Below are 72089 nucleotides of genomic sequence, written 5' to 3'. Positions count from 1 at the left end.
TAGGGATGAACTACTTTATTCATTTGCAATTATGGGCACACCAACGCTTACTCACCCATTAGCTCTTCAAGAACTCTAAGGTTGATCGGAATGGAATTATAACCTGGCAATGGAGGTTGTTGATCCAAAAGAGGCTGACATTTGAGCCATGTTTGGTGGATACCTATGCATAGGTTTTCCTTGTGGTCTCAATGGCGAGTGTTTCACATTTGCTTCATAGTTTGTCTATAGTAACACTCGTGGGTTTCATGATTTTTCCATTTCCCTTCTACATCACACCATTTATGCTTTGGTTGACATATTGGTGTCCCTTGTCCCACTACTCTCAAGTGCAATTGTCCTTGCAGATTTATCACCATTTGGCTCAATGTTTACATCACTTCCTGATAATCATACATAGGAGGTTGAGTAACTATTCATCCTACTTGAATATATTATACTTTGCATCATCAATGCCTTATAAATCTTGCAACTGTCTCCTAAATCAATCGCATCTAGAATGCAACATTCCACATTCGTGTGATTTATGCTATGCAATCTAGCATACAATGTCATATTCAAGAGCCCTGCCAAGAATAAAGAAACCAATATTTCCTCTTCTATTTTTTCTCTCTCTACACATCTAGCAGTATATTGCCTCATCCAATTAACACAGTCTCTAATCGTTTCTCCTTGTTTTTGTTTAACTTGTAGATTTGACATACAATTTCATGCTTGATTCCTGTTTTGAAAAAGGTAGCCACAAATCTCTTCCAAGTGTTTGGAGATCTATTATGCTTCCAATTCCCAAATTTTGATGCCCTCAAGGGTCATTCCAAAACCCTCGTTCTAAATATGGAAATTGTATACTCTCTCTGTTGGAAGCACTTGTTTCAAACGTGCTAGATGATCATATAGATCTTCATTTCCATTGTACTTTTTGACCCCTCTAAAAAAATCCACAAGTTTGACTCTTCTCAAATCTAGTCGTGTTCATCTATAAGGAGCTAATAAACAAGTCCAGATCTTGGAATAAAGTTTTTATTCAAGTGTGACTATCTTGGGGCATTGTTTTGATTGCCACCCATTTTACTCGGATTAGAAGTGTCACAACCACCCATTAATCTAAATTGTGAGAGTAAAATCCCCACTATCATTCACTCTTAAGTTGTGTTTTGTAGACTCCCTCTTGATGTTCATAGTTCCAAATAAAACGTGTGAAGCTATAGGGTCTAGTTTTTGTTTGTTTTGTAGTCAATGCTTTTGTAAGATCCCTGGTTTTTGGGTCTCTTTTAAAAATAAGAAAAATATATTCTGACACTTGTTTTGTCAGATTTTAGTTTAGAATGTTTGTTTAGCAGTGTTGTAAGGTTCTAAAGTGAAAAGCAAGGTAGTTTTTATGTTCCAGTAGGTCAGACGAATGTTTGGTTCAATTTTAGAAAAATCCATTTGTTTAGATTTTTCATGCTTTTTGTATTTTTTTGCAAAAAGGCAGGGATGGACCCTTAATCTACAAGTGCCAAGGAAGCTATGGTTCAATTTTGTGAAAATCTGCTTTTCGGATGCTTGTCATGCTATTTTTAGCTTGTTATGATTTTTAATGCTTTTTCGTGAAAAGCGGGCCTGCTTTCTTGTTTCGATGGACGAGGGGAACCCATGGTTCAATTTTCCTTTTACGTTATTTTTATCTTTTCATGCTTTTTAGTGTTTTTGAAAAGCAATGTGCTTTTTAGGGTGATCTAAATATTAAAATATTATTTTTAGTCATCGTTGGGTATAAAAATGACCATCCGTTGAAGAAACCAATTAAATAGGATTCTTACAAGAGTTATTTTTTAAAAAATTGGCACCGTAAATCCGCTCGGGTGGTATGGCAAAGTAATAATTATACCGAGACATCATGGTACACGATAGTCTGGTCAAGGTCACATTAGCTGTCCGAATACAGTCAAATATTTATCAATTTTTAATGTAAAAATTGAATGGTAAGTAACCATGTCTTTAGAAAAGAATCCCAAAATCAAGAGCTATTCAAGTCCAGAGGGGGCATCATCTGTAGCTTGGGACTCACTCTAGCCTATAAAAGAAGTCTCTAGTGCTCAGTTTTGGGTGTCAATAGTTGCAACTACTACCACACGATAACACGTACTTATTATACAAAGTGGTGCAAGGTCTCCATCACCATATCCATAAGATCTCCTCTCTCATTCATGGGAAGAAGAAGAAGAAAAAAAAATTCTCTCTACTTTCTTATTGTTTTCTCTTCTCTTTTCACAATGTACGAATTCTTCCTCAATGACTTTGTGGTGTAAATCTCTATGTAGCTCTCATCATTGTTCACGTACGGGGCAAAGCAAGAAGCCTTTCAATAGTCATTAATGAATCCTAAAGCACGGTAAGAAGCTCTAAACTCCATAGATGTCATCTCTTTCTCTCTCTAGTCCATTTTTTTGATTAACTACCTTCTTGGTGGTTGCTTATTTGTATATGACAGCATATATGGACTTGTTGAGTGTCTATGAGGATGCTCCATGTTTTTTTCATCATGTTAAGCATGTTGGTTTATGCACACGGTGTGTTTTGGTCATGTATGTACACAAAAAGCGCTTCTTGTTTTACGTCATGTAGGTAATAGGAACACTATTTTGGTCATATCTTTCAAACTGCTATGAATCAGGTCAAACCCTTTAATCCAGAGACTAAACACATCATTTTGAACATTTTCCCTTGGGTGTCATGTGAAAATTCCACAGGAGCAAAGAGTTATGGTCAAAATATAGCTTGTTGTTTGTATAATCAAAATTTTAGACCCTAGGCTCTTTTGAGGCTCACCATGTAGACTCATCGGATGGGCAAACCCACTTAGCCAAATAAAAATCTTGATTAAACTTTTTGATAAATTTATTAGGTCTGTGAGATCACTTTGTGAGTGTAAGTTATTAATAGTTCCATGTATTGGGGTACCTATGCGTATAGGGGTGCTACCAAGGGGAAGTACCATATGACATCGTGAGTTGGATGAGTGGTTCACATATATTTTATGGTTTATTTTGGTGAATTGATTTCAAGTTTTTGATGACCTTATACTTACATGGCATTATATGGTTAGTCAACCCGGATCGTACGGGTAAATATAAATAAGGCGGCTTTCTTTTTTTGGTGCCGTTTGTTGCATGAGTCTCATATGGGAAAAGTGATGTGATAAGGTGTTAATCTATATTATGGCATTGAGCTTAATGCATTGTTTTGAGGTCAAATATGTACATTTGCATGTTATGCATGTACCCGAACATGGAAAAAAGTTGTTTTTTGCATATGAGTGATGTTATGGTATATGGCATCATAGTTATGTTGATGGGATGATATCATGTGATGTATGAAAATTCATGGTTGGATGTGGAAACCTCATGTACATGTGTATATTGCATTCCGCCCTTTAAGGTCAAAACTAGCTCTATGTGCTAGAAGGGTGAGGTGAGGTGCGGTCATAGTGCATCACTTGTGCATGGTTAGACATTGTCAAAATTAGATTTTAAGGTCGTGTTTGATTGTTGGTTAGACTTCTTTTATGCATAAAAGGCTCATTTCTTAAGGGCCTTGTGTGTCGATTCAATTTGATTGCACTGGATATGTCAAATTCTAAGTCTGGGTTTAGTATGGAATATGATTTATGGTCAAGGGTTTATATCCCTTGCGGATTTTTTATTATGATTTTGATTGTGGAAGCCAATGTGGATTTTTGGGGATATGGTTGTGCTTTTGAAATATCTGTTGACATGTTGAGGGCAAGAGACGATACATGTTCCTTTCATGCATGAGCTCTAGGATGATTTGTAGGACATGTCTATGGATACAAGGACACAGCGGTAGTACTCTAGCGACTCACAAAAGATTGGGTCATCATGTTTGATGGGGGGTGATTGATATGAAGCTCTTTGATATGCTCATGCTAGAGGGTGACATGGTTATGCAGGGACATGTGGATCCAGTCTCTATGGATGAAGTCCTGAGGTGAGGACTATCTCGATGTAAGAGTTGACACATTCATACATGACTAGTCATGATGGTGATGATGTATATGATGTAGATAGCATTGAGGAGGCTAAGTTAGCTGAGATTATGCAATTATTATCAGCTTTTGGGAGTCTCATGTACGACTTCTTAGTGTCAAGACCCGACATAGTAGCTGTAATAGGAGCTTTTGCAATTCAAATTGTTAGACGTGCAGTGATTGACACTAGCTTGATGCATCATGGAGCTATGCAGGTCATTACAAGATACTTGTGAGATGTATGTTGGCTCCAGTAGTGATTATTATCAAAACTAATAAATAGTAATTTATTGTAACTAACAAGTGGAAAAAGCATGTTGTCAATGGAAAAGACAAAAGGATATCAAGTTTATTGAGATTGTATTATTAAAGAGCCCATTTTATGAGCTATGTTCACTTTATGTCCGGGTAGACAGTCTGTATCCATTATGAGCATTCAAGAAATTTATAAATAAGTACATTCAAGAGGAAAATGCTTACTCTTGCAGAGAGGGAGATTGCAAGCAGTTTTTGTGTTCTTCTTCTCTATTCACCCCTCTCCTCTCTCTCACCATGCCAGTCTGCTATAGCCAAGAGTGCAGGGAGCCTCCAAAATACATAAAACAACATGCTATGAGCAATAAAACCAATAGATTCACATACCTAACATCATGTTAGTGAATTTGGAAATTTTCCAATTCCCACTTTTAACAAGAGCTTACAATTTGATCACATGGTCAAATCTTAGCCAATGTTTTGAGAGCGTGGCTTGGAAGATCTTTTCAAGCACTACCTTGTGGAAGGCTTTCATCTTAAAAAACAATTTAAGAAATGTCCATATGGCCAAACCTCTCCGTTAGAAGCAATTGTACTCAATTGCCAAGTTAAAAATCTGAAAATCATGCTTCAAATATAATGATTAAAATTATGTGTCACAAATATTATGGAATAGATAAAAAGTAATAAACTTAAATAAACATGTGCTTATCCATGTCTTTATCCACATACAACATATTCTTGTGTCCCATAACATAAGAATAGGTGGTGCATGTCATATCTTGATGTATCAAGATATCATTGGTCACACTCATCATTCAATAATCAATTATCATAATTTTCAAGTCCAATTTCATACACAATGTTGCCAACCAATCATAATAAGCATAATCCAAATCCAGCTCTAATTCCAAATCCAAATCACCTTCATTTGATACTTGCCTTAACAACATCATATAGAGACAATGGTAGCCAGCCATTGGCGCATGATTATGTCGTTAGTGTTTCTTGAATTGGAAAATCAACACCAATCAATCATGCTATCTAAATCAACAAATTTGCACTTGTGTTGCCTAAATCATTGAATTTTCACTTATGCTTCCTAAGCGGTGAACCTGTACTAATAATATTTAAAGTAGTGAATCTATTGTTTATTGATGTGCTCCCTAAATCGGTGAATCTGTGCTCGTACTGCCTAGATAGAAAATTTGCACGATTGATTTTGCTACATAAATCGGAAAATCTACACTAGGATGAGCATATACACGCTACCTAAACTGGCAAATCTATGTGCATGTGGCCAATGGACTAGACTAGCAATTTAAAAAAAGAAGCATTTACTATCAATTTCACTATACATGTTAGAATAGGAAAGTACGTACAAATTGTTGTTGATCATCCCAAATCACCTCAACTAATGTGAGTATTTGTATAGCTTAATGATAAATCATCTCAATAGAAGTTCCTTTTGGTGAAAGTATAAGCCATGAATATTTTTGAGATGTCATCGCATAAGACAATGCAAATAAAGAAAAATAGGTTTGCCATTTAAAAATGTCGTGAGGTATTCTTCCTTGTTGCAAAATTGCTTGGGTGTGGCCCCAAGGTATATCTATAGAGAGAGTAACTCACAAGAAAGTAAAATGAGTGAGAATTTATTAAACAAGTATATTAAACTTGGAGGTTGTTGTGTAAGACGTTGTTTGTAAGAAAGGAATGTTTGCCAATTTAAACTAGTGTTTTGAATAGGTTCATTGATCTTGAGAGCCAATTGGGATTTACAACATCCCATTTGGGCTCCAGATTACCCATTTATGGTTTTAAAAAAATCTTTGGAAACTTTTGAGGTTTGGAACTCAAGAGGGGGGTTGCTTGCAAGCTACCACTTGGTACAATAATATTCTACATGCAAAAAAGAAAATGAAGAAACATGATATATGTATTGTATTGAGTAAGAATCATTAGTATCAAAGTGGGAGAGCAAGAGACTGAGCTTCTCTCCTCGTGGGCTATGGCGGCATGTGCACAGTTGTTACGAGCAGTGCACTCTTGCATAAGATGAATGTACGATGGTGTTGTGCCATGCCATGTTCTATCATTAGTGGAGACAGCTCTTATGTGATGATTCTAGTTGAGGGCTATTCCCGTGTGGCAAGAAAATAAGACCTGCCCCTTATGCTTGGAAGGAGATAAGCCCCACTAGAGAGCTTGCTAGAGCCTGGGGGTTTCATACGTGGGAGAAAGTATGCCCACCACAAGTGGCCTTGAAAGACAATGGAGTTTGTCATGTGTTTAAAAAATCTTGAGCTGGTTGGTGACTCGAGTACTGGGTGAAGACAAGAAAAAGATGTGGGGGAAAATAAGGCTTGCCCCTTGTGCTTGGAAGGAGATGAGCCCCAGTAGAGAGCTTGCTAGATCCTAGGGGTGTCATACATGGGAGAAGGGGTGTTCGTCACAAGAGGACTTGCAAGACAAGGGAGGTTTTCATGTGTTTAAAAAATCTTAAGCTGGTTGGTGAGTCAAGTACTGGGTGAGGACAAGAAAAAGATGCCAAACATAGAAAACACTTTTGGCTATTGTTAGATAGCATGCAAAACAAGGTAAGAAGAGTGTTTTTAATAGTTTATAGACATTCTTCAGCGAGCAAAGTGCAAGCAGAGCCATCTTGTGTGTGTGTGTGTGTGTGTGTGTGTGTGTGTGTGTGTGTGTGTGTGTGTGTGTGTGTGTGTGTGTGTGTGTGTGTGTGTGTGTGTGTGTGTGTGTGTGTGTGTGTGTGTGTGTGTGTGTGTGTGCATATCGTGTTCTAGGGAAAGAAGAAGTGGCAAGCTTTTGGCGAGGAAGAGAAGGAAGTGAAGGGATATTTCTAGAGTTTTCACTTGCTCTTGCTCTTGGACTAAAGGAATTTTGCATCCGCAAAGTTGATTGCCTTTGTTTGTGGCGGTGTTCTTCATCAAGCATTGGGGGGGTTTGTTAGCCGAGGGTGTTTCACCATGTTCCTCCATCTTGGATTTGTGCTTGCCAAATGCACTGCTTCCAAAGGGGTTGCGTCTACCAATTGTGCAAGATTTTTGAATTGTAACTTTGGGCTATCAAAGATCACCAATTGGAAGCTTCTACTGGTTGCATGCCTAACTTTTGTGTCAATTGTCTATTTCCTACTGCTATTGTCCTTAAACCATATTTTAAATCTCTTTTATTTCTTTCAAATTAGTCTCTAATCATCATTATGTTTTATTATTAGCACATGATTATAACTATCTACACCCTAATCTCTCAATTTTTAGTCCTAAGCTATCCTCCATCCATAGGCAGAGGCTGGATGCCTAGCTAGACTCCATTAAGAGAGATGCACACTCTGACAACGATGGCCCTCTTGCACCTACAGTATTTATCTGCACATATTTGAGTGGTATCCCATGTGTCTCGAAACTATCAATAAAGTCGAAATTGAGGTCTTGAGCACTTGATATTTTGGGCACTTGTCATGATGATCATCATTATACATCAGCACAAATGACATTTGTCACCTCAAATGGGTTCTATACTCAGCCATAATGTAAAGTGGGTCATGGGTCTAGTCCTTACATTCATTATTATATCTTGATTTTTTTATTTTTACGTGCTCTTTTCTCTATCCATCCAATACTTGAAAACAAGCATGAATAGAAATACTTTTTCATATAGTAGAATCATACCTCTTATCAATCTCTAGACAGGGTGTGTCGATGGCATGCTAGATCATAAAAGGCATGCTGGCTCATAGAAGGCATGCTAGCATATCAGTGGCATGCTAGCTCATAGAAGGTAGTCTCTCTCTCTCTCTCTCTCTCTCTCTCTCTCTCTCTCTCTCTCTCTCTCTCTCTCTCTCTCTCTCTCTCTCTCTCTCTCTCTCTCTCACACACACACACACACACACACACACACACACACACACACACACAAACACAATTTCTCAAAGCAGAAGCGAGTTTGGATTTGGCAATTTTGAACTACATGAGCTATGGTGTTTCCTACCTCAAACTATTTAATCCTACCCACTAGCCATATCAAGTTGTACTACATACCGTCATATCAAAAATTAGCTGATTTGGACTTACGTAGCCCTATTTACCTCTATTTCTCTAGAGCATTTCCATCACTCAAGACAAAAAATAACTGAGCAAAGTAGAATTCTGAGCAAAGATGACTAAAACTTTGATAATATACCATCATAAAGGAGATACAAACAATTGCACAAAGCATGCTTGAAACATCCGGAGAGATTAGAAACCGTGTTTTTGCCACGAACATGTTCACAAGTCAATGAATAGAGAAGACACGTGATGTCACCAACTTTTATTTTTGATGTACTTAAATGAATTTTCTCTCGCTAGAATTGGCCGTTCTAGGGAGAGAAAATAAAAATACTAGAAGGGTCAATTATGTACAATGGACAGAGGAATGTGTTTGTGAACTAGAGAGTTCCAAAATTTGAATGCATTCTTCACAAGTGCCAGTAAAATTCAATAAGGACTCAATCGGGATCTTACGGGGCAAATATGGGATATTAGCGAGTCAAAAAGAGTCCAAAACAAATCTCAAGAGCCTTCAAAAGTGAGAAGGATAATAAAAAAGGTGTTATTATCCATACTTGCCAACCTAAAGCTATGTGGAGATAAGGGATGCGTTCCACAAGCCTCCCATGCAAAAGAGAAGGTGAGAGAAGTGTCTCTACAAATAGAAAAATATTTTTTCAAGACCTAGCCTGTGAGTATTTATGGAAAGAGTTTCTGTGAAAAGGGCTTGAAAGGATTATTGAATGATGACATAAACAACTTTGTAGTATAGGGTTTCTTCATTTGAGGACTACAATAGGGAGTTTTCTTCGTTTTTCTATAGAGCTATACTGGAGAGATCAGGAACTTTTTTCTTCTTGTCTCATGAAGCTCCATGCAATACTCAGCCAAAGAAGCTCTTCTTAAGGCTCATCACCTTCTCTCTCTCTCCCACACAAGTCTCTATAGCTATGGATACTCAAGTTTATACATAATTAACTATGCAAGTTACCAATTCTTAATGCTTACATATCTTCTTTTCAACAAAATTCTTGCTTAATCTCCATAGATCCTATCACCCACAAGGTTTTTAGGGCCTTGGGATTGAGTTCAATGAGGTGTTTTAAGTAAAAATTGCAATCACAAACTCTACCAAAATTTAGAGCTTTCATTTCTTCTATTTGTGCAGTTAAAAGTGCAATTAGTTAGTTGTACAAGCTCTTCTAAAAAAACAAGAATTTATTGATAAAAAGTGCTTTTGGAGGGGGGGTCGGTTCTCAATTGGTGTCAAATTCTTCTCTCTCTCTTTCTTGGAGTTTCGATACGTGTGTGTGCTATGTCATTGAATCTAAGCTAATTCATGCTCTACAATTTTCATGCTAGAATATGCTCAATGTTACCCCATCCAGGTTATTACTCTAGTTAATCTATAACTTCTATTGTACCTTAATTCCAATTCTCTTTCATTTGGTATCAGAGCATATCTAGGTTATCTCTTTCTTTTTCAAGAAAGAGCAGTTCTAGGATTGAGTATGAAGGGTTGAACCTTTTAATTAACATGCAAGTGAGTATTAGGATCTTTTAGCCGTGTATGTTGCAACTTAAACTCCCTGGTAGCTATCATATTAATAGTGGATCTTTATGAGGGTTACCTTTGGTTTAATCACTATAGAGCGTACGGGAACCTCAAACGGCTTTTGCTACCTTCAAGACGGGCAATGTTATGACCATGCCCTCTACCTTGATTAATTAAAAGAATTTAAACCAAGTGCGTGTAATATCCAAAGAGCTTTCCCTTGATTCACAAACGGAAATAGTTGTGATTGTTAACACAAAATAGTTATATTTCACAAGGAACTTTTGATTCACAAAGCACCATCACTATGTTTGAACATAGTCAAGAAGAGGAGAGAGTGATTAACTTCACCAGTTTGGATTTTCACAATGATGGTGCAACTGTTGGTGAAATTTGGGTAGTTGAATTTCTTGCTCACAATCTATATGAATCTTACTTTGTAGGCTGTAGTCTAAACATAGATGCAGACAAGGAATCACATTGTCCGTGCTCCCAAAGAGGATTCTCCTATGAAGTCTTGTAAAGAGACTCCAAAAAGAGGAAATTCTATCAAGAAAAAGAAGCACTCATCTGCTACAAAAACATGAAGAAGCCATCAACGTGGGGTAAAGGGAAAGAAAACATACAAAGACACAAGAGAGAAATCTCCTGTGAATGAAGAAGATAGTCCTATGTCATCTGATGTAGATGTACATCCTAGGAGAAATTGAAGAATTCCCTCAACATCACCTCCCTTTGGGGGCACAAGATCTTTAAGCTCTCATTTATCTTGTCATTTTGGGAAGAGTGAGAAGCTGAAGGCTGATAAGAAATAAAGAAAGAAGAAACCATCCATCTCTCCATCATCGTTAAGCTCATCTATATCTAAGAGTTTCTCCTACTTAGACAACAATTCTTCCAAAGCATACAAGAGCAGAGGCGATCAATGTCTACATGCTTCTTAGAAGAGTCCATCTCGCCTAAGAAAGCTCAAGGAAGGAGGTAAAATCATAGACTTCCCCTCCTTCGATGGAACTTTTGGCAATGTGGACAAAGTTTTAAGCTTCATGAAGCAATTTGATGCGGTCTTTGGGGATGAGAATTTTTTGGAGTCATCCAAACTCTAACAAATTGCTACAAATACTCAGAAAACATGTCGAGTTTAGTATCATGAAGCTAGTGGGGCTTCCAACCAAGTGTTCTAGCATGGAAAATCCTAAATCTTGATGATGGAGAGAACATGCAAAAAATTGTGGAGAAGTTTTGGGATCTACATCTCAAAGCTATGATATACAAGTGCATGAACTTCTTGAACAAAAAGCAACATTCCTATGATGGGCTTCCTGAATGTTAGAGAAATTATATCAATACACAAAGACCCTAGACCATCTCAAAGGTTACCCGCTACACAATGGTAGACTCAAACATCAAACTCCAAGATTTAGATGAGAAGGATTCAAAGCCAAAGAATGGGAGAGAAAAGCCCACAGGAGAAAGGACAAAATTCAAATCAAAATGTTCCTACCAAAACAACTGGGAATCCTAAAGACAAATTGTGGCTACCAAGTTAAGAATCAATCATCCCCTGAAGATATAGAGCATTATTGTAATCATAATAGATGTTTCAAATGTGGTGAACAAGGTCATTCTTATCACACATGCCCTCAAAAGTATGCAAAGAATGAACTCTCTAGAGCTGCAATGGTATCTATTCAAGAAGAGGGCGGTCTTCAACCTGTAAGTCCCTTATATTATTGTTGGCGGATACGCCGCAACGGACGTCAGCACAGCGAGAACTCACCTAACAAGATTTGTCAGCTAAGGATGAAGCTCAATCCGCAAGCGCATGGAAGCAAACATAGGGTGTCAACCTATGCTCGACCGACTATTGACTACTTCCTACAGAGGTCTCTACCCAATGTCTAAGCTACAGCCTTTTAGAGTACACAAGAGGAGATTTCCTACAACGCTGTCAAGAGCCAAATACCCATCAAACGTTCTCAAAATGCTACGAAACTTGAAGGAAACCGTATTAACACCAATAGCTCGCTCTCCCTAACGTCCATGAACCAAAACCCCAACCCTAAACACCCGGTGCAAAATCATGTAGGATGTCTGGTCAAAATTTGCAGGTCATCGTTTTCGAAAACTAAAGTGCCTAATGTGTAGCTCTACTCAATGTGAACGTGTGGATATGTTGAAATGTGAAAACAGACAACGTATGCTCACCGAATCACCAGATATAGCTCGTGGGTAGATCTAGCGAAGCCAGGCCGTACACCTACAATGTAGGTGTTGGCGTGTAGCTCTCTTAGGGGGCAACATGCTGCACTTCTCCGCACTCAATTCCGACCATCGGTGCGTGTGTAGCGTCAAGATAAAACTCTCACTCTCTCTCGTACACAAAGTACGCTCAACTCACACAGACAAAAGCTTATAAAAATGACAAAGGTTTTTTTGTATTAAGGTCAAAAGTGCTATGATCTCTCAAATGCATGTTGGGCTGTTGAAGTTGGCTTGCCATTACTCTGAGACTTTGTAGTTGCACTTCAATGGGAAAGATTGCTTCCTTACCAAATACCAAATGATACAGTGTGAATCCCAAGGATGTACGGAATGAGGTTATGTAGGCCCACAAAGCTGGTAGTAGGTACTTATCCCAGTCTCCAGGATGATTGTTTACCTGCTTGGTGATAATTTTACAAACCATCCCATTCACCTTTTCAACTAGGCCATTACATTGAGGGTAATATGGTGAAGAGTGCCTCCTTGTAATGCCAAGTTTTTGCATTAATTCTCCTAACAAGTCTGCTCTGAAACCTGGCCCTCTATCAGATATGATCTCTAATGGTGTGCCAAACCTATAAATACCTTAAAATCTCAAACCCTAATGTTCCAATTTAACCATTTACTCAGTCTAAATGTCAAAAATGGGATACAATCTAGAAGTTGCTGCAAGCCCCACTATTTACAAAGGTGAAATAACAGTTTCTTCTCAATTAAGGAATAATTACAAAGGAAATTAATATCCCGCCGGGCAATCATCCTCCTTTGAGTGTGTCCAGTCGCCGCTAACACTCCCCCCCTCCTAGATCATGTCGTCCCCGACATGACAGTAGAGTTGCTTCTTCAGTGGAGGCTCTCACGCATCTTCAGAAGAGACTCATACCGTGCATGCTGGGCCAGTAATGTAGGGCCGAATATTTCTGTATCGATAGTGAAGAAACTGGTGTAGAAGGATTCTTCAAAGAGCTGGAGATGGTATGAGGGCAGAAACATTATTGGCTGATAAAGGGCATATATCACCTCATGGGAAGGCTGAGCAGACAGTTCATATGCACCTCTATATGTGTCTTGGAAGAAGAATATGTTGTCTGTTTCCTGTCCAAGTTTAAAGGTTTCAAAAACTGCCATAAGGGTTTTACTGATTTTCCTGAGCATGATGCAAGAGAGGTCAGGAGAGCCTGTGAACAATTTAATGGCGCCTGTTAGGGTTTGCACCATGTATTGCTCACTCATTCTCTTGCCAGCCTTCAAGCCTTGCAGCTTTAGGTAGTTGAGCCACGTGGGGTGGCTTTTCTTCAGCAGCTCTTGTTCTTTCCAGGTCCGCATCCTTGGTAGAGGGCAAAAGCTAAGGTTATCTCTGGTTATTTTAGGCGCCTCTACCAGATGTACTAAATACTAGGGGTATTTAGTTAGCCATGCCTTTCTCCATTTTGGCTGAGAGTCCACAATAACTTAACTCCTTCTGGTTTGGAGATATCTTCTTCATATAGTGGTACTATTGGCTCCTCTTTAATCCGCTCATTTATTGTAGCAGCTTCATACTTGAGAAGAGGATATGGGAAAGAAGGTTGTAGCCATTCATGTCGAACGACATTGGCATCTAGCTTCTGAATGGTCATAGACTTCAACACTCTCTGTTCCCACTCCATTGCTTCTTTGTCCGTGTCTTTTATTGCCGCTTCTATTGCGTTTTGTAGATTTTCTTCTTCTTCTTGTGTCAGATCCCTGGGCTCTTAGGATGGTCCCACAAGGATGTACTCTTGCATTGGTGTGTCCACTGGATCTGACACATTGTCTATGTCAATTCCTTCCATTTTTGTTGGCCCTGTGCTCAAATGTGACTCTTCAGTCTGTTGTTGGCCTTTCAGCTCATCAATCTGCTTCTGATATGCTTTCTTTTCCTATTCAACTTGATCCCCCATGTTCACTAAGAGGTCGCTCAATGCAGCATTGGCTTTCCAGTATTGCATGGTTTATTTACTAGATACAAAAGAGCTTGATGATCTGTGAAGAACAAATTTTTTTGCAAGCAAGTAATGCCGAAATTTCTTTACAGCACAAGTCATTCCTAATCCCTCTCTTTCAGTGGTGGTGTAGTTCTTTTCTGCACTATTTAGTTGTCGGCTAGCATAACAAACTGGGAAATCCATTGTTCCGTCTCCAGGTTGAGCCAGAATACTCCCAATTGCATATGCAGATGCATTAATGTGAACATGGAATATCTTTTCCCAATCTGATGCTTTAAGTACAGGTGCTAGTACCAAGTTTTCCTTAAGCCTTTGGAATGAAGTTTCACACTCCTCAGTCCAATCGAAACTGACTAATAAGCGATACAGAGGTTGTACAATGACTGCATACATATATATGAATCTTCGATAATATCCGCAGTGTCCCATGAAGGATTGTACTTGTTTGGCATTAGTAGGCATGGGCAAGTCTACTATGACTCTAATTTTATCTAGCTCAGTGGTTATGCCATTTCTTGAGACAATATGTCCTAAGATGCGGCCTTGCCTAACCATAAAAATGCACTTTTCTGGGTTGAGACAGATTCGATATGTTTTGCACTTCTCAAATACCTTTTGTAAATGGTCAATATGTTCTTATCGTAGAAGAGAGTGGACATAGAGATCATCCATATATATTTCTTAAGAATATTCTCAGGTATTCTTTGAACGCATGAGTCATTAACCTTTGGAAGGTAGCTGGGGCATTGGTTAGGCCAAAAGGCATAACTCTACGCATATATTCCCCACTCTGTGGCAAATGCTGTTTTGTGTTGATCCTCTATTGCAATTGCCAATTGGTTATACCCTGAAAACCCATCTAGAAAGGAATAAGCCCGTTTTCCAGCCACTCTTTCAAGCCACATGTTCTATTATCGGAAAGGGATAATTATCCCTTATTGTGGCTGCATTCACTTTTTTGAGGTTCACACACACACGCAACTTTCCGTTCTTTTTGGGGACAACCACAATGGGTGACACCCAATCTATATGCTTAATTTCATAGATGAATTTAGCATCCATCAGCTTGTCAATCTCCTCTTTGATTCGTTTAGCGAATGTGTCATTATATGTGTAAGGATGTTGTTTGCTAGGTTTGGCATCTGATTTCAAAGGAATTGTATGTTGGCATATCGATGGATCAACTCCTTTGAGGTCTTTGTAGGACCATGCAAACACATCTTTATACTTCTTAAGAAGTTGTGTTAGCAGTTCTTCTTCTTCAGGCTCTAAATCAACTGCTATATAGACAGGCTGAGGCTGTTTGCCTAGCGCAGTGAGGTCTATCCGTTTTGCATTTTTCGGCCCATCATAAGATTCCTAGTTTATTTTTTCCCTTACTGGTGGTGTCATTATGATTTTTCTGTCTTGGATGGTGAATTTTCGATAGTGGGATGGTACATTTATGTTTCCTTTTTTTGAATCCTCCTTACCATCACTTTCTCCCTCAGTAGTCCATACATCTCTTAACGACCGTTTTAGCTCTTGGTATTTCTTTTTACGCTCCATTTTGGTCCACTGTGGGTCTTTTGTTTTTTCCTGTTTTGATTGTTGAGATTTTCTTGATTTTGTTTCTGTTTTAGTCTTCCATGCTTGTTTTATTTCCTCACGCATCCTTTCCTTTCGAACTCTTAAGAATCTTCCTGATATTTGGTCTTTTACACAATCCTCTGCCTTGACAAGCATTAGAAAGTGAGTTTTATCTTTTATCATGGGCATCAGGTTCTCTCTAATTTTGTTTTCTGCTCTTTTTTTTCTATAGCGTTCCTGGCATCTAGGGTGTTGATTTGCAAAATCATAAAACTTGATATTCGTTGTTGTCTCCCCACGCTCGCTTGAGCTATCTGAACACTTGTTGTCTACATCGTTATTTAACTCCAGATGCTCAGAGGAGTCATAAAACTCTTCTTGTTCTGGTGAGTCTACATTCTCATCTCCTGTTGGTATAAGGCTTACCATGTAATAGGGTAGCACATCATAGCCATCCTTATCGCAAAATTTTGTCGTTGGGCTATCTCTAATGGTACAGACATCCAATGTTGCTAGTATGTGTCCCATTCCAGAGGTTCTAAGGCATCTTCGGGAAAAGGTTCCGGAATGTAATCCTTGTCCTCAATATCTCTTTTTAAGACGCGTTTCTCTCTTTTTAAGCTCCCACAATGTGAATCTTCGCACATACAATAGCTCTTTTTTCTACCCTAACCATGCTGGGAGTTCAGACCCTGCCAATGTAGCTGAATCAAACTCTTCCACTGGTGTCAGGTTCACATCCTTGTAACTATGGTCTTTTAGGTATATTTTGGTTGTAGTCTCCCCATGTCTGAGGTATATGTGGCCGTAACCCCAATCCTGGACCATCTTTAATTGTCTCATGAATGGTCTTCCCAAGATGATCTCGTAATTGTTCTTTTTGTCGAAATCAACTATTGCAAATGTATACTCATACTCGATTCCGCAAGAGGTGACAATTACTTTTTCTAAAAGTACTAGTGGCTTTTCCATGAACCCATCTGCCAGTTGCAATTTCATTTTGGTAGCTCTCAAAGCCGGTTTTCCCCATTTTTTCCAGATTTCTTTGGTGGCGATAGCGACTCCCGCTCCACTGTCAAGAATAGCTTTGGAAACTACTCCTTGGAACTCTACTGGTAGTGTGGTATTTCCATCTTCTCGCTCGCAATATTCTCCAACCTTGTTCAAAGGTATTGGCTTAGTGTTTAGTTGAGGTTTGTCCAATTCTCTCATCCCTTCTTGAAGCTTCAAGGTAGGGTCTTTTACTCCAAATTTTTCTAAGCATTTGCCTACGGTGGTCCACATGTTTGGTCGTAACCTCAAGAGTTCAGCTAATGTGATTGTGCATGCCACAGGGGTGGACAATAACTCAATCAACCTTTGTGAATCCATCACTCTGTTGGAAGAAAGTCTTTGAGATGGGATTGCTCTCACCTCAGACTTAGCTTCATACTCCCCTAGGTAAGAGGGTAGAGGTTTTAGCGAGTCTGGTTGGCTGTGCCCCAAACTAATTGAACCCTGGTCTCCCCCTTGTGAATGCATATCAAAGTTCATTTGTGATCTTGCCTCAAATTCTTCAATGGGAGGTAAGATCTCATTTTCCTCCTTTCTCGTGCCATTTATTTGGTGGCTCACCCTGTTAGCTTCATTTGCTTCCACAGGTCATCTAGACTGTTACAATCTTTACCCATTTCTACCAACATTTTAGGCTGGAAACCATCAATTGTCTCATCTGTCATATTTGGCACTATGATAGGTTCTCTCCTAGACTTAGAGGTAGTCGTGAGTCTCTCCTTCATGTCTACTTGTTTCTCTAGAATTGGTTTGATAGGGGTTGGAGTTGGTACCTCGTGCCAACTTGCAGGCTTGCCAAGTGGGTTTTCTATCAAGGATTGGGCTGTTTCAATCATCTTTCGACACATTTCCAACCTCTGTTTTTCTATTTCTGCATATGGATAATTCATCCATCTTTGCTCTTGGGTTTGGTTGTTTTTTAGTCTGGCTTCGTATGCTTTTAAAAGTGCTTCTAACTGCTTATTTACTTTTTCTACCAGCACTGATCCTCTTGATCCTGCACTTTTGGGTTCTACTATTTCCTTGGGCCCTATTGTTGTCGCAGTGTGTGAGCTTAGACTAGTTAGATCCTCTAACCGCTCTAATCTATCCTTTGTGTGTTTTAACTCCTCGGATAGAGCCGTTTGCTCTCGTTCTCTCTTGGCTTTCATACGCGCTTTTCTAGCTTTCCAAGTGCTTCTCTGATTTTTCATTTTTGCACTTGGGGCATCTGTCTTTGGCTCTTCAATTATGGGTTCGTTTGTCATTCTTTGAGCTTGGGCTCGTGTCAGTGCCTGAATAGGTATTACTGTCTCATTTTTTGACCCTCCACTGGAAGCCACTGCTTCCAGCATGTTCAAAGTAGTTTTTGCTCCTTTGCTCGGGTTCTTAGGGCAATCAGGAATCAAGTGAGTAATTCCACACTCGGTGCAATACGCATTGACTCTAATGATTTCATCATGAGGCCAGTCTCTTAGCCAATGGTCTCCACCACACTTGTAGCAAGGTCCCTTAGGCTGTTGAGGTGCTCCTTGAACTCCTCTTTGTTGATATGCATGCCTCTACCTGCCCATGCCTCCGTTGGCTATGAACAATAGTGTTCGTTCATCCAAGCTGTAACTTCCTTCTCCTGCTGCCTGTGCAGCTGTTGGTGGTCCTGTACTTCCCATCATGCTCCAAGGTTCTGGCGTTGTGGGTTCTTTCGGTGGATAATAGATAGGATTTGCAGTATATCCACTGGAATCTTCGTAATATGCATGCATAGGTACCAAAGCCTTCTCTTCTGGTTCGTTTACCGTTGGTGTGTATCTTATCCCAACCGGTCGTAATCCTGGAAGGGGTGGTTGTTGCCCCAATATTGGTTATGGTCTTTCTACACCTATAGGTCCTGGTAGGTTTCCTGCTTGATACCTAGGCATCGATGAAAGTTGAGGAGATGCTACCTGAAATTGGGGAGCATATGGTCGCTCTCTCACATATCCCTTGTTATAATAACATTCCTCCATCACATGGTTTGTCCATTTTTGTTCAATAGCACACCACATCAGCTGTTTAGCCTGAGGCTTGGCATACATATTAAATTTTTTTAGCACTTCCTCTACAAGCTGCTCCTGGATTACAGCTACTTCTCCTTTTGGTGTTGCCTTAGTGAACTTGCTTCCACTTTGTTGTGAGGATGAATCGTCGTCAAGATCCTTGAATTCACCCTCCTTGTAGACCGCACAATTGTCTACAAGGTAAAGAGCCTCCTTAGTCAACTCATTTAACATTGTGCTCCTCTTCATATGTAAGTCCTTCTGGAGATCTATGTTCCTTAGTCCTTGAATAAATATAAGCATAAGTTTGGACTGAGTTGGCAGTTCTTCTACAGGACAGAACTTCACATATCTTTTTAGTCGTAGGGCTGCCTTTCATACAGATTTCCCTTCTTTCTGTTCGAATTTATGGATTTGTGAGACTGTATTATGAGCTATCCCGCTTTGTGAGAATTCCTCAATAAACTCGTCAAACACCTCCTCCATAGACTCAAAGTCTCTACGTTCCACATAGTCAAACCAAGTAGTGGCATCCTCTTCTAGGGTAAGTCCAAACCCTGCAAATTGAGTAGGGAAGTCCAACACTTCTTTAGCTCTACTTACACGCACAAAGGCTACCACATGATCCCTAGGATCTCTGTTTCCCGTGTATTTCTTGTTTACCCATTTTTGCACATGAGAAGGTCTAATTCTACGATGGTCTACAAATCTCATCATTGGTTCTCCTCGTCCTACTCGATATACCTCCTCTAGCCTTCGGTAGTGGAAGGGTTTCTCTCTCAGAGGTGCCCCTAAGCCATAATTTCTGATGGTTCTTGCAAGAGGTGGTTCATCTCTTCGAACTCGTTCTATGGGTTGTCTTCCAGGCTATGACGACTCTTGAGTTTTTGGCTTACTCTCGCCTTGATACTGTGAATAGAGTGGTGGTTCTTGTAAATCTCTTAGCCCTCGTGTGGCTGGATAATCATCTCTGTTTTGGTCTTGTTCTAATGTCGCACTTTGTGGAATCCATGCTTGCAATGATGGTTGGGTTGCTTGTTGGTTCTGGTAGTTGATCGTCTGTTGTCGGTTAGAATGTGATGTTGCGTCGTACTCTTTTGAAAATGGATTTGTCGACTTGCTAGGGATATGGGTGGACCTTGGTACTTCTTCGGGGGCATATGTTGATGTTTCTGGAACTGTAGCCTTTTCTACCTCCTATGGTAGAATTTGTTTGTATTCTCGCCCGTACCTGTCAACAAAAATGATATCCTTCCCCATAGCAATTTCATAAGAGAATAAGTAAAGAACCTTGTCTTTGCTTAATTCATTTAGGTAGAGTTCTTTCCATCGAAAATAAGAGACTACTCCCTCACTCTCATGCTTGTAAATTCCCACATCTTCATTATAGGTAGAGTCCCTGGCTGTTTTTTTATCATACATAAAAAGAGCTCCAGGTCTACCAATTTTTGGAGGCGGCTCTTAAGCCTCTCAGACCATTTTTCCTTTTGCCACATTATCTCCATATCTGTTGTAATCCTCAAGGTTACTAACTATCAGATAGTGGTTCCCCTTTTTGTCTTGGAATCTATCTCCATCATCATAGACTCGAATTATCTCCAGTCTCTGAGAAGGCCTTTCTTCTATACAAATACACTTGTATCTCCGATAGTCAGAATAAACTAGGGCTCCCCTAGAGTTTGTTCCTTCTAAGAAGATTATAGTGAACTTGGCATCGTTCAAAGGGTTTTCGGAGGTACTTCCTCCTAGAATTGTTCCTTCACCGGAGAAACCTCCTGGTTGTTGACTACCCATCATGAAGAAGGACTTATCTGATGAAGTGTCAGTATCACTACCCTCCTCAATGATCGGCGCTGATGGATCTAGCCCTGCCTGAGTTACACTCTCCTCAGTGGACACTAAGCTACTCTGATCACCTGCCACTTTTTGGTCTCTAGGAATGTATCTTCCTGATCTTAAATTCATCAAACTTAGCAATGCAATTTATCACAAATCCAACCACTCACCTGGCAAAGGATCAGTTTCCGCACAAATTCTTGTCTTGCCGCTGAATATACCTATACACAAGCGTTTAATTTTGGCAATCAAAGAATTTAACCGCTAGAGGTGGTCTTAGTAATGATTGGTATAACTGGAGGGTTAACCTCAACCACTACTGTACTTTATACACTTCGGATGTTCTTGATTTGGTCTGCTAATCTGGAACTGTACTTTACTCGAATGTTTGTCAGCTTAGAGGGAAATTCTTAATTCCGTCTTTGCTCCGTCAAAAGGTCAAACAAGGTCCAAGTTCACTTCTGAAAGAAGTTCTGGAACTCTTAAGTCAATTGGAACATCACTCTGTATCCACAGTCAGATTTTGACTTCAATAAGCCCCTGTAGACATCCTACGCGTAGCATGTCTACTTGCTCTGTTTTGGCTGAATTTTTGCACTATAGATTCCCCTTCATGTGTTGAGTCCACAGCCATTCTCACTTTTTGATTTGGACACCTATAAGCTGGTCAACAGATCAGAAATCTGTTCCAGTAGCCTGATGTTGGTTTGACCAGTCAAATCAACTCCAATTTGGACCAAAATTGATTAGGAGGCTTGCCTAAGGCTATACAACACCCTGCTATGCCTACAGTCATATTTTGACTTCAATATCATACAGTAGACATCCTACGCGTAGCATGTCTAACTGCTCAAAATTGCTTCAAATGCAAACCACAGACTACGCTTAAGGTGTTGATTCCTCTTGTATGCTCAAAGTTGGATTTGGAGTGCTAAATCACTGTGAACACATCCTACGCGTAGGATGTCTAAGTGATCTGTTTGACCCCAAATTTGAGCCACAGCTTCCCCTTGATGTCAGCAACCCAATGCTATGCTTAGATTTTAGTTTGGATTTCAAAAGACCCCAATTTTAGCTATCCTAGCCTTTTTTCAGTCAAAAATGCTAAAGTCTGCTTAAAACCCAATTTTCTCTCCCAATTGAGATGAAACCTTTCTCATGCACTCAATAAATCATGTAGATCATGCTCATGAAGCCATCCTTTGGTTTTGGTCTTAAAATAATACCTTGGCACAATTTGGGTAGGATGTTTGGCAATTTTCTTTCTTTTGGCCTTATCCTGTCAAGATATGGTCAAACTTCCACTTTCCAAGTGAAAATAGGGTAAAACCTACCTTCTAAACACACTTGTCAACTCAGATTAACAAAATTCTCACCAGAACACCTTGTAGACATCCTATGCGTAGCATGTCTACTGGCTTAAAATTTAACTTTTTTCTTACAGAAGTACTCCCTATGCTTTGCAGCTCTCTCAGAAATACTCACAGAAACTTTTCAACTTCAATTCAGCTTCTAAACACTCTTTTCCGTCTTTTACAACTCTTTGATGAGCCTAACAACAAATATAACATGCATGAAGTGCTCCATATCATAAATCATGCCGTCCTACTTACCCTACTCCTACTCATCATGTGAGATGGTGATTTTGGTGTCTCGGTTGCTTACTGGCCTCTCCGGACTCTCAAGCTATCCTTTCATCACCTCTACCACTCCAACTCCTACTCTCTACACCACAACTTAACTAATACCTAAAACTACCTAAGTCGAAGGATCTAGGCCAGACACATGCTCCCTAGACTCCTCCTAAGACCTAGAGGGTTCCCCACCCTCTGATCCAATCTAAATGTAAAACAAGACTCTGGCAAGCCAGAGAATCCTTATCCTCAAGGACTAGTCTCGGTCACCTACCTAGGGTTTTCGTCCCCGACAGCGGCGCCAATGTTGGCGGATACACCACGACGTACGTCAGCACAGTGAGAACTCACCTAACAAGATTTGTTAGCTAAGGACGAAGCTCGACCCGCAGGCGCGTGGAAGCAAACATAGGGCATCAACTTACGCTCGACCGACTATTGACTACTTCCTACAGAGGTCTCTACCCAATGTCTAAGCTACAGCCTTCGAGAGTACACAAGAGGAGATTTCCTACAACGCTTTCAAGAGCCAAATACCCATCAAACGTTCTCGAAACGCTACAGAACTTGAAGGAAACCCTATTAACACCAATAGGTCGCTGTCCCTAAGGTCCATGAACCAAAACCCCAACCCTACCCCCCGGGCAATCATCCTCCTTTGAGTGTGTCCAGCCGCTAACAATTATGCATGGGAAAGGTGAAAGAACATGATGCACTCATCCTCTTTGATTATGGTTCCACACACAATTATATATCTATGAGACTAGCATTAAAGCTAGGGATACAAGCTCATGAGATGGAACAAACACATGTTGTTGAAGGACCCTTTGAAGGCCAAGAGTCTCCAGTCACACCTTTGATTCAAAATTTAAGGACAAAAAAGGCGTCGCTATCTACGATTCTACAAGAATTCCGCTTTAGAGATGCCCATAGTGATGCCAAAACATCACATAAGTGATGAAAAAGGTCATTGCTTAAGTGACGACTGTCAAATTTTAAGCAAGATCAAAAGTAATCAGTCTGTTGCATTGTTTACGTGATGTAAATGGTGAATATGTCACTTAAGTGACATTTTTTTTTTTTAAGACACATAATAGTCGGATGGTTGGTGCGGATGGTTGGTGGGCTCTTGGGAGCCCAACCATTATTTTCTTACCAACTCTCTCTCTCTCTCTCTCTCTCTCTCTCTCTCTCTCTCTCTCTCTCTCTCTCTCTCTCTCTCTATCTATCTATCTATCTATCTCTCTCTACAACAAGATCTGAAGCAAAAAGTACACACTTTGGAGCGCTCTACATACACTACAACAAGAAAAGCGATGAATTTATGCGAACACAAAATCAAAAGTATAAATGATCACGGTATGGTCCTTTCTTCCTTGAAACTAGGTGATTAAAAAAACAATTGATATAAACAAAATATGAGTGAAAATACTTGACAGTATAAACAAAAACAATTTAAAAAAACTTAATATGACTGAAGAAACTTAACATTAATATACAAGTATGCTAGAACTGGCTAAAGCAGACTGAATATATAGATCATCAATATATGTATATAGATAGTGTCAATACCAAGACATGATCATCTCTCTAAATGCCACTACAGCTATGTATTGTTATCGTAATTGTCTAAATGATCCTCATGTTCCCTAGCATGTGCAGATGATGCAGCACGTGCCCACTACTCATCTATACTCCTCCCCTCCTTCTTCTCTCTCACAAAAAGCTCCAAAGGTTACACTATAGTCTCCATCTCGATCCTTGCTGGAGTTGGAGGTCAACTGTAACCTTTAGTCTGTATAAAACAGATCCAAAGTATAGGGTTTTTCTTGTCCACACCATTCTAAAAGCTCTGCTATTAAAATCTATAAGTATATACTTATGAAAGTGGTTATGAAGCTGGTCTTGCCAATGCGACCCAAGTGAGCCATGGCCACTCTCCACTTTAGCCTGTGGTGCCTCCCACATTGCATTGATTGAGAATAAGATGATATTAAAGTTGCATTATAGGTGAATACATATAAGTAATTTAATTAAAAATTCAAATTGTGAATTGACATGCTTTTTGTTGCGAGAATGCTACCCGTAATCACATTTCCCGTCGAAAGCGGATCCATGACTCCTCATGGAATTCCAAAGGTCTCTTATTTTTAGGGACCATGGCATACCACATGTTTGTATTCACAACAAGAGAAAACAATGTATGTTTTTATGTACGTATGTATGTATGTGCGCATATATATATATATATATATATAAACCTTTGACACAAACAATTCTTACTCAAAAATCATTTGCTATGCCAAATCACACAAACTAGACATGTCAATGGAAAGGTTGAGCAATACCCAAAACGAATGACACCTGCAAATATGTACCTAAAGTGGACCAAAGGGCCTATTATTGATATAGAATCATAGCTTACAAGCGATGGAGATTATGACTGATCACGAGGAAGACCCTCTCTAGATCCCTTTATTTGTGTATGATTTTATTTGAAATATGAAAGGATTTGAAGATCACTCTTCTTGATCCTATGTATATATTCAAACATATAGGCCACTCTTTGTGGAAACATCTTATTCATTTGAAAGACATGGAAGCAGCTTGAAACGACTTAAAAGATCAAAATTACAAATGCAACTTGTGGCCGCGTGTTGATGAAGAGACGGGTCAAAAAGATTATTCACCTGCACCATAGGTGCTTACCTACCAAGATTTTGACACAATAAACTAAAGAATACGATATATCCACAGACCCACGGGATATGGTGTCTCATTGAAAAATAGATTCACTATGGATGACACGAGTCTTTTGAACTTGAAGACGCATCATTGGCATAGTTTCATTAAGATAGCCTAATATATTTTTAATTGTACCAAATCCCTCATCCAACCAAGAGATACTAATTTGATTATAAATTGATACATGTAGCATGTTCTCCCTCTTATTATTGATGGTTGCTTAGTGAGTGGTATCCAAGATTTTATCTATTATTTAGGGAAGCTAGCAAGGTATGTGTATAGATGGTGGATGTTTGTATATGTACTTTTAATAAATGTGTCCCACATTATTCTTCTAATTTTTATAGATGGGCCACATCTAAGGAGATTGATACAAGGTCAATATTGCAAAAGAGAAGGGAATGCATTGATCTCCTTTGTTTGGCAAAGAAATAGATATTGATTCCCTTTTTCAATATCCAAGCCCACGTACTCTTTATCATGGATGACATAGAGACTGCAGGTGTTGTTAGCACTCACTAGATGTTTCTAGTTGAGAGATTTATGGAAGTTTTAAAGGGGCTTGTTTGCCAGAGGGTTCAATGGACGAGGTATGGGTTCTTGGAGAGTGCGTGCACTACCACCTTGAGCATGTTGACATAGTATCTCCTCAGAGATGGACAATGGATGAGTCTCTCACATTGTCAAATGAGGTGTTATGTGGCAAGGGTAATCCTTGAAGCTCACGACTGCTGAACTCTTGGACACATCCATGTTTTTATTTACAACTCACAGTGTATGGAAAGATTTGTCAAAGAGTACCAGGAATTTTGCAACCCACAAAGAAGGTGAAGAGCTGGTAAATCTACCAAGATTGAACCTCCATACATTATTTCATGGCTATCTAAATGTATCATAGATAGAATTATAGAGATAGAAGACATAATTGGATGAGCATAGAGAGATGGGAAGGGGAAAAGGGGAACACACCCAACACATAATCAACACGCCTCTTTATAGCCTAGGATATACACAATACCCCTAACCACTAGAGTTCACCTTCAAAACTCGACAACCTCATAGGAAAAATGCCGTTTTTACACCACCAATACAAAAACACAAACAGAGCCCGATTACCACGTATAGCACGATTCACTTCCTTCACCACACACACAACCTCTCTCATTCCCTCTGTGCACAATAGACCATTTGGGGGCATAACTACCGACACACGCCCAGAACACACACACTCAACAGAGAAAATAGACGAGGAAAGGGGAAACCAACACAAAATCATGGCAATGATGGTTTCTTTATCATCAACAAAACACCCTATACAAAAGGCTCCAAGCCGGCATACTTAACAATCCCAAATTATCAATCAGTAGCCCTCCAGCTCTGCATCATCACCATAGCCACACCTCAATAGCACACAACCTAGATTGACATGGTCAACAATGGAGCAAAATGGCTCCATAAGTCCAATTGGCAAAGATCTCTTGAAATGGCATGTGAACATCCCTTCATAGGGGCATACAAAACTTTAAAAACAAAAAAATATGGTATTTACTGGCTCATGTAGGCCACTAGAGCCTCATTTGGAATTTCTTGTGCATTGTCCACAAATGGCACAGTTATTTTAGTATATCCTTGCTTGGATTGACAGCTTGGAGACCTTTCCTCTTCATCAGCACAAGTGAACTTTCCCTTAGCCGGCAGCTTGTCAACTTTCCAATCCTTATCTCTCACATTGCACATGAGCCACCCCCTGCTGGGTCTTGAGATCTTTCCCCTCCAATATCCACATGAGATCACCCTTGAGGGGGGTGTCATCAGTGCTCACCCACTTTGCCTTAAGAAAGAATAGCCCTTAGAGGGTGCGGGACCACCTGCTAACAGTTGCCATGTCATCGCCTAAGGGTGCCAATGGACGCCAATGGCGGCAACGTCGCCGACAAAAACAATGCCTACATAGGCCCGCGAGTGCTAGAAGCCATAGCTCGTGCTTCTTGAGAGATCTCTCTCCTCATGGATGCCTTACAAGACCCCACTATCCACTATATATGGCCCACGTTGCTCGTGCCCAACACCGCATATGTGAACAATCCCTCTTGACACGTGGAAGACTCCTGTGAATTTCGCCACCAAAGACCTCCCAAGGATCACAAACATTCCACAAGAAATCTTCAAGAACCCCATTTTGTTGGCCACTTTCAACTGACCGTCATCTATTGCTCAAGCACCCAACCAGCAAGCTATTGATCTTCGAAAAGCATATCGGTCCTTGGCTCCAACTTCACCAACTTTCCTTGCATACAGGTTATCATAGACCTGCCAATCAAAAACCACCAAGAAAATGGAAAAACCGCCTAGTATTGCATAGCCATCGTCTGCCAGAACATCAACTGGCAGTATCGGGCTATCCGAGTACCCAATTCATGAGCAGTAACTTTCCACCAGCTCCATAAAGAAATGATATTTTTTATGTGCATGCTTTTCAAGAGTGTTCACATAAGTGCAAACATTATTTTGTAGCATGGTGGACCAAATACCAACATGAAAGTATTGACATATCTCATCCAAAAATTCAAAACAACCAGGGCGAACAACAATTATGGTGTGACCAAGGTCAATTTTTACACAATCTGTACATGGATGCCTCTTGTCTTCTTTGCTGAGTAAAACTCCATTAAGATCAAGAATGAGTGCATGTTTCTTCATGCTGATTGCATGAGAAATATTTTCTACATATGATACAAAAGAATGATAACAATTAAGGTTTTGCACTTATAAATCTCAGAACAAGGGAACATATATTTGCAGCACACAATTGTAAATTGCACAAGTTTATTTATGTCGCATACTCCCATACTCATCTATAATGATGTCTCCTAAAAGTGATTGCATTTCTCTATTGATGTGGGAAGATTGAAAGACTAGTTTATCTACATATCTCTAAAAAGAATATAACCTTCCAAGTGGCCTACACCTGAAGTTGTTGAGAGATTTAAGTATCTTGGCCTTGAAGTTCTGGCCAATCACAAGTGGCATGAATGTGCTATGCATCATGTGGAAGTGGGAAAGAGAGTGTACTACGCATTTGAGAACATGTGTAATGAGAGAAACATCTGGTGTTTAGTTCTCAAGAAGTACATTTTTGACACACTGGTGACACCGGTTCTTCTTTATGAAGTTGAACTGTGGGGCGGGAGCATCTCAAAGTCTACTTGGAAAGAGTTTGAGAGAATTTCAAAAAGCATTTTCTTACAAACTTTCTCCAAGTTAAGACACAAACACCATATATGCTCCTACTTCTTGAGTCGAGATCTCTTCCATTTGAGGTTATGGGCATGGAAAGGGTTGTGGAGTATATGATAAAGATTCGTCAAAATCGCTCACATTGACTTCCTACAGTTGCATGGGAAGTAAGCAAAAAAGTTCTAAAGACACATAAAAGCAAGATCTTGAGCACGTGATGGATGCAAGACATAAAGAAGTGGTTTGGGAGATGGGATGCATAATACTTGCTACATGATGCCTCAATAGACTCCCAAGTGAACAAAGCTTTCTACAATGCCAATGTATTACGGGTTGGAAGGAATCTAGTGGTCACGCATCATACATTACACCACCCATATTGCCCCCAACTACAAAACCATATTCTTCACTCATAAAGGAAACCGTAATCACCCTTACATACTTGAGCCTATCCCTTTGTCAGCAATATGCACTATCACATCCATTTGGCTTGGTTCCCACTCCCTTCGATGCGAGATAGGGTGTTGGGGAAATGGAGAAGATTCAAATTGATTGTGCACGTTATGCTCACTGCAAGTTCGAGAGTTTGAGTACCACTTACTACTTGACTGCTCAGCTTTTGGTGACATAAGAACTTTCTTCCCTCACATTTTTAGCCATGACTTAGACCTACACACTTCACTCTCCCAGTCATGTGTGCTCTCCATTGTGACTTTCATCACTAAAATTTTGGAGCATCAAGAGTCACTTGTGAGCCATACACATACTACATCACATGTAACTTTGGTCCCATAGGTCATATTTGACCAACGAGGATGATAATAAAATCTCTCTCTCTCTCTCTCTCTCTCTCTCTCTCTCTCTCTCTCTCTCTCTCTCTCTCTCTCTCACACACACACACACACACACACACACACACGTCACGTGTCGTCAGGCTGTAGAGAACAGTCACCCTACAATAGGAGTGTTGTGAGCACAAATCCAGGGGGGGGGGGGATAATATAATTGCTAACGTGACATGTAGAATTTAGCAGCTTGCATCTCAAGAATCCTGTCGAGATTTTTCCATTTTAGTCAGTTAAACATACATTAACCCTATTTTTTTCGTGGACAATGGCTAAAAGGAGGAGCGAAAAAAAATGTCTACCAAGTTTGGATGAGTAAATGAGAAAATGATAATTAAAGAAGTGATATGATGTTGGGGAAATTTGTGCGTTTATGATTTGAAAGTACTTATGAGGGGAATCTTTTGGCTACTTTCTCTTCTATTTGAACTTTGATGCTATCCGGACACCAAGTTCAAAAACGACGTTGGTTCCCCTCTACTTCGAGTAAGAGTCTTCACGGGTCTACTTTATATGTGGAATCCATGCAGTGGTCTACCCTGACAAAGACAGGAAGAGAAAGAGAGAGAGAGAAGTCTAATGACATTAACTTTTGCACTGAAAGGCGAGACACTAACCTCTATGGCCCTCCTTGAGTCATCTGTTTGCTACCCTAGAGTCACCCACCCTCCTCCAGTACTCAATTCAAGTTGTCTCGCCTAGTTGTGGTGATATCATTGATTGTCACCAATTATTATGTGTGGGTACACAATCTCCGTCACCTCCCAATCTCCAATGCGGTTACCACGATAGTTGCCACAATAGCAACGGTCGTCATCAATTCATGTGTGTGGGAACACAACCTTCGTCACCTCCCTATGTCCAACGTGAGCATCCTCCTTCAATTGCTTTTATGTATGATCTCTCTCTCTCTCTCTCTCTCTCTCTCTCTCTCTCTCTCTCTCTCTCTCTCTCTCTCTCTCTCTCTCTCTCTCTGTGTGTGTGTGTGTGTGTGTGTGTGTGTGTGTGTGTGTGTGTGTGTGTGTCTAGTGCAGTCGTTTGACCTAGTAGATAGCAATTCACTCTTTTTATTTTAGCTTCTTCATCCAAACTCCGATTTGGGTGATCTATAGCCTAAATCAAAGGACACAATGCCCTCTAGGCATTGATGTGAAAAATCAAAATTTTCAAAGTTATGGAAGGCATTTTTGCAACCAAATTTCTGAAGTGAACAAATTTGGGAAAGTTGACTCTCGTCTCTTATTTTACATACAATGTCTTCCGACACTCGTAAGGATTCTTGTTTTTCAACAAGGTCCACAACCATTGTAAAAAATGATCCAAAATCTCCTAAGTGTGGAGATAGCACCACAACCACTCAACCAACAATATCAAAAACCATGATCATGGCATACTTGGTATTGTTGCAAGAGACCGTAAACAAACAAGGTGAAGACTTACAGGCACTTGCAATCGAGAATGCCACACTATGGGTTCTTGTGGTTGAGAATGAGAATCTCAAGGGACACTTGAGATGCAAACAACACGTTTGATGCAACTTGAAGAGGAAGGCAAGGAATGTAAACGCTCTCTTGTGGACTTGAATGCTTTGAAGGAGCACATGAGTAAAGTAGAGCACGACCATGTATTGAAAGAGGAGAAATTTGACACCATGAGACGGGATGCATGCAATAAAATGTATGCACAAACAAGTCTTGGGCTGATGTATGTGACAACAATGTGGTTCCTAATTCCTCCCTCATACAAGTTATGGCTCAAATAAAGAATGTTGAGAATGTGGATGTAGAGGAGTTGAAGGAACGGGAGCGACATTCAAAGAACATTGTTATTCATGGACTTCCCAAAGAGAAGTTAGAGACACCTTCTTCTCTTGCCATTGTTCTCAAAGATTTCTTCAAACCCCACTTTAGTATGTCAAGAGTTATGGTTTACGGAGCACATAGAGTGGGTAAGCAAGGAGCTCCTCGAGAGAGAGAACGGCCAATTGTATGCATGATGAGACCAAACAAAAGATTATCCATGATAATCGTTGGATCTATTTGAGGGATACAAAAAAAAAATTATGTGAAGATTGCACTATTAAGCAAGAAAATATGTGTCGTAAGACATATGAGGAGAGGAATAAGAAAAACAAGGGGATCTCTCAAGAAAATGTGCCCAAGGAGGATTCAAGTCCCTCAAGCAGATAGGAATGTGTGATCTATGAGGCCGAGTTACAATTGAAAGTATTCTTTTACAATTGCAATGATACCCATGGAACACGGAGGTTGGCATTGATGAACTAACAAGCAAAGCCGATGTTGTACTTCTTTTTGAAACTTGGGAGCATGATACACAAAGGTTTAATGGGTTGGAGGATTACAATGTACATTCATTAATGTGTCAAATAATCTCAAGCAATGAAGAGGGCAAGGAGGGGTAGCATGTATGGTAAAGAAAGGATCAAAAGGTTTTGTATCAATTGTGAAAGATGACAAGCACAAACATTATGTATGGCTAAAAATTATGACACCAAAAAGAGCACCATTTTTGTAGTTGATTGCTACATTCCTCATCATGATTCCCCCTTTTATGCTTGCATGGATAGAGATTAGCCATTTTTTGATTTAGAGGAGGACATTGCTTATTTCAAAGGAAAAGGTGATGTTATTGTCTTTAGGGATATGAATGCTCACACAAAAACATTGCAACATGAAACTCAACAATTTGATACGCCATACATTTCAAGGGAGTTGGAAAAGGTTCACTTATATGATCATACTTCCATGAATGAGAAAGAGCCAGATCTTTATGAAAAGTTTACATGTGTGCAATAGCACGGGTATGCTCATGACCAATGGTGTATCCTTGTGGAGTGGAACCAATCGATTTACATGTAGAATACGTAATGGGGATAGTGTGATTGACTATATGCTACTCTCCAAAGCCATCATATATCACATAAAGAGTTTAATGCTTGTCCAATGGACCCAGAATCAAACTATCGGACCTTATGTATTGACCTTGCATGCGGAGAAGCAACTAAGCATGACAATCTCAACCAAAGGAAAGACAAGTTATCACTTTGTATGGATTGCAAACAGGCACCAATTGTTGGAATTAGGGTTGCAGAGAAATGCACACAGCTTGGAGAAGACGAAGGAAGCTCAAGGCACACAATAGAGAGTGTGTTACTTAGTGTGCAATGGAAAGATAGATAGCCCTATAGTGATGGGTGTATATACAATGCTCGGGGGACAAACCCTCCTAAAGAGGCAAAAAATGCCCTGGCGGTCCTAGTGTGTTCACACACATCACTACCACATGTATATGGTAACAAATCCCCCCTCGAGTGATGCGGTGAACAAGAGTTGGCACATGAGTAAAGGGAAGTGCCATGCCCTGAGGACATGATCAGTCCACAAAGGGGAGTAAGCCCAAAGCTTTGCGGAAAGCTTCAAGCTTCTCACGAGACAATGCCTTAAAGATCTACAAGGTTGTCCTGTGTTGGCACATAAGCCAAGCTGATCTCTCTTGTTGAGAGCCTCTCCCTGACATAGTGGTAATGCACCTCAATGTGCTTTGTGCGACCATGAAAATTTGGGTTCCTCGCAACTGCCAATGCGCTCTGACTGTCATTGTACATAGTGTTGGCAGTGTTTTGTCCAACACCCAAATCAGCCATAAGGCGTCTGAGCCATACACACTCAACCGTAGCTGTGAAGACTGCCCTGTACTCAGCCTCACAACTTGAAGTGGCCACAATAGGTTGCTTCTTGCTCAACCATGATATACATGAACTGCCAAGCATGAAACAAAAACCACTTGTGGACACTCGCATGTCAAAACAACCAGCCCAATCTAAGTCCGAAAAAGCATGTAAGTCTGGCAGCAATGATCCCCCCTTGGGATAAAACAAGCCAAGATGTAAAGTGCCACTAAGGTAGCAAAAAATCCTCTTGACAGCCTACAAATGCTTAAACCCTGGGCTATGCATAAATCTACTGACCTATGAGACTGCGAACTGAATATCCGGCCTCGTGTTGCATACATAAATGAGGCGGCCAACAGCAGTTTGATAAAGAGTGACATCAGCAGGATCGCCAGCATCATGTAGACTCGACTTCAAACCTATTTCCATGGGAGTGGCAATAAGTTTTCAATCCTCAAGTGTAAACTTACATAGCAATGTCTCTATGTAACTTTTCTGACACAAGGCAATACCACCATCACACTGCTTAAACTGTATGCCCAATTAATCACGCAAGAACCCTAAATCTTTCATCTTGAAAGTAGCATTCAAATCAGCCTTAAATTCAGCAATATGTCTCTCATTTGGTCCAATGATCAACAAATCATCAACATAAGGAACCACAATGAGAAGTACATCACCCTCATGCTTTACATACAATGTGCTTTCTGTTGGACTATTACGAAGGCCTCGTTTGACCAAATGAGTGTCAGCTTTCTCATACCAAGCACGAGGAGATTGCTTCAACCCATACAAAGCCTTCTTACATCTGCACACTTTGTCCTCTTGTCCTTTTATGACAAAACCGCGAGGCTGCGTTACATAAACTTCCTCAAATATGTAACGATTCAAGAAAGCAATAACAATGTCTGATTGATGTACATCCCAACCAAAATGAGTTGTCAATGCACATAGAAAATGCACAGTAGTCATATGACAAGTGGGAGAAAAAGTCTCTTCATAATCTATGCCTTTTTCTTGTGCATAACCCTTTGCAACAAGTCGAGCCTTATGGTGATCGATCTCACCATCTGGCTTGTGTTTCAACTTGTAAACCCACTTCATACTGTTAAAGAATATGATGTTAAAGAATATGTCCATTGTGCTATGGGTGGCTGGACACTGACTATACTATGTTGTAAATATACTTTGGATAATACTTCAAAAGAGAAGAAGAAGAGAAGAGCAGCTCGTTGAATGGTTGCTGCAGGGTAACAATTGTGTGTGTGTGTGTGTCTCGATGTGTGTTGGTGTGTGTGTGTGTGTAGTCTTCTTTCCTACCTTCTCCATCACCTGCGCACTCTACAAAGTGGTATCAGAGCTCAATTTGAGGAGCTACAGTCAATACACAGGTTTCCGCAGCTTTGGAAAACAGCAAAAAAGAGAGGTTTTTTGGTCTGCAGCAAACAGCCAGCTCACACAAGCATAGGAGATGTCCAGTTTTGCACTCGGCAGTAGATTTACAGGTTACAGGTGAAGAATTCAGCATTTACACAGGTTTTGGAGAGTGACATAGAGCTTTTGCATCATGATATTGTGTTATCGAAGATTATGTTTGGTTGTTGTGGGTCCGTTATGGACAGCCGCCTATGTAAGAAAGGTTGTGGGAAGAAGTTGAGGCGGTTATATTGTCAAATTGAGTACTTTTTGGTTATGTATGGATATGCGGTCAATGTATTTTGGAAAACTGTAGCCTTTGTGAGGGTCGAGTGAGGTTTTTTGAAGCCTTGCCTTGGGAGCTTTGGTACCTTGGCAAGGTGGATTAGGTACTGGAGCGAACCCCCGACTGGCCCCGCGAAAGACCTTATATGTCGTTTACGACTATGGGAAGAAGGTGGATGTATGGATATGTGGTACAGGACAGCGTATGGATTGCATTTGCATACAGGTCCATGTGGACATTGTTTTAGAGTATTTATGCATAGTACTGAGTCAGTCTGTGGCAAAGTGAGTCAGTGGATTTTCCCTTGGCAGTGAGAGATTTTCTATCAGTGTTTATGAGCACTTTGGTTGAGATTGTCACTTGAGATATTGTCCAAATACAAACGAAACTCTGCCGAAATTTTGTCAAAATCCTTTGGAAGAAATAGAGAGAGTGAAGATGGCAGAAATTTCAACTCAAGTCACACAGATTGTTGGAGAGAAGCTGACCAGAGAGAACTACAGCATATGGTCTTACAGGATGGAGAACTTTATCATGGGCAAAGGTTTATGGGATTATATTACAGGTGAACAAGAGTGTCCCAGGGTTGGTTTGGAACCAAATAGAGAGAATGTTGAAGCACATAAAACATGGCAAGCAGGAGTAGAAGCTTACAAGAACTTGATCGAGAATTCAAGAAAAGTGATGCATTGGATTTCACTATGCATTAGTGACTTCTTTATACCACATGTGAAGAAGGCTCAATCTCCAAAGGAAGGATGGGAGATACTAGCAAGAATGAACAGCTCCAATACAGAACCACGAAAAGTTCACTTGAAGCAAAGGTTACATTGTGTATGGCGAGGAAATAGATCCATATCAGATTATGTGACAGAGATAAAGCAAATACAGGAAGATCTTGCGAGCATTAATGTTGAAGTTCCAGATGAGGACTTAGTTTCAGCGACATTGAATGATTTGGGACCGGAATACAAGTCATTGGATACATCTATATCTGTTCGAGGACACATGCCTGATTTTGAAGAGTTAGTAAACCTTTGTTTGCAAGAAGAGGTGAAGTTAGGCAAGTCAGGTCCTTCTACATCAAATAACAATTCCAGAGATCAGGTTTTTTACTCTAGAGGTCGTGGAAACAATAGAGGTGGAAGAGGAAACTATGGTCGTGGAAACAATGTTGGAAGAGGTCAATGGCAAAACCAACAAAGTCATAGTTACAATGATTATAGCCAAAGAGGCAGGGGGAGATCCCGAACTCGTGGACGTGGAGGTGGACGATTTGTACATCCTCAAAGAGATGGATATTGTAACAGATGTGGCATTTATGGTCACTTTGAAAGAGAATGTTACACAAGGCTAAATCAAAATCGTGATCGTGGTGGAAGAGGCCGAGGTTATGGCAGACATGGAGGAAACTTTGCTGGATACAATCCTCATGATCAAAATATACATGACAATAGGTCGAGTGGACATTTATTTCCTATGGAGCATGTTGTTGGAAGCATGGTGGAGCCACATCATACAGATGATTGGTATTTAGATAGTGGTGCCACAAATCATATGACATATCATGGTGAATGTTTTGACAGAAAAGAGAAATTAGAAGAGGATGAGTTTGTCGCTACAGGTGATGATACTATGCATCGGATTACACATGTTGGTTCAGTTCCATTGCTAGAAAAAGACGTGACATACAACACATTGGGAGATGTTCTATATGTACCATCAATCACAAAGAATTTAGCATTAGTTGGACAAATGACAGATCAAGCGTTGCAAGTCCGTTTTAATCGTTATGGATGCTTCATAGAGGAGTTTCACAAAGGCAGACCAGGAAAGATATTGGCACGTGGAAGAAAGAAAGGTCGCTTGTTCTCATTGGAAGCTGGAGATCCATGTTTACACAGTGGTATGTATGCAAACAAATCAACCACTCAAGATGATTGGGCAAAGTTATGGCATAAGAGGATTGGTCATGTCAATTTTAGAAGATTAAAGCATATGCAATCAAATCAAATTGTACGTGGATTACCAAAGTTTGGCAGATTGAATTTTGATCATGTTTGTGAAGCTTGTCAATTTGGAAAGCAATCTCGTTTACCATTTCCAAAGAGGGGGAGAATTAGCCAAAGTCCTTTGGAAATTGTTCATTCAGATATTTGGGGACCTTGTGATCATGCTACACCAAATGGTTGTCGATATTTTATCACATTTACGGATGATTACAGCAGAGTGACATGGGTTTACTTTCTAAAGGCAAAGTCAGAGGCATTTGAGGTATTTTTGGAGTTCAAAGTTATGGTTGAGAAAGAGAATGGTTGTCAAATTAAATGCCTACGTACAAATGGAGGGGGAGAGTACATGTCACACAGTTTTGATGATTACTTACGTGAACAAGGCATAAGAAGACAGATTACTTGCATATACACACCACAACAAAATGGAGTTGCTGAGAGAAAGAATAGAGTCATAGCAGAGATTGCAAGAGCCATGATGAATGAGATGAATATGCCATTAACATATTGGGCTGAAGCAGTTCATACATCAGTACACATTATGAATCGAACACCAACTGCTGCCATTCATGAAATTTCACCTTATGAGAGACTTTATGGGATCAAGCCAACAGTTTCCTACATGAAAGTTTTTGGATGTGTTTGCTATGTTCATGTGCCAAATGAAGCAAGAAAGAAGATGGAGCCAAAGGCAGTGAAGTGTATATTCTTGGGCTACCCAGTTGAAAAGAAAGGTTACAAGTGCTATGATCCTATGACAAGACAAGTTTATGTCAGTAGAGATGTCAGATTTTGTGAGCATGAACCGTGGTATAAACCAAAGCCAGTGATGATAGAAGATGAGTATGAAGAGCAAGAAAATGTGCGTCATGTTGTTGATAAGCCAGGACCATCAACAAGAACTATTTCACGACCACATATGGCAGAGGAGAGTACAGGAAGTGTCAACCCATGGAGCGATCGTTTGCGAGATAAGAAGCAAGACGCGAAAGGCAAGAAGAAAGTGGTTGAAGAGAGTTCTGGAGATGAAAGCCTCGATGAAGAGCATGGTTTACCACATTTGAGGACACCTGGCAGTAAGCATATTGAGAAATATGTACCCCCATATGCAAGAGTTGAAGAGAAGAGTGCACCACACTTGAGAAGATCAGAGAGGGTGCGTTATCCAGTTGATAGATTGACATACAACGGTTACATGCGTACACATTATGCATACATGGTTTCACGTGTGCAACATAAAGAGCCTACATGTTTTTAAGAGGCAATTGGAAAATCAGAATGGGAGTCAGCTATGGATGATGAGATGGATGCTCTTGTGAAGAATGACACTTGGGATTTGGTTCACTTGCCAAGTGGAAAGAAAGCAATTGGTTCAAAATGGGTATACAAAGTCAAGTGCAAGTCAGATGGTAGTGTGGAAAGATACAAAGCGAGGCTTGTTGTTAAAGGTTATGCACAAACAAAAGGTCTTGATTATGATGAGACATTTAGTCCAGTTGCAAAGATGACAACAGTCAGATTGGTGATAGCAATGGCAAGTATGTTCGGTTGCAAGTTACGGCAAATGGATGTGGATAATGCATTCTTGAATGGTGACTTGGAAGAAGAAGTTTATATGATACAGCCAGAGGGTTATCAACATCCAGAGTTTCCATATTATGTGTGTAAGTTGAAGAAAGCATTGTATGGTTTGAAGCAAGCATCTAGAGCTTGGTGTGAAAAGATAACCAGATTCTTGAAGAAGATTGGATTTAAACAATCTACTGTGCTGATCACTCATTATTTTTGAAGCATGTTGATGGAGAGATCGTCGTTATTGTTATCTATGTTGATGACTTGATTCTCACTGAAAGTCATGCTGAGCAAATTTTGCATGTCAAGAAGAGTTTGTTGAGAGAATTCAACATGAAGAACCTTGGTGAGTTGAGATATTTCTTGGGAATTGAAATTGTCAATACCTTATCAGAAATTTGGATGATACAAAGACAATACGCGTTGGATATGCTTGAGAAGTATGGAATGACAGCGTGCAAACCGGTTGATACACCTCTTGATCAAAATGTGAAGTTGTTTGATGATGGACATTACATTGAGGGTGTCACTATGTATCGCAAGATGGTTGGAAGCCTTATTTACTTGACAATAACAAGGCCAGATTTGAGTTATGCAGTGGGTGTTGTGAGTCAATTCATGCAAAATCCATGTAAAAGTCATCTTGATGCAGTGAGACGGATTATGAGATATGTGAAAGCCACTGTCAGTTATGGAATGTTTTATGAAAAGAATGGGAAGCTTTGTCTTTATGGTTACACAGATGCAGATTGGGCAGGAGATTTTATGGATAGAAGATCTACAAGTGGTTATGCATTTTCCATTGGCAATGGTATGATAAGTTGGAGTAGCAAGAAGCAATCAACTGTAGCATTATCAAGTACAGAAGCTGAATATCGTGGAGCAGCTTTGGCAGCATGTGAAGAGTCATGGTTGAGAGTACTTATGGTAGACTTTGGTTTTGACTATCTTGACAGTGTCATTATATATTGTGACAATATTAACAACATCATGTTGACAAAGAATCCAGTTTACCATGCTCGCACTAAACACATTGAAGTACATTATCACTTCATTAGAGAAAAAGTTTTGGCAGGTGAGATTGATTTGGTGTATGTGAAGACAAATGATCAAGTTGCGGATATATTCACAAAAGCTCTTGGAAAGGAGAAGTTTTGCTACTTTCGTGAAGCATTGGGAATCCATCATATGCAAGCTCACTCTGAGCTTGAAGGGGAGTGTTAAAGAATATGATGTTAAAGAATATGTCCATTGTGCTATGGGCGGCTGGACACTGACTATACTATGTTGTAAATATACTTTGGATAATAGTTCAAAAGAGAAGAAGAAGAGAAGAGCAGCTCGTTGAATGGATGTTGCAGGGTAACGATTGTGTGTGTGTGTCTCGATGTGTGTTGGTGTGTGTGTGTAGTCTTCTTTCCTACCTTCTCCATCACCTACGCACTCTACACATACCAATGGCCTTTTTGCCATGAGGCAAATCACATAAAGTCCATGTGTCATTTTCTATAAGTGCATCATATTCTGATTGCATGGCAGCCATCCAATTTTCTGGATTATGTGCTTCATCAAAAGACAGAGGCTCCTCAACATCATGTCAGCTACACACAGCCAAAGCATAACAATATGATGGATAAGATAAATAGTGAGAGCCTGAACGAGTATGACTAGACAAAGGTGCATCCAATTTACTGTCACGCAAAGTGTGCACCAGCCATTTTGGCATACCTCTAGCCTGCTCATTTTCAGCCCTTTCCTCATCAAGTACATCATGTACATCTGCATCAGTAATAGGCTGATCTGTAATATTTTCAAAAACCCCCATAGGCTGTATATTTTCCTCATTGGAACTTACGTTCGTATTTCCACCACTGAAAAGAGGTAACAAAGTGTCATAAATGTTGTGTGAGCTTACATTACTGTCTCTAGTACATGACAGCAAGGGCTGAACAAAATCTTCCACAAACACTACATCCCGTGAAACCAGAATACGTTTTGTTTGCAGATGATACAACCTGTAACCTTTGCTTTTAGCATGCTAACCAACAAAAATACATTTGACAGCCTTATCATCCAATTTTCTGCGATGTGTTTGTGGCACCAAAGATATGCCAAACAGCCAAAAACACGGATGTGCTCAATAGAAGGCTTTCTATCATGCCATGCTTCATACGGAGTAATAGACTGCAAAGCTTTCGTAGGACACCTGTTTAGTACATAAGTGGCACACATGATGGCCTCAAGCCAAAAGGAATGCGGCAAAGCTTGACTTTTGACCATACATTGTGCCATTTCTGTGAGTGACCTGTTTTTCCTCTCAAAAACACCATTTTGCTGAGGTGCATATGGCATTGTACATTGGTGTTTTAGCCCACGACTAGCCAGAAATACATTGAATTCATGAGACATGTACTCCCCTCCTCAATCAGAACGGAGGGTGCCCATAGTACATTTCGAGACGTTTTCAGCCATAGCCAGAAATTGTTTGAAGCACATAAAAACTTCGGACTTTGCTTTAAGCAGAAATACCCATGCATGCTTGGAGTAATCATCAATGAAAGTCACCAAGTAAAGGTAATTGCCCGAGGACTCGAGAGAGGTAAAAAATTCATGATGTAAGGTAATGTGCTTTGTAGCACCACTGTCGAAATACCACACATGTGAATCTGCAGCAACTGACAAGTATGCATCATGGACAGTAGGATTGTAAGTACATCGTGCGCTAAAAGCCCATTCTGCATCAACATCAACAACACAGTCTCCTTTCATAGAAGACTCAACAATGGCTGCATTTGTAGTGGAACCATCCTCTTTCTTCTTAGCCTCTTTGGCCTTCAACTCAGGACACGACTTGATCAAGTGATCATTAGCTTTACAATAATGGCAACACATCTTCTTTTTGCCCTTATCACCAGAATTGCTAGACGAAGTGCTGCCAGTAGAAGCGTTAGGAACAAAAGTATTTCCACTCGCAGCAGAACCATAAGAAGTGGTTGCATTGCTATTACCACCCTTTCTTTGAGAAGCAATAAAAGCCTGTTCAATTGCACACTGTCTAGTCCTGTTTCTTCTGGAAAGTGATTCTTGCAATAGCAATGTGCATAATGCATCAAACTTGACAACTTCTGGATTTCCTTGGGTCATAAGTCTCCAAGTACTAGAAAAACTCTGGTAGGAATCTGGTAAGGCATCAAGAACAGTCTGCACAAGGGAACTGTATGAAATGACTTCACCTGCAGAAATAAGTTGCTCATTGATATCCTTGACACTAGCAAGAAAAGTGTCCATATCATCTTCCTCATGCATAATTTTCGACTCTAACTCTTTACGCAACAAAGCAATTTTAGCCTCATTGCGACTTGCATAAAGATCGGCCAAAATATTCCAAGCCTGTTTTGCTGATTTTGCTGAACGGATGTGAGGAACAATGGTGCGCTTCACAGACAACACAATCAATGCATGAGCCTACGCATTCTTTACATCCCAACGAGCTTGTTCTGTCGTAGGCAAAACAACTCTAATAGCAGCAATCCTTGCAGCAAGACCTGCAACATCCTCAACATCGCCTACATCCTCAGAACCAAGACGTACATCAATGCCCTGCACAATATTCCAGATGCCCTTTGACACAATAACGTGTTGCATCATATAAGCTTACATAGGGTAATTGTCCCCATCCAACCTGTCCTCAGCAGCAAACATCTTGAACACATCTGTGCTGTTGTCAGTCATGGTATATGCTGCGCCTGATGTGAAAACTGCTCGAAAATAGAAGAAATGGAGCGGAAACAACACGTGCTATATAGCACAAACCGTAGAAGACTAAAAGGCACATGTTATGCATAAATCGGCACTGACAGAAATTCTACACAAAATGACGAAATTGCCTGTGCAGACCTGCCTGTAGTGGAAACGGAGGCCGAAATAGGCAAAACAACTCTAATAGCAGCAATCCTTGCAGCAAGACCTGCAACATCCTCTACATCGTCTACATCCTCAGAACCAGGACGTACATCAATGCCCTGCATAATATTCTAGACGCCCTTTAACACAAGAACGTGTTGCATCATATAAGCCCACATAGGGTAATCGTCCCCATCCAACCTGTCCTCAGCAGCAAACATCTTGAACACATATGTGTTGTTGTTGTTAGCCATGGTAAATGCTGCACCTGATGTGAAAACTGCCCGAAAATAGGAGAAACGAAGCGGGAACAACACGTGCTATATAGCACAAACCGTAGAAGACTGTAAGGCACCTGTTAGACAAAAAACGGCACTGACAAAAACTCTACACAAAATGACAAAATAGCCTCTGCAGTACTACCTGTAGTGAAAACGGAGCAGCTGGCGACTAAGCTCGAGAGGATGCAACCTGCTCTGATACCAATTGTTGAAATTAGGGTTGCAGAGAAACGCACAGAACTTGGAGAAGACGAAGGAAGCTCAAGGCACACAATAGAGAGTAATGCTCGGGGGAAAAAACCTCCTAAAGAGGAAAAAAATGCCCCAGCGGTTCTAGTGTGTAACACACATCACTACCACATGTATATGGTAACATCCAATGTATATTGAAATGGTTGAGAAAAAGTTATGGATGACAAAGCTTCAATATGACGCACCATTGGAAACTAAATGGGAATCTTTCAAGAAAATTCTTTGTTCTTGTATCAAAGAATTCTTTGAAGCATGTCCATGGTATCGACAAAGATAGATCACGCAAAAAGTGGTTTGATAAAGAATGTCAAGATGCTCGAAAGTCCTTGATAAAGCTTGATACTACTATAGACAAAGACAACTATTGAAGTCATTTACATACATACAAGGCATTGATTCAAAATAAAAGAACAATATGGGAAGTAAAGAATCAATTTTTTCAAGTCCAAGAAAAGGCACATGCATGTGGAAGATTTTGGACAAATTTAAGGGGCAAACGGGTTGAGAGTTTTGGTAACTTGATTCTTGTGGATATGTACACACATTGTAGGCAACTATATATGCAACCATTTATTTATTTTTTTAAGTCATATTATGGTTCACTCCCATGTATACCCTCTAGTTTTACTATTAAGGATGTGTGTGGTGGGCTCCAAAATTTACCACTTGCAAAGCGGGAGATCTTCAAGTGGATGTGTCATATGTTCAACCTTGCACTTTAACATGGTATGCTTTGTGATTGGAGCACTAAATGGGTCACGCATTTGCATAAAGAAGGAGATGTAACAAATGTAAATAACTGCCGGACTATAATGATTGGGTCTCTTGGTGGCAAAGTTGTTTGGGTGCATAACAGAGATAAAATTGAGTGATTGAGTTGAAGAGAATGGCCAGTGTGTACAAGGACAAGCGGGTTTTTTGTCGACGCTATACCACTATTGATCGTCTTGTCACTCTTCATGTTCTCATGGAGGAAAGTCGATTGAAAGGCAAGTGATTGTATTGTTTCTTTATGGACTTTAAGAAAGCCTTTGATATGATTCCATATTACAATTTATGGAGAAGATTGGAAGAACTTCAAGTGTCGAATGAGTTTATGCTTGCAGTTTCTCGAATCTATGAGAAGGTGATGTGTCAATTGCGCATGGAGAGAGAAATTTCAAAAAAATTGCAAGCACTATTGGGTTAAACAAGGATGTCCGTTGTCATCAACTCTCTCTGGTCTATGTATTGATCAATTGAAACAAATGGTACTTGACTTTATGCAAGAAGAAGGCATTGAAGAGGTCACTATTTGCAATGCAATAATCATGCTTTTGTTGTATACGGATGATGTAATTCTTTTAGCAGACACTTTAGAGGATGCACAAAAGCTTATGGTTATCCTTGAGAACTTTTTCTTGCATAGTGACCTGATTGTGAATGAATCCAAAACAAAGGTTATGTTTGTGAAAACCAATCATAAGGAGAAGCCATGCATTGTGTACAACAATGAAACACCTGAAGTTGTTGAGAGATTTAAGTATCTTGGCCTTGAGAACATGTGTAATGCGGGAAACATCTAGTGTTAGGTTCTCAAGAAGTACATTCTTGACACACTGGTGACATCGGTTCTTCTTTATGGAGTTGAAATGTGGGACGCGAGCATCTCAAAGTCTACTTGGAAAGAGTTTGAAATTTCCCAAAAGCATTTTCTTACAAACTTTCTCCAAGTTAAGACACAAACACCATATATGCTCCTACTTCTTGAGTCGAGATCTCTTCCAATTGAGGTTATGGGCATGGAAAGGGTTGTGGAGTACATGATAAAGATTCGTCAAAATCGTTCACATTGACTTCCTACAGTTGCATGGGAAGTAAGCAAAAAAGTTCTAAAGACACATAAAAGCAAGATCTTGAGCACGTGATGGATGCAAGACATAAAGAAGTGGTTTGGGAGATGGGGTGCATTACACTTGTTACATGATGCCTCAATAGACTCCCAAGTGAATGAAGCTTTTCTACAACGCCAACATATTGCGGCTTGGGAGAAATCAGGTGGGTCACGCTTCATACATTACACCACCCATATTGCCCCCAACTACAAAACCATGTTTCGTCGCTGAAAGAGGAAAACGTACTCCCTTACATGCTTGAGCATATCCCTTGTCAGCGATACACACTATCACAGCCATTCGACGTACATTCCACTCCCTTGGATGCGAGGCAGGGCGTCGGGGCAATCAAGAAGAGACAAATCGATTGTGCACACTATGCTCACTATAGGTTCGCGAGTCTGAGTACCACACACTACTAGAGTGCTCAGCTTTTGGTCAAATCCGCACTTGCTTCCCTCTCATTTTTAGGCATTACTTATACCTACACACTTTGTCTCCCAGCCACAGTGTGAGGCTCTCCATTGTGACTTCCATCAGGTCAAACTTTTGGAGCATCAAGAGTCACTCATCAGTCATACACATACTACATCACATGTGACTTTGGTCCCATAGGTCATATTTGACCTTCCATGATAATAATAAAATCTCTCTCTCTCTCTCTCTCTCTCTCTCTCTCTCTCTCTCTCTCTCTCTCTCGTTATCAATACCCTCATCCGCAAGTGAAGCCACCTCCATCGTCTCCTAAATAACTCCCACTTGACATGTTGTCTTGATCACTACTCCGACAAGCCCCCAGCTCTGTCTCCACCTCGAACTTCGAAGTAGCTCTGTCTCCATCTCGGCAACTCCCTTGCATCCCAAATCAATCGATTACATCGTTGTCCGCATATGAGGCTGCATTCTTGTGGTGAACTGCCCGACTGCTAGAGTGTTATGGGCAGACAATCCTCATCTCCTTTTGTTGTATCCAACTAGCCTGCAGTATGTGCTCTTGCTCGTTTCCTTGCATTCCATCCATCTCATCCGCTGACCCCTACCACACCTAAAGTCGAGGTTGGCAACAACACAATCAATAGGGGGCAGCATTTGCGAGCTTCAGGTGAGAGCACTTTTTCTCAGCCATGGTATGCATGCTTTAACCGGCCATCCTGCTTCCTCCCTCTCTCCATCTCTCTCTTTCTCCACGCCATCCTCTGGTCCACCAAAGGGCAACACGTCACGCCAAGAAAAGAGCGGCCCAACTCAATGGATCTCTCTCTCTCTCTCTCTCTCTCTCTCTCACACACACACACACAGCAAGCCCACAACTAACGGGGACCCGAACGCCTGTTGTTGTTATCATGGACCTTGGCGCTCATGGAGTCTGCATGCTCAAATAATGCAATTGGAAGGGTGGGGACAGTCCTAAAGGGTGACTTCACTTTTCATTTTGAACGCCTTAAAGAAACTCCCCTTTTCGTTCTGCACAAATTCGAAGGGGATATAACTTTTTTTCCACATTTCCAACAATTCTTTTGAAGGGTAGCATTTTCCTAGCCCTATTCTGGAAGGTAAAACCACCTTAGAAGGGTGTTGTAGCCTTCTAATTTTACGACTGGTCAAGAAGCTTCTAGCGAATGATCAACCAAGGCTTCCCTAGAAATATGTCAACGTAGGATTTGTAGTCAAGGGTTATTGGAAGTTGTTGTGCTCAACAAACCATTGGTAGATGTGTGCAAGTGTGGTGTTGTCAATTTGGTATGCAATAAACAAAAAAAAGAGGACGTGAGAGAATAGATTCCCAATGAGGTCTCCAGACTATTGGAAGGCAATGTCATGCTTTGGTCGATATGTATGCCAAGCGTAATGTACAATTAAAGCATAGTAAATTTTGGACACACTCTCAATGTGGAATGCTACATCTCAAACTCCCTGGAAGCTCTAGGCCATTTTCAAACTATCATCACCTATGCTCACGTTTTGAATGCATATGGCTTCATGCAAGATGTTCACATGGGAAAACACATTTATGATGGTATTGTACATCAAGGGCTATTGAATAGAGATGTCATACTTGGTTATGCTTTGGGAAACCTTTATGCCAACATATGGTGTGCTCAATATGCTATTGAGTTCTAGGAGTTTTTCATCTAATGCAATGTGGAACTCGATGAAATGCGATATTTGATGCTTAGAGGCATGTAGCATTATGCGAGTTGTTGACATAGCTAGCCAAATACATGATGAGAGTGGCAATCGAGGAGTCTTGAAAAAGAACATCATGTTGGCAATTGATGCTTAGTTGACATATTTGCCAAGTGTGGTGAGCTTCATGTGCAAGATGTGGTCTCGACGTAGAAAGGTATGTGCCCATAGCTCTTAAGCTCTAGGCTATTTCAGCTGATACAAAATGGGACTCTTTCCAAATTCATGTGCCACTGTGAATCTTGAGGGCATGTGGTATTATGCAAGACGTTGACATGATAGTCAAGGACTACTGAGAGATGACATCATGCTTGGCATTAATTTGACTAACATGTGTATCTGTGTGGTGATGTTTGAATGGTTGCATCTTACTACAAGGTACGTCCAGCATGGGCAAGGCTAGGAAGCTCTGGGTTGTTTACAACATGGCATCTTGCGTTTTCAAGGAATATGGCATCATGAAATCTATTGGATTGGGCAAACAAACTTATGTTGTGATCCAAAGTTGGGGAATGTTGAGAAAAACCAATATGGTGCATAGCAATCCTTGGATAAACGTGCCCAAAGATTAGATTACTTACAAGGGTGTGAGGAGATAGCTACACACTATTCACACTACTACACACGGCCCCATGGGATGCGATAGACTAGCTCCATGCTACTATCAGCCAAAGTTAGAGCCACCCTACTACAAGTTATATCCCCTTTGTGATACAAAGATGGGGAATGTTTAGAAAAACCAATAGGGTGCGTAGCAATCCTTGGATAAACGTGCCCAAAGATTGAATTACTTACAAGGATGTGAGAAAATAGCTACACACTATTCACACTAGTACACACGGCCCCATGGGATGCAATAGACTAGCTCCATGCTACCATTAGTCAAAGTTAGAGCCACCCTACTACAAGTTATATCCCTTGTTGATACCAATAGGGGTCTGTTCCTAGATCTCAATAGTCACCTCATGATGCACTTAGTAATGGTGCTCCAACCAAGCACTTCTAGGAAGGTATAAGTTCTTTTCTTATTCTGTATTGCATCAACCCGCTTGCACTTAATAGTGTTTGACTCCTTAAACACAAATGTTGTGACATAGTTCTATTTGAAGTCTTTATAGCTCTCTAGCTATAAACTAGCTGAAGCTTTCAAAAAAAGGACAGATCGACCAATAAGCCGGTCTGGACCACTAGTAGAGGTGAAACTGTGGATGATTTTGTTGCAACACATGTAAACTTTTCCACAATATGGAGGACTTTGAAGTTTTCTCCAACATGGGTTGCCAATGGATTGTGGAAGGCCTTACTTGAGCTAGTGGGGCTATGGTGGAGTGTGTGCTTGCCAAGCTCCTCGTTCATGGCTGACCTTCATTTCCATCAAGATGAGCATATTCCCATTCAGACTCCATCTTATCGACCAGTTTTCTACTTTTGACACCATCTTCATCATTCAATAATTGACTATTTGCTTTGAATGAGTTTGCTAGTTATTGTCATCTCATGTATTGTTAGTCAACTTAGGGAAGAGGGAGCTTGGAGATCCTCACATCTTGTGTAATTGCTTAAAAGTACTTCATTTTCCTTGCAAGGGACCTCATAAGGTCAATAGATCTATAGGACCTAGATAAATCCCTATGTCGCTAGATTTTTTCCATGGTCAACCCCACGGTGACCATTAATTAGAATTTGGAATCTCAGATGAGTGAAGATAGACTAAAACGTATAGTCCCATATTTACAAACCTAATCTCGTAGTATACAATCTAGAACTTGCATCAGCCACTTTCATTGGCCATCTATCTATGAATAATCAATAATGTGTTATTTGAATCCCTAACCTTTTTATAAAGACCGGTGTCAAAGAGTTGGCGGTCTTGCCAGGAAGGCACCGGGCCTCTAGCTGTGAGGGTTTGTGGGGAGACTGTGTAGCTTTTCACTTAAGCAAGCTTAGTGTTTGTAGAAAATACATTGTGTGTAGCCATTGGAATCTCACACGCAGACACACACATACGCACACGTGAAACCCTCAAAAAAAAACAAAGCTGAAAACATCAAGGCTTTGATCGTATCTAATCAAAGGTAAGATGAAAGGGTTCATTGATGCATTTATAACAGCAAGTCGTTGTGCTCCAAATTGATTGTGAATGGTTCTTTGAAACTGTAACTTAGTGCTTACAAAGATATAGATATTTTTCCTAGCAATAGGAGTGAGCCGTGTGTACAAGTCTTCTTGGTTCATAGTAATATTAAGAAAGCAAGACTCAACCCCTAGAGGAGAATAAATATGTGCACATCGAAAGAATTAGAGTAGTCTAGTAGTGGCAAAATAAGAGGACGTGGGAAAGAAGAATTTCTTGCAGTCTTTCCGGCCCAAAGAGTAACACAATTCTCTGTTGGAAGTGGATTTTACGGCTAATACAAACATTAATTCTAATATGTTGCACGAAGTGAAAGGGTTGAAAAGTTACACCATCGGGGTTATTCATCTAAGAAAGCTCAGAAAGCAGTCCAAACAATGGAGAAAAGAGATAAGAGAGACAATCAACACACAAATACCCACACAAGCTTAATCCAAAGAAGTGAAGCACACCTCAAGACTTTGTGGTATTGTAGCCAACTTGATGAAGTAGATGATGTGTAGTAGTCCCCAACATCGTTTGCAAGCCACCAACAATGCGTCTTTATTGATGAAAGAGGGTTACATAGAGTGTATGAGCATTACAAGTGAGGAGATAGAAGGCTTGAGGCATGAAGTAGCAAGCTCAAGATGTTTTGGGCTGAAATTGAGAGAAAGTTTTCCTCAAGGAGATGGCTAGGAGGTTGGGTGATGGCTTGATAGAGTGGCTTGATTATGGGGACTGCTTGAGCGCTTGGTTGCTTGATGGTTTGCTTGATGCCCAAGTGAGGACCAAGAGGCTCTATTTATAGGTGAGGTTGCCTCTTGAAGAAGATATTTGCTTAGAAATATCTAAGGGATTTGTGTAACAAGTGTCTCCCTTTTCAAAAATATCTTGAAATTATCTTCAAAGTTTCTAGATCTTTCTCTTCAAGAAATATCTAGAGGTTCTTCTAAATCTTTCTCTTCAGGAAATATCTAGGGGTTCTTCTACATCTTTCTCTTCAAGAAATATCTAGAGGTTCTTTTAGATTTTTCTCCAAATATCTTCTCCTTGCCGCCATAAGTCTCCAAGAGTAGCTTTATAAAAAATTGAGAGAGAGCTTGGCATACATCATGGATGATATCAAACAAACTTGTAACCACTTTTCTAAGGGAATTTTCTAGGTCCATAATCACTCCAAAGTGCACCTACTATGTGTAGAATGACACCTCATGGGGTATATTATGACTAAGGCCACTTTTGGCCATGCTATACATTTCATATGCCACCTAGGATGCCTAGTAGATAGGAGGTATGTTTTATAGGCTCATTTCATCATGGCTCTAAAAAGAGGTTCACAAAGAAGCCCGGGATCGAAGCCCATTCCCAACAAGAGTGACACATCCGACTTCGACTAGCTTTTTGCATGCTAAATGGAAAATGTGTATACTTATGCACACTTAAGGTGTACACATAAAATCCATAATATTGAAGGGCTTAGCTTCCGTTCCCACCATGCATGTGCCACGGCACGACACCGGCCAACAAATGGCTGTTTAATTTAGAATCATTATTATTTACAATGTTGCTAGACATTTGATAAGGCTTGCAAATAGTCTTCGTAAAGCAAATGGAACCATGTCCATGGTCATGTATAGAAAGACTGCCACTTGAGATTCTTTCCCAAGTCCCTTTTTTGTAAATATGGGAGAACATATTCAGGAAAGAAACTTTTTACATCATCATCATCAGGAGGCAAAGTTTGCTCCAATTGAGAAGGATTTTTACAAATAAAGCTTGATTGCCCATAGAGGAGGACTACCTCAAAAATAGAAAGTCCATTACAAAAATTATTACAAAACTGATTTGTTTTGTCCTCCTAAACATTTGTAAATGTTTAGCATATGCCTTCGAGATTTTTTGAATGTGCTCATGGTGAAGAGTGCACAGTGCGTGCGGAGTGAGAGGGTGAAGAAGAGCAGACACAAAGTGTTGGTGGAGCTCTCAATGACAATTGAAATTGCCTCACAACTCCTTATTGTTCTATATGATCAAAAGAATACATAAGGCTAGTACGGTCAGAGTGATGGATGTTCGACCAGTTGGCTTGATATGCCTACATTGGGGTACTCAACGTATCCTTTTCCCCCTGCCTATTAAAATGTTGCAAGACCTTGTGGATATACTATTCCTGAGACAACTCTAGTATTCCACATTTTCTATCCCTCTTGATACGCATACCAAGAAAGTGACTTGAATCTCCTAAATCCTTCATAGAAAATTGCTATGCCACAATTCAGTAGAAGGAATCTCAACAATATAGATGAAATTATCTTGTAAACTAGAGACACTGCAAAGAGTACAATGAGCCAGACTTTTGGCCTTTGAGCATGACCAACTTACCTTTTCTAACTATTCATAAACCATTGCCAAACACTATAGTATATCCAAGATCATCAAGCTATCCTATTGAAACCAAGCTCTTAGTTAGAGTTGGCACATGTCTGACATTTTGCAATGTTAAATGATGTAGGAAAAGAGTATAGCAAGAAAATGGCTTTCATTTCATCATCAAAATTCAGCCCTTTAGAAGGAAACTGTGTGAAAACTCTATTGAACTTATTTAATACAAACTGACACTGCTATCCTCTTTCATATCCAAATGCATAAGCTTCTTCATTAAAAACACTCTTACCAGCCCAAGCATACCATAATGGCTGCAATAATTCCTTTGTAGTAGTCTTTTTCGTAATCGTAAAGAAAATGGACTCATGCAAGGTGTAAGAGAATGGTTGACATAGCACGACCATCAAGATTCTCCCACTCATCATCAGTGTAAATACCCTCTTTATGCTCTTTTAGTAGCATTGCAAGGCCCTTATTGACCAAGACATCAAGCATGAACTGCTTCCATATTGTGAAGTTTGTGCCATAAAACTTCTTGATAAATACTCTTCTTTCTCAAAAGTTCTAGCTATAACTGACAAGAGCAAATGCAAGAACGTGAGACTAGAGATTTATGGCAAAAAAATTGTAAAATTTTTGGCAAAGTATCCCCTATTCAAAGATCAAAATCTCAACCTAAAACTCAGCAAAATCACTGCAATGTCAATACGAAAGAGTACAATAAGCAAACTAGGGGACTCACGAGAAAAATCTGGCAAAGTCTCTTCTATATGTCTAAGGCAGAGGGGACTCACACATACAACTCACCACATAATCATGCCCTATATATACCCTTGGCCATGATATTTATAGGATCAATTATCAACCTCGGAGGTCAAATAAGATCTATGGGACCAAAGTTACATGTGTTGCAGTGTGTGTGTGGCTGATGAGTGACTCTTGATGCTCCAAAATTGAGTCACAACGGAGAGCCCACATTGTGGTTGGGAGAGGAAAGTGTGTAGGTCTAAGTCATGGATAAAAATGTGAGGGAGCCAAGTTCCGTTGTGACCAAAAGTTGAGCACCCAGTAGTGTGTGATACTCAGACTCTCGAACTTGCACTGAGCATAATGTGCACAACCAATTTGACCCTTCTCGATTGCCCCAACACCCTGTCTCACATCGAAGGGAGTGGGAGCTAAGCCGAATGGCTACAATAGTGCGTATCAGTGACAAGGGGATAGGCTCAAGCATGTAAGTGTGAGTACAGTTTCCCCTTTCAGCAAAGAACATGGTTTTGTAGTTTGGGGAAATATAAATGGTGTAATGTGTGAAGTGTGACCCACCAGATTCCTCCCAAGCCATATTACATTGGCGTTGTAGAAAAGTTTCATTCACTTGAGAGTCAATTGAGGCATCATGTAGCAAGTGTAATGCATCCCATCTCCCAAACCACTTCTTTATGTCTTGCAACCATCCCATGCTCAAGATCTTTCTTTGATGCATCTTTTTCTTGCTTCCCATGCAATTGTAGGAAGTCGATGTGAGGGGTTTTGATGCATCTTTATCATGTACTCCACAAACCTTTCCATGTCCATGACCTCAATTGGAAGAGATCTGGACTCAAGAAGAAAGAGCATATATGGTGTTTGTGTCTTTACTTGGAGAAATCTTGTAAGAAAATGCTTTTGGACATTCTCAAACTCTTTCCAAGTGGACTTTTAGATGCTTCCACCCCACACTTCATAAAGAAGAACCAATGTAACCAATGTGTCAAAAAGGTACTTCTTGAGAACCCAACACTCGATGTTTCCCACATCACACATGTTCTCAAAGCCATAGTATGCTCTCTTTCCCACTTCCAAATGACACATAGCACATTCATGCCACTTGTGATTGGCCGGAACCTCAAGGCCAAGGTACTTAAATCTCTCAACAACTTCAAATGCCTCATTGTTGTACACAATGCATGGCTTCTCCTTATGGTTGGTTTTCACAAGCATAACCTTTGTTTTGGATTAATTCACAATCAGTCCACTATGCAAGCAAAGGTTCTCAAGGACAACCATAAGCTTTTGTGCATCTTCTAAAGTGTGTGTTAGAAGCACTACATCATCCGCATACAACAAAAGCATGATTAGCACATTGCAAATAGTGACCTCCTCAATGCCTTCTTCTTGCATAAAGTCAAGTACCATTTGTTTCAATTAATCGATGCATAGACTAAAGAGAGTTGGTGACAATGGAAATCCTTGTTTAACCCCAAAAGTGCTTGCAATTTTTTTCAAAATTCCTCTTCCCATGTGCAATTGACTCATCACCTTCTCATAGATTTGAGAAATCGCAAGCCTAAACTCACTTGGCACTTGGAGTTCTTCCATCCTTCTCCACAAATTGTTACGTGGAATCATATCAAAGGCTTTCTTAAAGTCCACAAAACAACAATACAATCGCTGCCTTTCAATCGACTTTCCTCCATAAGAACACAAAGAGTGACAAGATGATCAATGGTGCTATGGCATCGACAAAAACCCGCTTGTCCTTTTGCACTCTTGTCATTCTCTTCGGCCTAATCGCTCAATTTCATCTCCATTATGCACCCAAACAACTTTTTTATAAGAGACCCAATCGTTGTAGTCCGGTGGTTGTTTACATCTTTACATCCCTTCCTTTATGCGTAGGCTTGACCCAATTAGTACTCCAATTATAAGGCATACCATGTTGAAGTGCAAGGTTGAAGATATCACACATCCACTCATGTGTGAAATCTCCCGTCCATTTAATCATTTCTCGCTTGATACCTTGAAGATTTCTCACTTTGTGGTTTGCTAATTTTTCAAGCCCACCGCACACATCCTCAATAGTAAAGAAAAAGGGATTTATGGGAATGAACCCTAAAATGGCATTTTTAGCATTTGGTTGCTCATATAGTTGCCTACAATGTGTGTACATATCCACAAGACTAAAGTTACCAAAATTCTCAACCCGCTTACCCCTCAAGTTTCTCCAAAATCTTCCACATGCATGTGGGCTTTATGGAAGTGAACCATATATTGACATTTTTCTAGCATTTGGTTGCTCATATAGTTGCCTACAATGTGTGTACATATCCACAAGACTCAAGTTATCAAAATTTTCAACCCGCTTGTCCCTCAAGTTTCTCCAAAATCTTCCACATACACGTGCCTTTTCTTGGACTTGAAAAATTTGTTGCTTTACTTCCCATCTTCTTCTCTTCTTCTGAATCAATGCTTTGTATGTATGCAAATGACTTTGACAAGTTGTCTTTGTCCATAGATGCATCAAGCTTTATCAAGGACTTTTGAGCATCTTGACATTCTTTAGCAAACCACCTTTTGCATGATCTATCTTTGTTGATACCATGGACATGCTTTATGGCAAAGCACTCTTCGGCACAAGAACAAAGAACTTTGTTGAAAGATTCCCATTTAGTTCACAATGGTGCTTCATATTGAAACTTTGTCATCCATAAGTTTTGCTCAACCATTTCAATGTACATTGGTACCCGTTTGAAATCCATACGTTTTCAGAATGTGTGCGGTCTAGCTGGGAAGGTGCAAAACTCTGGCTATTGGATTTTGTGATGAGAGTCACAAACACTTTAAGAAAAAACGTTTATGGAAAATTGCCAACTCTTTTTCTAAAGATGACTGAAAATCTAAGAGCGTTTGTGACAAGACAGTCACAAACCCTCTCCCCTATTGTGCTTGGAATCTACTTGATTTTGTAGGTGATTTTTTGATGAAAGGTTCACCCATTCACATTCAATTTCACTTAAAAAGAGCAATTAACACTTTGGACCAAAACTAGGCCATTTTCAGCTCATTTTTTACCGAAAAATACCATTTTTTTTGCGAAAAAACCCAAACGGAGTCAAACAAATCCCTAAATTTGTGTGATCACTTGAATAAGAATAAAAAACATAGATATGAAACATTTCTTATCAGTACTCTATTTTGGATCACTTTCCATACAATTTTGCGACAACGCCTGTTAGCTGTTATTTTCGACAATTTTTTCCCGCATCAACCTTTACAGGCAAGATGAGTGTGCCACCATAAAACACTTAAGATATGTACATCACCAAATCAAATTAAGCATCTTATCAAGTGGAAAAACACGCAAAGGCACCACATCCAGGGCCACAACTCCCTGAATAGGTATGTACATGATATCGGCCGACCTTAGTAGCCGCTTCAGCATATATCACAATATATACATGATTGCTTTTACTTCCATGCATCAAAATGTGTCAAAAGTGAGGTGAATGTTTTTATTTCACACTACATAGTTCCACGGCATGACATCCACCCCCTCTGAACGTGCACATCCTCTGGCATGTTGGGATATGTGCGGTCTAGCTAGGAAGGTGCAAAACCTCTGGCTGTGAGAGTTCGTGATGAGAGTCGCAAAAAATATAAGAAAAAGTGTTTATGGAAAATCAACAACTCTCTTTTTGAAGATGACTGAAAATCTAAGACCGTTTGTGACAAGACAATCACAAACCCTCTCCCCTATTGTGCTTCGGATCTGCTTGTTTCCTAGGTGAGTTCGTGATGAAAGGTTCACCAATTCACATTCAATTTCACTTAAAAAGAGAAATTAAGAACACTAAACTTTCATCCATGAATCTTCAATGCTCATACAAGTACAAATCCCAATCAAAAACCAAACTCTTTTATGGTATCATGTAGCCTCGCCCCCAATTATATAGTCGTAACGTCAAACAATTGAAAGGAATACACGAGCTTCCACCTCACCGCAATGATTTTTTTATTTTGCAGAGATTTAAGAGCTTCTAAATTGAATCCCACACACCATTTTGATAAGGGGAAACCCTAATTCACTCCCTCACAAGCTTAGATACAAGATTGCAAAGAGGCGGGACTACAACACACATAGATTGGACAACCATGGAAGCTATTGCATAGTAGAGAAAAATTGCAAGTTTTTTCACTAAAAAGAAGCCTTCTCTCTCTTCCCCGCGGCATTTTCAGCCAATGTGTTAATTTTTAAGCCATTTTTTAACTTTCGACCAAAAATTGGTCTATTTTCAAGTCATTTTTTACCCAAAAAAAACCATTTTTTATGCAAAAAATCCCAAAGGGTGTCAAAAAAATCCCTAAACTTATGGGATCACTTGCATAAGCATAGATATGCATCATTTTTCATCAAAATGGAATTTTGCAACGACTCATGTTAGCTGTTATCTTTTACAATTTTTTCTCGCATCAATCTTTATAGGCGAGATGAGTATGCCACCATGAAACGCTTGAAATATGTACATCACAAAACCAAATTAGGCATCTTATCAAGTGGGAAAACACACAAAGGTGCCACATCCAGGGCCATAACTCCTCGGATAGGTATGTACATGATAGCGACCTTAGTAGCCGCTTCAGCATATATCACAATATGTACACGATTGCTTTTTCCATGCATCACAATGTGTCAAAAGTGATGTGAATGTTTTTATTTCACACTAAGTATGTGCCACGGCACGACATCCACCCCCCCCTGAACCCTTCACATCCTCCGACATGTCCGGATGTGTGCGGTCTAGCTGGGAAGGTGCAAAACTCTGGTTTTGAGTTGTTTGTGTGTTGAGTTTTAAGAAAAAGCATTTATGATCAAAAACTTACTAAAAATTGAATCTAATTGTCTTTCATGACAAGTCAGTCACAAACCCTCTCCCCTATTGTGCTTGGGATCTTCTTGTTTTCGTAGGTGAGTTCGTGATGAAAGTTCACCAATTCACATTCAATTTCACTTAAAAAGAGCAATTAAGAAAACTAAACTTTCAGCCATGAAACTTCAATGCTCATACAAGCACAAATCCCAATAAAAAACCAAATCTCTTTCAGGGTATCATGTAGCCTCGCCCCCAATTACATAGTTGTAACATCAAACAATTGAAAGGAATACACGAGCTTCCACCTTCATGGCAACGATTTTCTGATTTTGTAGAGATTTAAGAGCTTCTAAATTAAATCCCACACACCATTTTGATAAGGGGAAACCCTAATTCACTCCCTCACAAGCAAAGATACAAGATTGCGAAGAGGCGGGACTGCAGCACACAGAGATTGCACAACCATGGAAGCTATTGCATAGTAGAGAAAAATTGCAAGTTTTTTTCACTAAAAAGAAATCTTCTCTCTCTTTCCCACAGAATTTTCAATTGACACGTCAATGTTTAGGCCATTTTTCCACTTTGGACCAAAACTAGGCTATTGTCATGTCATTTTTATCCAAAAAAGACCATTTTTAATGCAAAAAATCCCAAAGGAAGTCAAAAACTTCCTTAAATTTGTGGGATAACTTGCATAAGCATAAAAAGCATAGATATGCATCATTTTTCATCAATATTCCATTTTGGATCACTTATCATACAATTTTGCAACGACGCTTGTTAGTTGTTATTTTCAACAGTTTTTTCTCGCATCAATATTTATAGGTGGGACGAGTGTGCCACCATGAAATGCTTGAAATATGTACATCAAAAAACCAAATTAGGCATTATATCAAGTAGAAAAGCACGCAAAGGTGCCACATCCAGGGCCACGACCTCCCAGATAGGTATGTATATGATAGCGACCTTAGTAGCCTCTTCAGCATATATCACAATATGTACACGATTGCTTTTATTTCCATGCATCAAAATGTGTAAAAAGTGAGGTGAATGTTTTTATTTCACGCTATCCACCCCCTCTAAACCTGCACATCCACTGGCATGTGCCAACATTTTGCTTATGTAGGTTTAATTTTCCTTAACACTAGGTTGGTAACCTAACAGGACATAAAAGTGTCCTTTCAAGGTTTTGAAAAAAACCTCCACAACCATAGTAGATCCACTCATTTTGTAAAATCCTTTCATGAGGTTATAGTTCAAGGCCTACTACACATGGAAAAAATAAGAAACTTGTAAAATTTCTCATCTTTTGGTCAGACCAAGCCTCCAAAGTTGATGGACTAGTACATTTTCATCAAAACAGTCATTTCTTACATTTTGTTGCATAAAAATAAGATTAGGGATTTTTGTAGGACTTGAGATGAATTCCCTAGTTAACTTCAATGGGTTGGTGATCAGAACACATGATTGCATCTCACTCACTATTTTTTGTTTTGCCAAAAGAAATAGGTACAAAAACTTGAATTTTTACCAATCTGCAAACCTATCATCAAAGTTTCTATAGCGACGCTCAATACAAATAATATATGCATGTTTTCTTAATTCCCTATTGTCCTTTAGGTTCATAAGGAGCCATGGAGCATGTCAAAAGAATAATACATCTCTTACCAAGGGGAATCTTGGGGACAAAGATGAAGTGCTAAATACAGCAAACATGAAAAAACTAGGTTCAACATTATGAGTTGTAGAATCCCATAGAAACTATTCAATATCTAGCCAAATTTGATCCTTATGACTAGATATGGTTACTACCTACAAAATGCATGTAGTTGTCACAAGAAACTAACAATACTGAAAAAGATATACTTGATATACTAGAATGTTTTGTTTTCTTCTATAATTGAAAAAATCAACCATCGTTGTCTACTATGCAAAATAGGTTATTAGGTGCCCCAAAAATCAAGGAATATTAGCTTTACGTTACAATATGCGACATAGAAAATCAAAACTGCATTTGGATATCATGAAAGCCACCAAAAAAATCATAGAAGAGCTAAAATTGGCTAAAAAACAGGATTGACAATTTTTGTAATTTGGTCATTACTTACAACTTTAACATTTATTTCTCCCTAGAAGCATCAGGACATGTTGAGGACTACTAAACATAGTTCTCTAGCATTCTAGACCTCACAAACATGAATTCTAGAGTGGTATAGTTGCAAAAAGTTGAAAAAAGCCAAAAACAGGACCCGTTTTTTCACACAGTTTAGGTTGTGAAATGTTGTGCAAGGACAAGGTTAAAGATGGAATTGATATTCCAAAAAAAAAAAGTCAAGTTTTTTTCAACTCATGAGACAAATTTCTAGACAGATAGCACCTCAAATTCCATTTTGAAACTCTTGACATAATTCAAGGAAAATGGTCACTTAATAGGACATAAAAGTGTCCCAGGACATGAAAGTGTCCCTTTACCAACCTAGTGTTAAGATCCACAAATATTTGGAAGTCATTTTCATATTCTACAAAGTTGAGAAGATCATCCTTTGCTTCTTCATCCTCATCCATGGCAATGTCATTAGGTTCTTCACCATCACTTTGTTATGAATCAAAAGGATCATCATCATGTCTCCTCTTGAACATCTTGATTCTTTAGCTTGCTATGGGAATTTTGAGCTCTATTCCATCGAGCTCCCTCAAGGTATATGAAGCATTTCCATGCACATGTTTGAGAACATATGGACCAAACCACCTTTTTGCAAACTTTCTTTGTGTGGTGTGTTGGTTGTTAAGGCTACTTCATACATTAGGACCCAATCACCCTCTTCAATAGGCTTTGGTCGAAGCCTATGTCTTTTATCAAACCTATCTTGATCCTTTAGTCTTGCATTCTTCAATCAAGATTTTGTAGTCTCTATGTCTTCCTGCCTTCTTTCCAATTGCCTTATGCGCAATGCAAGTAGATTTTCCCTGCTTACACCATCTTCCCAAGGTAACATGTTCCAAGTAGGAACTACATCCTCAATTGCCATGACTAGCTTCTGATCATACATCAATTCAATAGGCATGTAACCAGTCACTGAGCTATGAATTGTATGGTCAGTCCATAATGCATATGGTAGCAACCTTGGCAATTCACGCATTTTATCTTTGCATGCCTTCGCCAAAGCTTTGACGATACGAGAATTTCACTTTTCCCATTTCCCTCTAGATTATAAGCACAGGTCAAGGCTAGCTTGATACCAATTCTTGTAAAAAAATCCCTTGATTCATCTGCATCTAACTCACCTCTATCAGCAACTATCTTTCCCACACAACCATAGCAGGAAATTACATCTACAAGAAAAAAATTACAAACAGCTTCTGTAGTTTTTTTCCTCAATGCATGCCCTTCCACTAGTCTTCTCGTGCAAGTACCGAGTATCTCATTTGCCAAAGTCCTAAAGGCATTGCGACTAGATCAACAACCCATTTATAGTGCATGGCTAATGGGTATGTAGGATGCAAACCATCATAATGGCGTACATTGGAATACATTTGGCATGTGACACAGGACTCCACAAAATGTGCTACATCCTTATACATGCCTTTCCACCAATATCTTTCTTTCACTTTGGAAAAAGTAGCCCATACACCTAGATGTCCAGCATATAGGCTTTCATGAAGCTATTTGATAATTTTGAGTTGAGTAGCCTTATCACATACTACTCACAATGGAGTCCCATCTATTCTTTTAGGATGTTTCCATAGGTATCCATACCTCAAGAAGTATCCATATGCTTTCTTTCTGATCCTTTTGAATTCTGCTTTGGTCCAATCAGCTTGCTTTTGTAAAGTACTCAGAGAGTGACCTATGAGCATCCATTCATCCTTGTAAAACTCCTCTGAGAAGAACTTGAGTGAGGATACAATGCATATATCATCACACTTTGCATGAGAAATTGTATAGAATTTGTGTCCACATCTTCTTCCTCATCGATCATATCATACTCATCTGCATATGCTACATGCAAAAGGACAACGAACCTGCAAAATATCCCAAATCTACAAACTAACATAAATAATAAAAAATGTTGCATACCTGATACACCAACTTTGCACATAATCAAGCGATACACAATAAGTAAGAGACAAAGAACGAGAGAGTGTAGGAGAGCGAGTGCAAGTGCACCTCCTAAAGCGGAGTGCTATACTGGCACAATGAGAGATAAGAGAGGAGAGGAGAGAAGAATGGTCATAGGCATTGGGTGCGTGCAAGAGTGGGCATGTCCCTCTTGCACGTATTTTATTTATAGACAAGTTCGTGCTCAAAAATGATTTACATCAGTTCACACTTGGGCATAAAATATTCATGGCTCGTAAAGAGCTCAATATAGCAGTAAATAACTATCTACATTGCAACTTATAAATGAACCATAAAATACTAAGAATTTCCACAAAATCCAATGGTGGCAGTTTTATTCCAAATAACTGCTATCAGCACGTGCTAGTCAGTGATCTCCTCACACAACACCCGACAAGTGATCATATTCGGAGGGGGGAGAGAGAGAGAGAGAGAGAGAGAGAGAGAGAGGTCCCACACAATTGTGGATTTTTTGGGCAAGACACTTAATCAAAGTGGTTTATTGGGGACGCAAGGGAGCTGTTGGGATGGAAACAGTGCTATCGAGAAGCTCGAGATGGATTTTTGGGCAAGAGTGTTGCTCGAAGCAAGCTACAAGCTTTACTTTCCTTCTTATGACCTGCACTTTAGCCCCTGCTCTACCCCATGTGCAACCACAAATGGTCCTCGACGAGGCTCTATACCCTTGTCCCCACCTCCTTGTTCACCATAGCCCGCATTATGAGCATGTTGCACTTGTCTATCTCCTGTCATGCCAAGGGTAGGACTGGGAGAGCACGGCCCTGGCCAAGGGCCTACGGATACACATGCAATATAGGGCTATGAGCATGTCTATATTCCCAGTCCTTATATTGGTATCAGAGCGGGGAAGGAAGGAGCTATGGAGGAAGGGAAAAACTGTAGCTTTGGAAGGCACGCTCTCTCTCTCTCTCTCTCTCTCTCTCTCTCTCTCTCTCTCTCTCTCTCTCTCTCTCTCTCTCTCTCTCTCTCTCTCTCTCTCTCTCTCTGGGCGAGCTTGTGTCATGCAAGGCATGGTCGTGGGCAATTGTCCCTACAGAGCCAAAAGGAGACTGCAGGAACGACCGCTTGCATGGAAGGAGGGCCGGGATCGAATTCCACAAAATCGCCCGCAAGTAGGCTCGATGGGCTCGCGCTGCAGTAGGGAAGGTTTTTCAACACATGGGCATATGCCCTTGAGGCTTGTAGACCCCGTCATTGTCTTCTCTCTCCCTCGGCATTGTAGGCCCTCCATCAACACACTATTTTTACATTTTTAAAATGATTTGGGAGCCCTTAGGGTTCCCTAAGGCCACCCTAAGGGTCTGCTCCCACAATATAGCAGCAGAAGGTGGTCCGGGTTGCATACATGGACCATGCAAGATGTAGAACGTGCAAGGTGCAACATGACAGTGAATGTACAACAATCATGAAAGCATTCGACTTGTCATAGGAATTGCAGGTTTGACAAAGTCCATGAGTCTGACATGCAAGGGAGGTAAGTATCTCAATAAGGTTTAAAATTATGCAATTGCTTGGAGTTTTCAAGTGAAACAGGTACGAATGACTAATGGGATAATAGTACCTAAAGCTGGACTACAATGTGGACACTTATTCTAAATGGTGACATGCAAAGACCTATGATTGGTACCAATTGGTATTGTCATTCAGTTGTATTAAGAAAAGTACATGCAAGGCATGTACTTGGTACGGTACAAATGTTGGCATGGTCAACTAATTGTTTTTGTTTATGAAAATGAAAACTCAGGTACACTTTGTTTGTGCCATTAATGTAAATGCTTATATGCCTTTACGGCATTCTGTTCGACAAAATCAAAAATTGGTGGGAGTTACTTTCTATATAACACCTCATAAGCTACACGATGGTGCTTCCGTCATATTTCCACAACGGAGGCTCCAACAAGGCAAAGTTACCTAGTGACAAGCGCCAGCTCAAAACGGACCCCAGCGGCCTCTACCCCAAAGCCCATGCATACAGAACTCGTCACAGGGACTGAACAGGGGGCACCACCTAGCTTTGAGCGGCTAGGACGTGGACAACAGCGATTCAAATAACACTAACACAGCACACCGCAGGGGAGAGAGAGAGAGAGAGAGAGAGAGAGAGAGAGAGAGAGAGATGGAGACGTACACGGAGGAGATGAAAACCCTTCAGAATGTGAGGGCAAACTTGATTCAAGATGGTATTTACAAAACCCTTCGTTTTGGCGACATGGAAACTGTTGAGAGAGAGAGAGAGAGAAAGAGAGAGAGAGAGAGAGAGAGAGAGAGAGAGAGAGAGAGAGAGAGATCCTATAGTGCATTCTCTAGGGAAATTCATGTGTGCAGAGATCCTACTCCTATGCATAGTGGACCCTTGGAGTCAATGTGTGTATGACTTCTCGTTCAAGTGTTGACTGTCCTGATAATGACCTCTGAGTGCTTATTTTTATAGGTGCAGGCTACTTAGTTTAGTATAAACTAATTAGGTTTAAGTACCTAAGCTGGAGAGACAAAGCAAGCAGCCGGATCCCGGGCGATTGACTGGTGCTTTGTTTTGGGGAAATCAAAAAATGATATTCTCCTAGGTGGGCCTTTGTGACCATCACCTACAGAGAGGTGGAATATACAAATGGTTTTTCTTAAAACAAAGTTTGGCTTGGAAAACAGAAAATGAATTACCCTACGGATGTTACTGAGGAAGTTCGTCGTGGATGGGATGCCCGCGAATCGCAAACTCCACTGGTGCATTGGGGGAGCGCGCTCATCAATTTCGGTGCCGGCTGGGGCATGCCTTCGGCATCATTCTTTGTTTGCTATTGCCATTGCGTGTTTTTGACGTCGTCCTTCTTCGTTTGTCAATGTGTCAATGTCAATCTTCTTTGCCTCCTTCCTTCTTGTGCATGCCGTGTGTGTGCGTTGTTGGTGCGTATGTGATTATGTACGTGTGCTTATGCGTGTAGTGTGTGTATATGTATGTGTTTGTGAGTGTGTGTGTGTGTGTGTGTGTGTGTGTGTGTGTGTGTGTGTGTGTATGGAAAGAGAGAGAGAGAGAGAGAGAGAGAGAGAGAGAGAGAGAGAGAGAGAGTTTTGGTCGTTTTTACTGTTTGGGTGGGCTATGAGGGTGAGAGAGAGTGAGGGAGAGAGTGAACGACCAGTGCGGGGGGTGGTGTGAGGTGTGTGGGTATAAGTAATGGCAGGTTCATTTTGAGAGGGCGAGAGAGAGTGAGAGGGGGGAGGGTAAGAGAGGCGGGGTGTGTGTGTGAGGTGTGTGCGTGTATGGGGGGGGGGAGAGAGAGAGAGAGAGAGAGAGAGAGAGAGAGAGAGCAATCATTTTTGGCTCATACGGACAGAGAGGCCGCGAGAGAGAGAGTGAGAGAGGGAGGGTGAGTGTGTGTGGGGGGGTGTGTGTATGGCAGCGTGGGGGGTCAAGGCATGGCCTGAGGGTGATGCAACTGGGGCCAAGGGGTGATGCAAGGCGTGGCGTGAGTGACGGGGGCCGTGAAAGCCAGGTTGTGACGACGGTGGGTTGGCCAGAGAGGGTGCGAGAGAGCATGGGACCGAGATGAGGGGATGGTGACATGGGGTGGGGGAAGAGGACGAGCAGGGGTACGGGGGTGGTGGCGAGCCAACTGAGCCATCAAAGAGAGAGAGAGAGAGAGAGAGAGAGAGAGAGAGAGAGAGAGAGAGAGAGAGAGAGAGAGAGAGAGAGAGAGAGAGAGTTTTAGTGGTGGCCTAGGGTGGTGGCGCCAAGCAAGGGGGGGAGGGGGAGGGTGGTAGCGTGGCGGCCCTGCTTGCTGTGGAAAAAAAACATTTTTTTATAAAATCTTGATAAGGCTCCCTTTTGGGGTTAGGACCCATGTCCGAAGGTCGTGCAACATTTTTTTCAAGGTGTTGGAGGCCATGAGGGCGATCTACGCTCCGAGTTGCAGCCTTCGCTTAGAAATGGGCCAGTTGTGGCACTTAGATCGACCAAGGCATTGATGGGGCTATCGGCCATGTCGCATGTGCTTCGAATAGAGGGAAAAAGAAGCGATTTTTTTCTCTTTTTTTAATATTTTTTGAGCTTTGAAAACCGGCTATCAATAGCCCTCCCCTTTTGGCTAGAGGCATTCATGCCTCTAGCTTTGCTTCTGATTCTCTAGCAGTGGAGTTGGAGGGTTCTCTCTCCTCTGGAATATCTACCATAAACTCCAGATCAAAACCTTAAGAAATACCTTTTAAGCCTCCATACATTGACTCTAGTCTTGTGAATTCGACCATCTGCTTCCATTAATTTGTAGCTACCATTGGCGTATCGCCTTTTGATGATCAATTTGTAGCTACCATTGGCGTATCGCCTTCCTAGTGTCGAATCTGTTGTCATATCTCAATACTAACATTCCTTTCTTCATACCCTTTTCCTTCAGCCCTTGATTGAATGTGACTCGGCGTCGTTCTCCTTGCGTCACATAGTATTTGATGGCATCTTCCCTCTCTAATTGAAGCCTTTCTAGATCCAAGATGTGGTTGTGGAGATCGGCAATTGGGCACTGTAACTGGCTAGCCATGACTCGCAAGCTGGCTATCTGCACCTCGATGGGTAGAATGGCCTCTTTTCCATATACCAGATGGAAAGGGGTGAAACCTAGTGATGTTCGGAATGTCGTGCAGTAGGCCCAAAGAGAGGCCATGAGATGCTTATCCCAATGACTCGTGTGGTTATTCACTTGCTCTGTGATGATTTTACAGATCATGTCGTTTACCTTTTCCACTAGACCATTGTACTATGGATAGTACGGAGTTGAGTGTCGGCGTGTGATGCCCAGCTTTTTCATCAGTTCTCCCACCAAGTCGCCTCTGAAAATTGGCCCTTTATGAGATATTATCTCCAGAGGTGTGCCAAAGCGGCAACAAATGTGCTCAAATATGAACTTTGCAACTTCTTGGGCTGTAATGTGTGTGGTGGTTGCTGCTTCCGCCCATCGGGTCATGTAGTCTACACCAACTAGAATGTACAGTTTACCTGATTGGACCCTTGGTAAAGGACCAATTGCATCTATTCCCCACTTCTCAAATGGGCCATATGAGATGATAGGAGTCTGTGGCTCATAAGTTAGTGTTTGATCTGTTAGGAAATATGACATAGCTAAATAGATATTTGAGTAGATTACTTAATGAAGAGAGATAGATTTCACACACAGGAGATTATAGAGTAGAGAGAGAGAGGGTACACACGATATACGTGGTTCACCCAATGTGGGCTACGTCCATGGGAAAGCAACCACTCAATGGCTTTAGTACTTCAAAAGAAGAAGTAGTTTACAAAGGGATTATACCCTTAATAGAGCTCCCGCCTTGCTTCACTCTCACCACCTCACACTCACCTTGTTGCATCAACTTCACACTATGAAATGTGTGTAGAAATGGACTCCTTTTATAGGCCAAAAGGGCTGCCCTCTCTCATGAGAGGTAGCCATGTGTAGTTGTCCTTGTGTAGATAAGTCCAAATCGGACCTTCCAATCCGCCCATGTGTGGCCGCCCTTGAGAAGACAAGTTCGCTTTTGAATTCGGCCATCGGCCATTGACTTTCGACCACTAGCCACACCGGCCATTGACTACCGGCCACCGACCAACCGACCGGTCATTTTTCGACCACTTTCCGACCGCCGTCCGGCCATAATATTTCGGCGAAAAGGAATATTCCGACGAAGGGGGAAAAAAAGTTAAAGTTGCCCCTAAATTTTGGCCGTGAAAATTTTTATTTCCGGCGAGTGATTTTTCTTCACGCACAATGGCTTCTCCTCATAATGGGGGCTTTACAAATGTGCATTTTTACCACAGAAAATTACAAGGGGTAAATCAAGCTCCATACTTAACAATCTCCCACTTGGAGACTGATCTCCAAACCAAACATGTGACTGCTTTCCATCCTAGCTTCTTATCCTTGAATGCCGATTGAAGATGAGCGAAAGCTCAACTTCTCCTTGTTTACCACCTTTGTAAACATGTCTGCAGGATTTTCACTTGTATGCACCTTTCCTAGCTTTAGCTGTCCCTCTTCCAAAAGAGTGCGTATGAAGTGATATCTCACCTCAATGTGCTTTGTCCTTGAATGAAAGGCTGTGTTCTTTGCAAGATGGATAGCGCTTTGGCTATCACTGTACAAGACACAATTGTCTTATTTAAATCCAAGCTCTTCTAAGAATCTATGAAGCCACATAATTTCTTTGCTTGCCTCCATCATTGCTACATACTCTACTTCCGTGGTAGAAAGTGAGACCACTTTCTGCAGCTTTGAAGCCCAGCTTACTTCTGTGCCTCCAACCGTGAAGACATAGCGAGTAGTGCTCCATCAAGTATCTTTGTCACCTGCCATATCTGCATCAGCATACCTTTCTAGAAAAATATCGGTTCCTCCAAAATACAAAGCATTTGTGGTTGTCCCTTTTAGATACCTAAGTATCCACTTCACAGCTTGCCAGTGTTCTTTACCTGGGTTGTCCATGAACCTACTCACAACTCCCACTCCATGTGCAATATCTAGCCTTGTCCAGACCACAGCATACATTAGAGAACCTACCAATGCAGCCTATGGAACTTTAGACATATAGGCTATCTCCTCTTGTGTCTTTGGACACATATCCTTCGTTAATTTAAAGTGACCAGCCAAAGGTGTAGAAACTGGTTTTGCATTTCATTGCAAACCTTTCTAGTACCTTTTTGATGTAATCCTCTTGAGATAGCTTTATTGTCTTCTTCGTCATGTCCCTTGATATTTTCATGCCAAGTATCCTCTTTGCAGCACCTAAATCTTTCATTGAAAAAAATTTAGACAACTCCTCTTTTAGGTCTTTGATGTCCTGCATGTTAGCACTTGCAATCAGCATGTCATCAACATACAACATTAGGATGATGAACTTCCCATCTCCCAAATTCTTCTGTAGACGCAATGATCTGAGTTGCAACTTCTAAATCCATGATCTAACATCCATGGATCGAACTTCAAGTACCATTGTCTTGATGCTTGCTTTAATACATATAAGCTTTTCTTTAAATCTGCAAACCATTTTCTCCGTACCTTACCCCTTTGGTTGAAGCATGTAGATTTCCTCCTCTAAGTCATCGTGAGGGAATGCCGTATTTACATCCATTTGCTCGAGATTTAAATCATGAGCAGCCACAAGGCTTGAGACAAGCCTAATTGAGTTCATTTTTACAACAGAAGAAAATATTTCATTGAGGTCAATACCTTTTTTTTTAGAAAACCCTTTTACCACAAGCCTAGACTTGTACCTTTTCTTCCCACCATCTTCTTCCTTCAGCTTGTACACCCATTTGTTTTGAAGCTCCCACTTACCTTTAGGCAACTCAATCAACTCCCATGTTTGGTTGTGATGTAGAAAGTCCATCTCCACTTGCATGCTTTTCATCCATTCTTCTTTGGATTCGTGTTGTATAGCTTCTTCGTATGATTCCAGCTCTCCAGAATATGAGATCAAGAGATGGTTGAAGGAAGGAATAAACCTTTCTGGAGGTCTACTTGCTCTTGTAGATCTTCGAGGAATAGGTTGAGGCTCCTCATTTGGTTGATGTTGTTGCACATTGTCACCGCTTGTAGTCCTTGAGTCTTCACCATTCTCAAGCTCCATGTACTCATCACCTGTTTCTTTTGTTTGTTTTCTTTCCAAGTAATCTTTGTACATATTTTGCTCGTTAAAAATTACATCCCTTAAGATTTTACCATCTTCAGGATTCCATAGGTGATACCCAAAGTCACCTTCTCCATAGCCAATGAAGAAACAATTTTTGGACTTTGCATCTAGCTTTGATCTTAGGCTTCTATCTATGTGCATGAAAGCCTCACACCCAAACACTTTGAGAAATGCATAATTCACCGATTTACCTATCCATGCCTCTTCTGGAACTCCCCCATCCAATACCGTTGAGGGTGACCGGTTGATTAAGTACACAGACGTACTTAAAGCTTCCGCCCAAAGCTCAAGTGGTAGGCCTGCATGTAGCCACATGCAGGCCTGCATGTAGCCACATACTTCGTGCTCGCTCCATGATTATCCTATTCATCCTTTCCGAAATCCCATTTTGTTGAGGTGTCCTTGGGATTGTCCTTTGTCTCCGAATGCCATTGCTAGCACAAAATCTTTCAAAAGCTTGGCTGCAATATTTGCCTCCCTTGTCGGATCTGAGGCATTTAACCTTGGTACTTGTTTCATTCTCCACAAAGGCTTTCCACCTTTGAAATATGGAAAATACATCAGATTTATTCTTCATGACATAAACCCATGTTTTTCTAGTCACATCATCTATGAATGTTACATAGTACAATGAGCCACCAAGTGATGGTGTACTTGTAGGACCCAAAACATCAGAATGAACCAACTCAAGTGTTTTATTTCTTCGTTCATTTCTTGATTTTTGAAATTTTACCCTCTTTTGTTTACCATAAACACAATCTTCACAGACCTGACAGAAGTTTCTTTGTTTGAAGGATTTGCATTCCTTTGGCACTCATATGCCCAAGCTGGTAGTGCCACACCGCACTGTCAACTTCTGTAGTTGCTGCACAAGCTGAAGATTGCGTGCTGAAAGTACACAAGTAAAGTGTACCGACCTTTTCTCCCTTGGCAACCACCAAAGATCCCTTTGAGATCTTCCATCGTTTGTTTCCGAATGCAATGTTGTAACTTTCATCGTCCAATTGTCCTGTAGAGGTCAAGTTTTTTTGAAGAGAAGGAACATGCCTAACATCTTTAAGCTTCCATTCATTTTCGTTAGTAGTTTTGACAGAAACTGTACCTTTGTCGACAATCTCACAAGCTTCATCATCTCCCAAGTATACATACCCAAAATTACCTTTGGTGTAATCTTAGAAATGTTGCTTGTGTGGTGTCACATAGAATGAAGCCCCGGAATCTACTATCCAAGAATTAGACACATTATCTAATGAGAGAATTAGAGCATCTTGCTCTACTTTACGTGCCACCCCGGGGGATTCACCATGGAAATGCCGATGGTTTCTCGTAGAAGTCCTCAAGTGACTTCATCAAGTCCTCTCTGGTCTTCATCTCTGAAACGTTGAAGGCCACCATTGACGCCAAGCTTAACCAAATTGTTCCCAGTGCCTTTCGATCAAGGACAATCCATGCTTCATCTGCCATCGTTGCGGGCTTCTTTGCAAGACCGCCTAGTGGCAAATAGAGGTCCTTATGGTAGAGATAGTTTTCAATGTGCATCTTCCAATGTTGGTAGTTTTTGCCGTTGAACTTCTCAATCTTGAGCTTCCCTTCCTCCGCCATAACTCCCACTCAATTCAAGGAATCCTTTCCTTGATATAATTTATCTACGAGCAAATCTTGCTCTGATACCAGTTGTTGTTAGGAAATATGACGTAGCTAAATAGATATTTGCGTAGATTGCTTAATGGAGAGAGATAGATTTCACACACACATGATTATAGAGTAGAGAGAGAGAGAGAGAGAGTACACACGATATACTTGGTTCACCCAATGTGGGCTACGTCCACGGGAAAGCAGCCACTCAATGGCTTTAGTACTTCAAAAGAAGAAATAGTTTACAAAGGGATATACCCTTAATAGAGCTCCTGCCTTGCTTCACTCTCACCACCTCACACTCACCTTGTTGCATCAACTTCACACTATGAAATGTGTGTAGAAATTGCCGCCTTTTATAGGCCAAAAGGGTTGCCCTCTCTCATGAGAGGCAGCCATGTGTAGCCGCCCTTGTGTAGATAAAGCCAAATCGAACCCTCCAATCTGCCCATGTGTGGCCGCCCTTGAGAAGACAAGTCCGCTTTTGAATTTGACCACTTGCCATTGAATTCGGCCACCGGCCATTGACTTCCGACCACCGGCCATTGACTACCGGCCATCGACCAATCGATCAGTCGTTTTCCGACCACTTTTCAACCGTCGTCCGGCCATAATATTTTGGCGAAAAGGAATATTCCGGCAAAGGGAAAAAAAGTTAATTTATAATTATACTTAAGCATGTGAAGCACTATGTTATGGAGCAAAAAGGAATGGAGGTGGGGGTGGGCTATGGGGTACCAAACGCGTTTCGCTCGTTTAAGGAGCTCATCTCAGTGGTAGTAGTAGGGAGGGTTATGAATAGGAAAAAGGGAAGAGGATGCTCTTTATATAGGAGAGAGAGGGGAGGGGGGGGAGGAGGGGAGCGTCGAGTCCAAAATGAGGGGGTTGTATCTCTCAAAAAATGTATCGATGGAGTGATATTGAGGGTTGTCTAGTTAGCAAAAAGTGTAATGGAGGGGTTAAAATTTAGGGGAGCTTAAATAGTAATAAAGGGGAGGAGAGAGGGTAGGGAGGGGTTTAAAAATACAGCGAAAAAACTTGTTGAACTAGATTCCAAAAAAGTTTGTGATCCAGCACCTAGTGTGTAGTGTACAAGACTGAGTGTAAGGTGCCCATCGGGGGGGGGTGTGATTTGAGAGTATAAAGGAGCAAGGGGAAGTAGTTTGATTCACAAAGTGGTGTTCCAGGAGTACAATTCAATGAGACAAAATGTGGAATGCAAGGACAAAAAATTAAAGGGGGTTTTTTGGATAGGAGTCTATGTTGCCGATGAACTTTAGGCTTGTGAGAATCAACCTGCAAAAATGAGCGGTAAGAGTTAGGGTAGGGTATAAAGAGTATCCATTTGTAAAGTTTGGTTCAAATCTTGTTTTTGGATTTGGTTAGAAGAGTGCCTAAGTATTGACCATTGGTCCAACATACGATGGGTTGGTCAAGATGAGCAAGGACAGGGGAGAGGTTGCAAGCCGTATAGATAGGCTTACCAATTATTAGGGTAGGGTTTAGTCTACGAGTTTCTGGTGAAAAAGGGAGTTTGAGGATGTTAGGGGGAGGATTTTTTGGAGATGGGCTTTTGGTTAGGAGATTGGTTCGTTCCTTGTAAGTGATCAATCCAAAGACTTTAAGGAGAAAGTTTCTTGGGTAGCCTCTATGAAGGGGCCTTAGGAAGAAGAGGTCTCTCAAACGATAGAATCCATCTGGATTTCTTTCCCTAATAATATAGCGTCTAAGTTCTATCTTGATAAAGGCTAATTTTTTGTGGAGAGGGTGCCAAGAGATCCAAGATATATATTGGTAAGAGTTGAGAGGTTTTTGGTAACAGTTGGAATCCAAGATAACATACACGTTGAAAGTATGTCCCTTGTGGAAGTGGACATCTAGGATGGTAGCTTCAAAAGTGGATACGATGGGTGAGATCACTATATGTGCTTGTAAAGGGAAGGCATAAGAAGCGAGAGCTTTGGTAAGTGCTT

Source organism: Adiantum capillus-veneris, chromosome 3, assembly GCF_014529385.1.
Source record: "Adiantum capillus-veneris isolate H3 chromosome 3, ASM1452938v2, whole genome shotgun sequence".
Classification (NCBI taxonomy): domain Eukaryota; kingdom Viridiplantae; phylum Streptophyta; class Polypodiopsida; order Polypodiales; family Pteridaceae; genus Adiantum; species Adiantum capillus-veneris.
Note: the sequence above shows the minus strand (reverse complement) of the source record.